The sequence below is a fragment of the Panthera tigris genome, chromosome A3, assembly GCF_018350195.1.
Source record: "Panthera tigris isolate Pti1 chromosome A3, P.tigris_Pti1_mat1.1, whole genome shotgun sequence".
NCBI classification, from domain to species: Eukaryota; Metazoa; Chordata; class Mammalia; order Carnivora; family Felidae; genus Panthera; species Panthera tigris.
The window spans coordinates 31,926,243-31,988,457 of record NC_056662.1 but is presented as its reverse complement, the minus strand read 5'-3'; the positions used below and the strand labels follow the sequence as shown (position 1 = coordinate 31,988,457).

The window sequence follows — 62,215 nt, the reverse complement described above, 5'->3', positions numbered from 1 at the left end:
CAAAACATTTGGATTTGATTTAGCTGTAGATGGTCCATAACAGGTAGTAATGTGCAGCTTATAGATGTCCCTTCATACAGTTCTCATGTCAACCCATTGTGGGGCAGGAATGGCTTGCCTTCTCATTTCACAAAGGAGGAAACAAGTTCAGAAGGTGAAATAACTTGCCCAAAGCCACACCACCAGTAAGCAAAACCAGAATTCAAAGCCAGGTGTGTCTTACTAACACTGTCCAAAGACCTACACTGTTGGCATTTTGGGTTCTGTCTTTTCAGCCTTTATACCAACTTGTATACTGGTTTCTGGTTTTGTATTTTAATATTATATCTATTAAGTCATTACACATTCATGGAAATTGAATAAGTCATGAGATATTCACTGAGGAAAAAAGAAGAGTAGCTATTTAACTGCTGGCTGAATGCAAAGTAAGGGGCTATGATCCTGCCTGAAAGCAGCTTAAAACGTCCCCACCTTCACACATTTCCTCCACCTTCCATCCCCCACATCTGACAACCATCAATCTATTCTATGAGTTTGTTTCTTTTAGATTCCACATATAAGTAAGATTATACAGTATTTGTCTTTTTCTGCCTGACTCATTTCACCTAGTATGATGCCCTCAAGGTCCATCCATGCTGTTGCAAATGGCAGAATTTCCCTCTTCTTAGTGGCTGAATAATATTCCATCGTGTATATATACATGTATATATATGTATATATACACCTCACATACACACACACACACACATTTTATCTACATCCATTTACCCAGCAATAGACACTTAGGCTGTTTCTATATCTTGGCTATTGTGAATAATGCTGCAATGAACATGGGAATACAGATATCTCTTCAAGACAGTTATTGTATTAGCCTGATCAAAAAGGAAACTGAAACAACAAAAATAGAAAATCCAAGCCCCCACCTGAGAGCATATGTCTCCTCATCTGTAAAACAAGGGTTTGGATTGTGCGGTTTCTTACAGCCCTTCGTCTCCAGCATTCCTTGGTTGTGGTTCATTTTCCCCACAATCCAGTTGGGGTACATCCTCCACTCCTATGCACCACGCACACACTTCCTTCTGAAACTCTAGCATCACTCTGCCAACATGGGCCCATTATTCGAGTCAAACCACATAGTTCTATAACTCGAATTTCAGGGCAGGTTGACAGGCGGCCCTGACAGTCAAACCACAGGGGCAAAACAGATACCAAGAGGTTAAATGGTTGTGCCAACCAATGTTAGAGCAAGTGAGATCTTGTGTCTGCCTCCCCAGATAATATCCTCAACAATAGAGTTGTTATTACATGGCTAAAAGAATTAGAATGCTAACATGTATTAAGGGGTATCACTGAAGGAGGAGGGAAGATGGCGGCGTAGGAGGACGCTGGGCTCACGGCGCATCCTGCTGATCACTTAGATTCCACCTACACCTGCCTAAAGAACCCAGAAAACCGCCAGAGGATTAGCAGAACGGAGTCTCCGGAGCCAAGCGCAGACGAGAGGCCCACGGAAGAGGGTAGGAAGGGCGGTGAGGCAGTGCGCGCTCCACGGACTGGCGGGAGGGAGCCGGGGCGGAGGGGCGGCTCGCCGGCCAAGCAGAGCCCCCGAGTCTGGCTGGCAAAAGCGGAGGGGCCGGACAGACTGTGTTCCGACAGCAAGTGCAACTTAGCGTCTGGGAGGTCATAAGTTAACAGCTCTGCTCAGAAAGCGGGAAGGCTGGAGGACAAAGGGAGGGAGAGCTGCTGAGCCCCCGAACGACAGAGCTCAGCTTGGCGGGGAACAAAGGCGCTCGCCAGCGCCATCTCCCCCGCCCATCCCCCAGCCAAAATCCCAAAGGGAACCAATTCCTGCCAGGGAACTTGCTCGCTCCCGGCAAACACCCAACTCTGTGCTTCTGCGGAGCCAAACCTCCGGCAGCGGATCTGACTCCCTCCCGCTGCCACAGGGCCCCTCCTGAAGTGGATCACCTAAGGAGAAGCGAGCTAAGCCTGCCCCTCCTGCCCCCGTGCACCTTGCCTACCCACCCCAGCTAATACGCCAGATCCCCAGCACCACAAGCCTGGCAGTGTGCAAGTAGCCCAGATGGGCCACACCACCCCACAGTGAATCCCGCCCCTAGGAGAGGGGAAGAGAAGGCACACACCAGTCTGACTGTGGCCCCAGCGGTGGGCTGGGGCAGACATCAGGTCGGACTGCGGCCCCACCCACCAACTCCAGTTATACACCACAGCACAGGGGAAGTGCCCTGCAGGTCCTCACCACTCCAGGGACTATCCAAAATGACCAAACGGAAGAATTCCCCTCAGAAGAATCTCCAGGAAATAACAACAGCTAATGAACTGATCAAAAAGGATTTAAATAATATAACAGAAAGTGATTTTAGAATAATAGTCATAAAATTAATCGCTGGGCTTGAAAACAGTATACAGGACAGCAGAGAATCTCTTGCCACAGAGATCAAGGGACTAAGGAACAGTCACGAGGAGCTGAAAAGCGCTTTAAACGAAATGCAAAACAAAATGGAAACGACGACAGCTCGGATTGAAGAGGCAGAGGAGAGAATAGGTGAACTAGAAGATAAAGTTATGGAAAAAGAGGAAGCTGAGAGAAAGAGAGATAAAAAAAATCCAGGAGTATGAGGGGAAAATTAGAGAACTAAGTGATACACTAAAAAGAAATAATATACGCATAATTGGTATCCCAGAGGAGGAAGAGAGAGGGAAAGGTGCTGAAGGGGTACTTGAAGAAATTATAGCTGAGAACTTCCCTGAACTGGGGAAGGAAAAAGGCATTGAAATCCAAGAGGCACAGAGAACTCCTTTCAGACGTAACTTGAATCGATCTTCTGCGCGACATATCATAGTGAAACTGGCAAAATACAAGGATAAAGAGAAAATTCTGAAAGCAGCAAGGGATAAACGTGCCCTCACATATAAAGGGAGACCTATAAGACTCGTGACTGATCTCTCCTTTGAAACTTGGCAGGCCAGAAAGGCTTGGCACGATATCTTCAGTGTGCTAAACAGAAAAAATATGCAGCCGAGAATCCTTTATCCAGCAAGTCTGTCATTTAGAATAGAAGGAGAGATAAAGGTCTTCCCAAACAAACAAAAACTGAAAGAATTTGTCACCACTAAACCAGCCCTACAAGAGATCCTAAGGGGGATCCTGTGAGACAAAGTACCAGAGACATCACTACAAGCATAAAACATACAGACATCACAATGACTCTAAACCCGTATCTTTCCATAATAACACTGAATGTAAATGCATTAAATGCACCAACCAAAAGACACAGGGTATCAGAATGGATAAAAAAACAAGACCCATCTATTTGCTGTCTACAAGAGACTCATTTTAGACCTGAGGACACCTTTAGATTGAGAGTGAGGGGATGGAGAACTATTTATCATGCTACTGGAAGCCAAAAGAAAGCTGGAGTAGCCATACTTATATCAGACAAACTAGACTTTAAATTAAAGGCTGTAACAAGAGATGAAGAAGGGCATTATATAATAATCACAGGGTCTATCCATCAGGAAGAGCTAACAATTATAAATGTCTATGCGCCGAATACCGGAGCCCCCAGATATATAAAACAATTACTCATAAACATAAGCAACCTTATTGATAAGAATGTGGTAATTGCAGGGGACTTTAACACCCCACTTACAGAAATGGATAGATCATCTAGACACATGGTCAATAAAGAAACAAGGGCCCTGAATGATACATTGGATCAGATGGACTTGACAGATATATTTAGAACTCTGCATCCCAAAGCAACAGAATATACTTTCTTCTCGAGTGCACATGGAACATTCTCCAAGATAGATCATATACCGGGTCACAAAACAGCCCTTCATAAGTTTACAAGAATTGAAATTATACCATGCATACTTTCAGACCACAATGCTATGAAGCTTGAAATCAACCACAGGAAAAAGTCTGGAAAACCTCCAAAAGCATGGAGGTTAAAGAACACCTACTAACGAATGAGTGGGTCAACCAGGCAATTAGAGAAGAAATTAAAAAATATATGGAAACAAACGAAAATGAAAATACAACAATCCAAATGCTTTGGGACGCAGCCAAGGCAGTCCTGAGAGGAAAATACATTGCAATCCAGGCCTATCTCCAGAAACAAGAAAAATCCCAAATACAAAATCTAACAGCACACCTAAAGGAAATAGAAGCAGAACAGCAAAGGCAGCCTAAACCCAGCAGAAGAAGAGAAATAATAAAGATCAGAGCAGAAATAAACAATATAGAATCTAAAAAAACTGTAGAGCAGATCAACGAAACCAAGAGTTGGTTTTTTGAAAACAATTTTGAAACAAAATTGACAAACCTCTAGCCAGGCTTCTCAAAAAGAAAAGGGAGATGACCCAAATAGATAAAAACATGAATGAAAATGGAATTATTACAACCAATCCCTCAGAGATACAAACAATTATCAGGGAATACTATGAAAAATTATATGCCAACAAATTGGACAACCTGGAAGAAATGGACAAATTCCTAAACACCCACACTCTTCCAAAACTCAATCAGGAGGAAATAGAAAGCTTGAACAGACCCATAACCAGCGAAGAAATTGAATCGGTTATCAAAAATCTCCCAACAAATAAGAGTCCAGGACCAGATGGCTTCCCAGGGGAGTTCTACCAGACGTTTAAAGCAGAGATAATACCTATCCTTCTCAAGCTATTCCAAGAAATAGAAAGGGAAGGAAAACTTCCAGACTCATTCTATGAAGCCAGTATTACTTTGATTCCTAAACCAGACAGAGACCCAGTAAAAAAAGAGAACTACAGGCCAATATCTCTGATGAATATGGATGCAAAAATTCTCAATAAGATACTAGCAAATCGAATTCAACGGCATATAAAAAGAATTATTCACCATGATCAAGTGGGATTCATTCCTGGGATGCAGGGCTGGTTCAACATTTGCAAATCAATCAACGTGATACATCACATTAACGAAAAAAAAAGAGAAGAACCATATGATCCTGTCAATCGATGCAGAAAAGGCCTTTGACAAAATCCAGCACCCTTTCTTAATAAAAACGCTTGAGAAAGTCGGGATAGAAGGAACATACTTAAAGATCATAAAAGCCATTTATGAAAAGCCCACAGCTAACATCATCCTCAACGGGGAAAAACTGAGAGCTTTTTCCCTGAGATCAGGAACATGACAGGGATGCCCACTCTCACCGCTGTTGTTTAACATAGTGCTGGAAGTTCTAGCATCAGCAATCAGACAACAAAAGGAAATCAAAGGCATCAAAATTGGCAAAGATGAAGTCAAGCTTTCGCTTTTTGCAGATGACATGATATTATACATGGAAAATCCGACAGACTCCACCAAAAGTCTGCTAGAACTGATACATGAATTCAGCAAAGTTGCAGGATACAAAATCAATGTACAGAAATCAGTTGCATTCTTATACACTAACAATGAAGCAACAGAAAGACAAATAAAGAAACTGATCCCGTTCACAATTGCACCAAGAAGCATAAAATACCTAGGAATAAATCTAACCAAAGATGTAAAAGATCTGTATGCTGAAAACTATAGAAAGCTTATGCAGATAGTTGAAGAAGATATAAAGAAATGGAAAGACATTCCCTGCTCATGGATTGGAAGAATAAATATTGTCAAAATGTCAATACTACCCAAAGCTATCTACACATTCAATGCAATCCCAATCAAAATTGCACGAGCATTCTTCTCGAAACTAGAACAAGCAATCCTAAAATTCATATGGAACCACAAAAGGCCCCGAATAGCCAAAGTAATTTTGAGGAAGAAGACCAAAGCAGGAGGCATCACAATCCCAGACTTTAGCCTCTACTACAAAGCTGTAATCATCAAGACAGCATGGTATTGGCATAAAAACAGACACATAGACCAATGGAATAGAATAGAAACCCCAGAACTAGACCCACAAACGTATGGCCAACTCATCTTTGACAAAGCAGGAAAGAACATCCAATGGAAAAAAGACAGTCTCTTTAACAAATGGTGCTGGGAGAACTGGACAGCAACATGCAGAAGGTTGAAACTAGACCACTTTCTCACACCATTCACAAAAATAAACTCAAAATGGATAAAGGACCTGAATGTGAGACAGGAAACCATCAAAACCTTAGAGGAGAAAGCAGGAAAAGACCTCTCTGACCTCAGCCGTAGCAATCGCTTACTCGGCACATCCCCAAAGGCAAGGGAATTAAAAGCAAAAGTGAATTACTGGGACCTTATGAAGATAAAAAGCTTCTGCACAGCAAAGGAAACAACCAACAAAACTAAAAGGCAACCAACGGAATGGGAAAAGATATTTGCAAATGACATATCGAACAAAGGGCTAGTATCCAAAATCTATAAAGAGCTCATCAAACTCCACACCCGAAAAACAAATAACCCAGTGAAGAAATGGGCAGAAAACATGAATAGACACTTCTCTAAAGAAGACATCCGGATGGCCAACAGGCACATGAAAAGATGTTCAACGTCGCTCCTTATCAGGGAAATACAAATCAAAACCACACTCAGATACCACCTCACGCCAGTCAGAGTGGCCAAAATGAACAAATCAGGAGACTATAGATGCTGGAGAGGATGTGGAGAAACGGGAACCCTCTTGCACTGTTGGTGGGAATGCAAATTGGTGCAGCCGCTCTGGAAAGCAGTGTGGAGGTTCCTCAGAAAATTAAAAATAGACCTACCCTATGACCCAGCAATAGCACTGCTAGGAATTTATCCAAGGGATACAGGAGTACTGATGCATAGGGGCACTTGTACCCCAATGTTTATAGCAGCACTCTCAACAATAGCCAAATTATGGAAAGAGCCGAAATGTCCGTCAACTGATGAATGGATAAAGAAATTGTGGTTTATATACACAATGGAATACTACGTGGCAATGAGAAAAAATGAAATATGGCCTTTTGTAGCAACGTGGATGGAACTGGAGAGTGTGATGCTAAGTGAAATAAGCCATACAGAGAAAGACAGATACCATATGGTTTCACTCTTATGTGGATCCTGAGAAACTTAACAGAAACCCATGGGGGAGGGGAAGGAAAAAAAAAAAAAAAAACAGGTTAGAGTGGGAGAGAGCCAAAGCATAAGAGACTGTTTAAAACTGAGAACAAACTGAGGGTTGATGGGGGGTGGGAGGGAGGGCAGGGTGGGTGATGGGTATTGAGGAGGGCACCTTTTGGGATGAGCACTGGGTGTTGTATGGAAACCAATTTGACAGTAAATTTCATATATTAAAAAAAAAAAAAGGGGGGGTATCACTTGTGCTTCCCATGAGTCCTCTCAATTCAGCCTCTGCGTAAGGTAAGTATTGTCAGCCTCATTGTACAGATTAGGAAACATGCAGTGGTTGCTGGTAAATACAGGGGGAGACCTGATTCACCCATTTCCTTGGTGTAAAGACTCCCACCATAGACAGCATGGCATCTGTGAAAACAATTGGGAAGATACCCAGCTCTCTGACAGGGACAAGCCAGCTCTAGCATACACTGGAACTACTGTGTACAGAGTCAAGAAACTTGTATTTTAATAAGCAACTTGTCAAGGTCACCCAACTGGAGTGTTGAAAGCAAGGATTTGAACCTAGACCTCCTGACTTGAGTGGTATTCTCTAGCACCACTCTTGATAATCCTGTGTGAATGGCGAGGCCTCTTGAGTCAAGAGCCCTAGATTGTCTATATTTGTGATAATCCCTCTTAAGGTGATTTGTCCCCATCCCACCCCAACGTACGTCAGTAAGGCCTACAAAACTCCATAGACATTTTTTTTCCTTCAATTACATTATACCAGATTTCAAATGTCAAAAGAGTGAAATTTTCTATTAAAAAAATTTTTCAGATCCCAACGGCTGGCCCACTTGTCCAATATGATATCTGATTGCAAATTTGGGTCAGAGGTGGAATTCAGGAGGGTGGGAAAGAGGTCTGCCTTCTTCCCAGCAAAGAAAACACCAACCCATGACCAGAGAAAACACCATCCACCCCCATCCCCACAAATGGTTGGCCCTGATCCTGCCATTGCATATAAGTGATTAATGCCAATTCCACCACAGAGAGGCAACTTTCCCTCAGGGTCTGAGCTCTGTTTTTAGAGGCTGAGTGAAATGTTGTTACTCTGACCTTTTCCTCCCTTTACAAATGGTTCTTTGAATCAGGTAGACATCAGAAGAGCAAATGGGCAGCCAAACACTTGGCAAGAAGCTGTTGAATAATCCACTCCTTATAACCTAAGCAAAGTTCATTCTAGGACAAGGGGCTGCAAATGCTACTGTGTTTGGGGGAGGTGATGTACACAGACACAGTCAGATATGAGACACAGGGATTTGTGAAGCATGCCCTGACTAGTAGTCACAGATCTTAAAATATGTGAATAATCTCTCATATATCCGAGAACCTAATGTAGCCTATGGGCCTACAGTTGTCAATCCATGCTAGGGTTCAGCCAACTGTATTTCAGCCAGTTCAGTTAAACAAACACATACACACAAACACACACATGTATATAATCTATATGTTTCATATAAGCTATATAACATATAAATATACAGTTGATATAACTTACTATATTTATTGTGTGTTTGTATATTTATATATAATATAAATTATATATACATATATATTTCTATCAGTTAAAATTGCTTAGCTACAAGTACATATACAGATATATATATTTATATATAGACACACATATGTGTGTGTGTATATAAATATATATATATATACATATATATATATGTAATATATATAAAATAATAGTGGCTCAAACAAGAGATGTTTTTCTCTCTTCCACCTGATACTCCTAAGGCAAGTCTGGGCCAATAAAGCATATATACCATGTCAAGGACCCATGTCATTGCATCTTTTCCATCCACTATGTATAGCTTCTATTCACAAAGTCCTCTCATGATCCAACATGGCTGCTCTGGTTCCAGGCATTATGCCATATGGCTTCAATTAACTATAAGGGAGGTTGAAATATTTGGTCTTTGTTCAAAGTAGCCATGGCCTCAACTACAAATCAGAGTTCCTTTACTGATAAACAGGGTGAGAGTAGATATCAGGAAACAAGTAGCTCCATCTGCCATAAGCACCTACTATGTGCTAGGCACTACACTAGCTGCCAAGGATAATACAATCTAGCAAGAGACAGGCAGCTGAGTAAATAACTCTGTAATGTTGTATAACAGGCATTATTCTTGATACATTAAAGACATATGAGCACAATAGAGAGGGAGTAGTTTTGTTAGAGTCAAGAGCAAAGGAGGAAGGATCTTCCCAGAAAGAAAGGACATTTAGACTGGGTCTTAAAGGATGAATAAGAGTTTTCCAAGTGGGAGAAGGACAGAAATAAGGTCAAGCTTGGAAGAGGGGCCATTAGTGATTGGTGTGTGTGTGTGTGTGTGTGTGTGTGTGTGTGTGTGTGTGTGTGTGAAACTCATTCTGAAAGCAATTCCAGAACAAGAATTACAAACATGTTTTCAACACTTGAAAGCATCATCTGTAAAACGACATTATCTACCAAGTACCTCTGCTCAAGACCAACCCTTGCCAGATAATTTTTTTAAATCACTCTCAGGAGGTGATGATCCAAACATCCTCTTCAAGTAAAATAAACATGTTCTCAATTCTCCTAAGAAAATGATCTCAGAGTTCTAATCTCGGGTTCTTTCTCAGGCTTACTTCATGAAACTAATGCTAGTTCCTCCAGCAACAAAATGGAAATATAATATCATGTGATCCCATCTAAAAGGATTGGTCAGCAACTTCCTAGAATTTAGAGTATCTCAGATAGGTTCCATAAACAGTTGGTGTAATTAATAATCACTAAAAAAGTAACTTTCTTAATATATTATTAAGGATTCATCATCATGTACTTACAATCTATACTATTTTCAGTAATGACAAAAAGCCATCACTGTTAAAATCTTTTCAAAAAAATACTTAACATTCCAACTCTCTGATACTACTATTTCATACCTTCTTTTCTTTTCAACCTGCCTCAACACCTACCCTCAGCTGATGATCTGTAACAGAATGACCTGCATGTTACTGAGCACAGTGATGTCATCAGATGGGAAGAGCCTCACCTCTTCACTCTTCATCTGTCCTCACAATATCTTTCTTCCCTCTTGCCTCAGTTGGAAAAGTGCCTAATCCACAGCCTTCTGAGTACTGTCCCCTCATGACCTCCAAAGCACTCAATTCCTGCAGTTTCCTCCTCTCTCTCTTGCATCATTCTCTTCTCCCCATCTCTTGACACATTCCCATCAGACTGCAAACATGTTCTCTCTCTTTGGGGGTTTTAAAATACAGCTACAAACTCTCTCAGTGTCCTCCCATCAAGAGATGGGATCTAAGTCCCCTCACCTTAAATCTGAGTTGGCTTGTGGCTGGATTGACCAATAGACTACAGCAAAAGTAATGCTATGTGACTTCTAACTGTAAGTCATAAAAGGCCATGTAGCTTCTGTTTTGTCCACAGGATACTCCCTCTTCGAGCCCTGAGGCCACCATGCTAGGGAAGCCACAAGTAGGCACTCCAACTGACAATCTCAGCAGAGCCTGGCCCTCAGGTCATCCCTACCAAGGTGCCAGACCCATGAGTAAATCCATCTTGAAGCCTCAAAACCAGTCCACTGAACAGCTGAATACTACCAATGACTAATCAATGCTAAATGGAACAAAAGAATCATCTAGCCAAACTCCGACCAAATTCCTGACCCTCAAAAATCATGTAATAGAATATAATAAATGTTGCTTTAAGCCACTAAGTTTTGGGGGTACTTACTGGGCAGCCATAGATAACTACAACGATATTCCCCACCTTATAAAAGGTTTGAACTCTGCCCCATTTTTCTGCTCCTGCTCACAGCAAAAGTTCTCCGAATACGTAGGAAAGCTAACACATATTTTCTCATGCCCTGAACTCACTCCTCTCTGGCTTCTGTCCCTCCCCCCCACCCCCAATCAACCCTTCTCTTGTCCAGCTCATAAAAGTACTCCATTATTTAGTCTGTCAAAACCTGGCTGGCTGTGCCCCTCTTAATGAAATATTGTTCTCTCTTAACTTTCATGATTCCAAATTTTCCTGATTTTTCTCCTACCTCCCTGGCTTTCTCTCAGCCTGCTAGGCTGATTTCTCTTCCTCTGTTCCACTAGCAAATGTTGGCTTGTTCCCCTTCTCTTCTCTTTCTACACACTTGCCCTAGGTGGCCTCAACCAGTCTACTGGCTTCAAGCACCATCTATATGGTGATGCCTCCCAAATGTAACTTTCCAGCTCTGACCTCTCCCCAGAATTCCAGTTGGATGTCCAGTTATCTCCCTCAGTATCTCCTTGTAGGTCTAACACATCTCAAACTTAATATGGTCAAAACAGAGCCTATGATTTTCCTCCCCCAAATCTGTTGCTGTCTTAGACTTCTCTTTCCCAGTAAATGGCCTCTCAGTCCATCAATCCTTTCAATGTCCTCAGGTCCAAGAACTTAGGGATCATCATTTTTTTAATGTTTATTTATTTATTTTGAGAGAGAGAGAGAGAGAGTGAGAGTGACAGAGTGAGAGTGAGAGCGAGCGAGCGCACCAGCAGGGGTGGGGCAGAGAGTTGGGGGAGAGAATCCCAGGCAGACTCTGTGCTGTCAGCACAGAGCCCAACGCAGGGCTTGATCTCACAACCCGGGAGATCATGCCCTGAGCCTAAATCAAGAGTCAGACACTTACCCAACTGAGCCACCCAAGCGGCTTAGGGATCATGCTTGATACTTTTTCTCTCATCCCTCATGTATTAGTTTTCCCTAGCTGCTATAACAAATCACCACAATTAAAACAATATACAATATCCCATTCAGCCACAAAAAGGAACGAAATTTTGATATATGCTACAACATGATTGACCTTAGCATTAAACATTATGTGAAGGGTACCTGAGTGGCTCAGTTGGTGAAACGTCCAACTTTGGCTCAGGTCATGATCTCATGGTTTGTGAGTTTGAGCCCCGCGTTGTGTGCTGATACCTCAGAGCCTGGAGCCTACTTCATATTCTGTATCTCCCTCTCTCTCTGCCTCTCCCCTGCTTGTGCGCGCGTGCTCTCTCTCTCTCTCTCTCTCAAATAAATAAATAAATAAACAAACAAACAAACATTAAACATTATGCCTGGTGACATAAGCCAGACAAAGGACAAATATTGTACAATTCCACCGAGAGGAGGTATCTAGAATAGACCAATATAGAGACAGAGAGTAGAACAGAGGTTACCAGCAGTTGGGGAGGCAGAGAAAGGAGAGTTGTCATTTAATGAGTAAAGTTTTTGTTGTGATGACAGTAATGTTTCAGGCATAGATAACAGTTACACAACATTATGAATGTATTTAATGCCACTGAATTGTATACCTAAGGAGTGGTTAAAATGATACATATTGTTCTATATATTTTACCACAATAAAAACAATGATGTATGCATTTATTCTCTCAGAGTTCTAGAAATGAGCATTCTGAAATCAGTTTCCCTGAGCCCAAATCAAAGTGCCAGCAGAGCCATACTCCCTCAGGAGGGATTGGGGACAATCCACGTCCTTGCCTTTCTAGCTTCTGCATTCCTAGACCCTCCTCCTATCTTCATTATTTAAGTATATTTATTTGTTTTGAGGAAGGGGGAGAGAGAGCGTGAACAGGGGAGGGGTGGAGACAGAGGGAGAAAGAGGGAGAGGGGGAGAGAGAGAAACTGAGAGAGAAAGAGAGATAGAAAGAGAAAGAGAGAGAGAGGAGAGAGACAGACTCCCAAGCAGGCTTCCTGCTGTCAGCACAGAGCCCGACACAGGGTTCAATCTCATGAACTGTGAGATCATGACCTGAGCTGCAATCAAGAGCCAGATGCTTAACTGATGAGCCACCCAGGTGGCTCTATCTTCCTCTATCTTCAAAGCCCATAGCATAGTGTATTCCTTCAGTCTCCACATGGCCTTCCTCTTCTCTGTAGTAAACTCTCCCTCTGCCTCTATCTTATAAAGACACCTGTGCTTCCATCAGGAGCCCATCCAGATGATCCAGGATAATCTCTCCATCTCAAGACTCTTACCTTAATCTCATATGCAAACTCCTGTTGCCATTTAAGTGACATCTACAGGTTCCAGCAATTAAAATGTGTGTGTCTTTGGGGCCATTATCCAGCCTACCACACCTCACTTCCAACCCACTTACAAGTCTTGTGGATCCCACAACATATTTCACAACATATTTCAAATGTGAACACTCTTCTCCACGTTCACTATCCTCACTGTCAAACTAGCATCATCTCCTCCCCCTTGGACACTTTCAACACCCCCTTAATGTAGCTCTCTTGCCTACAATAGATACAGCAACTAGAGTGACCTTTAACACAACCCCCTTAATCACATCCCTTCCCACCTGTCCCCTCTCCCACCATCCTCTAGCCACAAAGATCTGCTTTCTGTGACTCACACACAGCAGGCTCTTTCCTGCTTCCAAATCTTTGCTCATTTGCTCTGGAATATTATTCCCCATGGCCCTTTGCTTGACAGCTCCATCCCACCCCAGGCCTCAGTGCAAATGAAGCAAGCCTTCCGATGACCACCTCCACTCTCCTCCCCAATTCCTTTACATCACATCAGTCTGTTTATATCCTTTATAATTCTTACTGTAATCTGTAATTATCATATTCACTTACTATTTCCCAATATAGGCACAGCAGCCTCAGGGGAACTCTGGTCTTCCTAAGGACCCAGGCTGACACAACAGCCACCTTCCCAAATACTGCCAATTTTCAGAGGGGAAGAGAGAGCCCTGGAGGGTCTCACACCAGCAGCTAAATGCATTGTATGGAAGTGATACTCATTGGCCAGAACAAAATATGGAAACATTCAACCACAGGGGGCCAGGAAGTATAATCTTACTGAGTGACCAGAAGGGAGAAAAGCTGAAATACGTGGCAAATAGCGCTAATGATCACAACAAAGCCTTTTACAAAATGACCCCCAAATAATGTTTCCGATGTCTTCTCCCTACATTCCTCCACCATGGCTCCTGCTAGTCTCCTACCATATTGAACTGTCCATTCCCTCAACACACCAGGTCTTGTCATACCTCCAATTCCTTAACACATACTGAGCCATGCACCTCAGATGCTCTTCAAAAATAACCACTATTCTGAAGATTGATGAGTTTTGCCTCTTCTTGAACTTCACATAAATGGAACCATATAGTACATACTCTTGTGCCTGGCTTCTGCTGTTCAACAAAGTGTCTGTGAGAATCATCTCTGTTGTTGAGTTCATTGTTCGCTGCGACTGTGCGGTCGTATGACTATGCCATAATTTATGTATTCATTTTCCTACTTACAGCCCTTTGGGTTGTGTTCAGTTTGGGGCCTTCATGAATAAAGTTGTTATAAACATTCTTTTGGTGGATATATATGCTCATTTCTCTTGAGTATCAAGAGTGCATCTGCTGAGTCATTATGTAGATATATGCTTGTCATTCATCAAAACTGCCAGTTTTGGGGAATGCAAGCTGATGCAGCCACTCTGGAAAACAGTATGGAGGCTCCTCAAAAAACTAAAAATAGAACTACCCTACGACCCAGCAATTGCACTGCTAGGCATTTATCCAAGGGATACAGGTGTGCTGTTTCAAAGGGACACATGCACCCCCATGTTTATAGCAGCACTATCGACAATAGCCAAAGTATGGAAAGAGCCCAAATGTCCATCGATGGATGAATGGATAAAGAAGATGTGGTATATATATACAATGAAGTATTACTTGGCAATCAAAAAGAATGAAATCTTGTCATTTGCAACTACATGGATGGACTGGAGAGTATTATGCTAAGTGAAATTAGTCAGTCATAGAAGACAAATATCATATGACTTCACTCATATGAGGACTTTAAGATACAAAACAGATGAACATAAGGGAAGGGAAGCAAAAATAATATACAAACAGAAAGGGGGACAAAACATAAGAGACTCTTAAATATAGAGAACAAACAGAGGGCTGCTGGAGGGGTTGTGGGAGGAGGGATGGGCTACATGGGTAAGGGGCATTAAGGAATCTACTGAAATCATTGTTGCACCATATGCTAACTTAGATGTAAATTAAACAATAAATTTAAAAGAATTAATTTAAAAACTGCCAATTTTCCAAAGTAGCTGCACCGTCTGACATTCGCACCAGCAGTGTCTAATAATTCTACTTACTCCACACCCTTTCACAAACTTGGTACTCTCAGTCCCTTTAATTTTGAGTGGGTGCACAGTAGTATCTCATTGTGGTTCGAATTTGCATTTCCACGTTAAGTAATAACATTAAGCACATGCTCATATGCTTGATGGATAGCGTGCGTTTTTTCTTTCATCAAAATGTTATCGTGTCTGCAAGTTGCCATAGCAATGGGGAATAAACAACATCCAAGCTCTGTAAGATTCTAAATTATGACCTTGTGTATGCAACTTGAATACTTTTGCTTCGGGAAGAATCTTCTTTAACATACTAAAAAGTCTATACAAGCAAACCATCACTGTTCTGTGGAAAACCCCAAAGAAAGGAAATATAACTGATCAGAAACAAAAGAAGCGAAGGACATAGTTAATAAATGCTCATTTGTTCAGCAAATGTTTCTTTTTAAATTTTTTTTTAACGTTTCTTTATTTTTGAGAGACAGAGTGTGAGCAGGGGAAGGGCAGTGTTAGAGGGAGACACAGAATCCGAAGCAGGCTCCAGGCTCTGAGCTGTCAGCACAGAGCCCGACATGGGGCTCAAACCCACCGACTGTGAGATCATGACCTGAGCTGAAGCCAAGTGCTCAACCGCCTGAGCCACCCAGAGGGCCCCTCATTCAGCAAATGTTTCTTAAATACCCATTGTATGCAGGTACTGCCAGACGCTGGGATGCAGAAGTGAACAAGCTAGACACACATTCCCTGGGCTAACAGAGCTTGCATTTCAGCCTTCTGTGACAAGAAGATAGTGTACTCACACTGATGGTGACTGTTCTCTGTCTTCCACCCCTTCTAGACTGGGAACTGCTTGAAGGGCATGGTTCAGGTCTTATTCATCTGAGTCCCCATTTTATATACCGAGCACCTAGGGCATGCACTGGCATGTTCTCAGGGATGTGTGTGCTGAATTGTTAACCCTGGACTGATTTATTTACTTATAGATGAGAAATATGAAGCAGAAGCTCAAGAATACAGATACTGTATTCTTATAAATAATTCTTATAAAAATTCTTATAAAAGAATTCTTATAAATTCTTATAAAAGAATAATATAAATAATTCTTATAAAAAAAGGAGCAGCATTATTTTTTTTTATTTTTTTTTTAACGTTTTATTTATTTTTGAGACAGAGAGAGACACAGCATGAACGGGGGAGGGGCAGAGAGAGAGGGAGACACAGAATCGGAAGCAAGCTCCAGGCTCTGAGCCATCAGCCCAGAGCCCAACGCGGGGCTCGAACTCGCGGACTGCGAGATCGTGACCTGAGCTGAAGTCGGATGCTTAACCGACTGAGCCACCCAGGCGCCCCAAAAGGAGCAGCATTAAAATGCAAACCCAGTGGGGCACCTGGATGGCTCAGTCTTTTAAGCATCCAACTTTGGTTCAGGTCATGATCTCGCGATTCGTGAGTTCGAGCCCCGGGTCGGGCTCTGTGCTGACAGCTCAGAGCCTGGAGCCTGCTGGGGATTCTGTGTGTCCCTCTCTCTCTGTCCCTCCCCTGCTCACACACACACACACACACACACACACACACACACGCACTCTCTCTCTCTCTCTCTCTCTCTCTCTCTCAAAAGCAAAAAAACTAAAAAAAAACATTTTTTTTAAATGCAAACCCAATATCTTGCCCCAGTTTTAGGACCTTTCCACTCATGTGCTGTCTCGGGCTGTAATGAATTCCAGAATGTGCTTTATAAAAACAGCCCATGTACTGTCTTATCCCACTCCCTACGTGCAAAATAAAGGGGCAGATTAAAGTCTGACCTCTCATTTCAGTTTGAATCCTTCCCACTACAATTTTAACAGAATCTCAAATGGCATTTTTTTTAAAATTCTAAGCATTCTACAAATCCTTATGCTTCAAACTTACTGCTATTGAGGGACGCCTCAACAGAAAAATAAACAGGACTCTCAACCCATGACTATTTTATTCCCTGAAGATCATTTCCTCACAGGCAGGTCAGCCACGTCAGTGGAGCCCACTCAGGCATCTTGGTCCCCACCACCTGAAGGCCCCTTTCCTGCATTCCATTCCGTGAGAGCTGGCTGCTGGAGACCTGACAACCTGGTACCATCTCCTCCCTCAGACACTCCCCCATTCCTCCAGCTTATCTCTATCAGAGAAGAATGCAGCCTTCAAGCTAGTACATTCCGGCTCCAGCGCTTACAGGAAGAACCCTCAGCAAAACTGTCTGGCATCTGGAAAGGAGGGCAGAGGCAGCTGGCTGAACAGTCACCTGCCACCTAGGCCGGCATCCCAGGCTGCTACAGCTGTGAACAGAGCTGGACAGGACTCCTGGGGAAGCACCAGTTCTGGATCTCTGGGGCAACCTATGTTAGGGGTATTCATTTCTGGAGTTCTGGGGATAGGTTGGGGAGAACAGGGGTAAGAACCCCTAGAAATTCTGCCCAGCGACCTGATGCTCATCAGATGTGTTCAATTGGTCAGACCAATGGGGAAAGACCCTGCTAATGCCAGGGCAGGTAAAACCCTATCAACTATGCAGATGGCCATGCAGATGAGCCCAGAATAGAATAGGGAGAATGAGGTCACCCTTCCTTCTCACTAGATTGCTAGGATTCACCTCTGTGACCTCAGATAAGCCAATTTCCCTCTCTAGGGCCATTTTCTCCCTCTAAAGTGGACAGGGGAGGGTAGAACCAGACACGTAATGTCACTCTTAAGGCCAAGAATCCACAAGTCTGATTTTGATCTAAATCCAGAAAAGGAGTGTGACCAAATGTATAATTAATTGCTGGCTCATTTTTTTTCTTCTGCAGGCTTTGGTTTTATTAACACTCTGACCTTGCAATCTTCTTCCATGTGATCTTTCCCCAAAAAATCCATGAGACTGTCGGGAGTCTGAGTTGGAAATTTCTTTGTGACCCAATTCTCTCCTTCCACTTCCACCCCACCCACCATACCCCTTGTCAACCCTCACCTGAGCTCTTTCAATGCTGGGATGCTGGCGGACCTGGGAATTCTATGTTTACTGTTTTGAGTCCTGCCCCATCCACTCCTGGCACTGTGGAGGACACCGTGACTCGCCACATACTCTTCCCATTCATTTAGTGAACATTTCTCCGGAGTGCCAGGTTCCACGCCGGGTACCAGGACTACTGAGAACAACAACGTGGTGCAGTTCTCAGGAAGTTTTAATCCATATATTAGAGAGATGCCATGTCAGGGCGCTTAGATGGCTCAGTCGGTTTAGTGTCTGATTCTTGATTTCAGCTCGGGTCACGATCTCATGGTTTGTGAGTTCGAGCCCCATGTTGGGCTCTGCGCTGACAGCACGGAGACTGCTTGGTATTCTCTCTCTCTCCCTCTCTCTGCCCCTCCCCTGCTTGCACACTCTCTCTCTCAAAATAAATAAAATATTTTAGAATGATGCCATGTCAATCTACCTGATGGCAGTTGGCCTAGGTCAGAGAGAACACCAAGAAGGGCCTGCCTGGGCAAAATCTTGAAGGATGCTATAGCTGAGGCTTTTGGTGCCCACTCCTAGCCCACTCAATCCATGCTCAGGACAAGCCAGGCATGTCAGGGAGTTGAAGCCCCAAGAAGAACCCTTAAGCCAACAAGAAACAGAAGCTGGCAGGTAAATGCCCCAATTCCTCTCCCACTTGATCCTGATCAAGTATGCTCAAGCCCAATGGGATTGAGTGATCAGCTCATTAAGGCACCTGTAGTGGCTTCCCTTCCCTAACTCATTTCCTATTCCCTATCCATGCTCCTTGGGGCCACCACCCCCAATAAACTACCAGCTCTGAAGTCCTTATCTCAAGGTCAGCTCTTGAGAGACCCCAGAGTAGATATGGAAGAGTAAGCTTAAATGGAAAGCCAGGTGGTCAAGGGGGAGAGCACCTAGGCAGAGGGAGCCACTTGGGTAAAGTGATAGAGGTCAGGATGTGGCATGGGATTTGGAGGACACAAACTTATTGTTTCCAGGACTCTGTTGTGGGACCTTATAGCATCCTTGTCCAGATGGGACAAACACTTCAGTCATCTTTTCCTGACCTCCCAAAGGGGCTGGAAGAGAAGGGGCTGAAAAAGATGGCCAGGGCCTTCCTGAGAGGTGCCCAGTGGCCCTGCCCAGGTATCTGCCTCAGTCCTGCGCCCTCAGGGGTACAAGAGGTTTCTTCTGAAAATGAGCTGCTCAACTAGGAAAAGGAATTTCCCAACTGTCCTGGCTGCTTGCATAATTTTGGTCTATCTAAATATTTGGAAAAGGTTCTCTTGTGCTTATAGGGAGTATTACAGTGTCAAATGTTGAGGCCTATGGAAGGCAGTATGAAGGAGTGGTTAAGCCAGAGAGACTAGCTAGTCTAGGCAGCCCCTGTGAACCTGTTTCCTTATCTGTACCATGGGAATAATAGTACCTGGCGAGGATTCAATGAGATCATGCATATGGCATTAGGCTCTGACTATAACAGATGCTCAATTTTTAAAAAGATGGTGTGGTGACAAGCAGAGTGCACCCACTGGGGCAAGGCCAACCAGCCACCAGGAAGCAAGCTCTGCCATGAAGCGTCTGCCACCAGACTCTCCAGCTCAAAGCCCAACTGGGCAGCCCACCAAGGGCGTGGGCCAGAGCAAACCAGATGGCCAAGCTCAGACATTGGGGCAGCCTGTCCAGGCCGGGACTTTGCCACCATGGATGAGGTAGCCAGCAAGCAGCAGGGACAAGAAGTTGGCTCAGAAGGCCTGGGGCTCTGGGCAAGTGCAGGGCAATGCCTCAGTGGGCTTGCTCAGCCCTGGTCTCTCCAGACCCCTTACCCCACTGGAGTACAGAGGAGCACCCAACATTGGTCACTGGGATCTTCTTTTATAGGCGTCCATTGCTTGGGGGGGGGGGGGGGGAACCACTGCTTTCCTCATCAGGGTCCCTGTTTCAATAGATTTGGCCCCTCACATCTGGGGAGTCCTGCCTGCACTCCCTAAACCCCTGCCAGCCTGTAGTGTAGACCTGGCTGGTTTAACTCTGAGAGAAGGTTGGAAGGGAGGGGCACTGGAGCCTAGTCTCTGGCTCCCTGGACAGTGACTGCACTGCCCCAGACAGGATTGTACAGAACAGGCCTCTCCCTGCCCCCCACCTGGGCCAGACGAAAGAATGCTTCCGAGCAGCAAGCCCCAGACTGGCACTTCGGCTGATATTTTGAGGCTGTGGGTAGAGAAGGCCTCAAAGGAGATCCCAGGGGACTTGCAATTATCCAATTAACACAACATGCCAGTCTCGAGGTGTCCTGGAGTTCCTCAGGGCTACTCAGATAAGGACTGACAGGGGGACAGATCCATGAAGTTCTGGTCCTTGTCTGTGTGCACAATGCTGGGGATGATTAACCCCGGGCCTGGGAGCGGTGGCAGGAAGGGGATGAGGGTGGGGGGTGAAGATCAAAGGCTCTCAGATAAAATGGCCAGTCTTGGAACTCTGGGGAAGAAAGGCTCTGCTCTAAAGGAAGCATTTTTAGCATCGTCACAGGTTCAGCATCAACCACTTCAGTCCTAAGGCAGAAATGTTCTTTCTTTATTTATCTTCACAAGATGGAGAGACAAACATCCATGATGTCACCAAACTGGGTCCTAGAGAAACCAACCCCAGCATTCTTGGGGACTCCTGGATCTGGCTTGAGCCTGCCCCTGCTCCCCAGGATCCTCTGAGGACCTCTTCTCCTGCCACTTTGTCCTCTGAAGCTCTGCAAGCTTTCCTACGGACTGGGGTGCCTTCCTCCTTGGGAAGAGGGCTTCCTCCTCATTCCAGCTGATCATTCAGCCTCCAACCATCCCAGGAGTGGGAACTACCTGGCAGGAGGATCAGATTCCTGGGAGGTGACTGTGCTGCCTCTGCATCACTGCACCCTTGAGCCCTCAGCACTCCCTTCAGCCAAGGAGAGCTGACTCCCTCCCTTTGTCAGGCCCCCAAAAGGCAGTGTCAGGAGAGGTGAAGATGGGGGAGGGCAGGGAGGAGGTGCCAGGCCTAAAAAAGAGCAGGTTCAGGCCCAGTGGGGGAGGAGGGAGACAGGCAGTGAAAGCATGGGCTAAGGACCATAATGTCTTGGTGGGGAGGGAGGGGCTGCAGGGACTGGAGTATCTCAGGCCCTTGTAGTGGGTGGGGCCAGGAGCAGGGGCACCTGGGAAACAGGCCTCCCTCTGGAATTCACAGTTTAGCGGCTGTCTAAGTCACTGACCCCTGGAATCTGCAAGACAAGACAGAGGACTGCAAAGGGGCATCGGGGGTGCTACACTCCTAAAGGACAGCTTAGGGTGAGTATGACGCACTGCTGGATGGGTGGACTCCTGGCCTCAGTTTTCAGGATCCTTCTCATTGCCTTGACCCCCAACTAGCAGGAGGGAAGCCCTTCCCCTGTAGCCTGGCTGCTCTGAAACCTGGTGGCCAGCAGAGACAGCAGGGTAGAGGAAGTGAGGCTATATGAAGCAGTGACCTCAAGGCCAACCCTGGTTAGAAGTAACTTTGCCGCTCCCAAACCAGCCCACGGCCACATGATCTACCCCTACCTGATCTCCCAGCTGCTCTGAGAAATTCTGGGTACTCTAGAAACTCCACACCTAGGAGCCTTCAGCCATCCCTCCAGAGCAAGGCTGACCTCAGGGGCCCTAGCTTTCTCTGGGACCAGCATGAGACCGGGAAATGTTGACTCCATGTTCTTAACCCTCACAGCTTTCTGGGGGCTCTTTTTTTTCCCAAAGCCAACCTCTCAGGAAAGAGCCCTGTCAAGAGAAAGTTCTGCCTTCAGAACTTATTTTAAAATAAGGGGTGCCTGGGTGGCTCAGTCGGTTAGGCATCCAACTTTGGCTCAGGTCATGATCTTGTGGCCTGTGAGTCTGAGCCCCGAGTTGGGCTCTGTGCTGACAGCTCAGAGCCCAGAGCCTACTTCGGATTCTGTCTCCATGTCTCTCTGCTCCTCCCCTGTTCATGCTCTGTCTCTCCCTCTCTCTCAAAAATAAATAAACATTAAAAAATTTACAATAAAACATGACCTGCAAACCAGATCACATGCAAAACAGACTCACCTGTGGCTGGGCAGTTCTCAGGGGGAAAATTGAGGCAACTGAGTTTCCCTGGAATTGATAAAATCTTCCAGAAGCTCCATGTTTCTATTCCAATAGGGCTTCTCTTGACGGGGAAGGCTCATTATTAATAGATGTTTCTGGAGCAGCATCTGTGGACCTGGGGAAAGTTTACAGTAATAAAGAGCACAGTCTCTTCCCTCCAGAAGCTCATGCAATGGGGACAAGGAAGGAGGTTACTTGAAAGTTCAAGGCCAGAGGGGACAGATGAAGGAGGCCTTCTGCAAGCGGTCACCTGTGGATGCTGAGCCACACGGGAATTAGGGGGAAAGGCATCGCTGGGAGCAGGAAGGTCAGGTGTCACAGGAGCGTCCCCCACCCTTCGGGGTACATCCAGGGCCTGCGCTTCTCCTCAGAGCCCGAGCGTAGCGGGGGACATTTGCTGGCTTTAAGGGGCTGTCCCGCTCTTCTCTCCCCAGCCACGCACCATGTGGTGGTTCCTGATGCCGCTGCTGCTGCGCCCCAGCTGGGCAGGACCTCCCCAGGAGAGGGCCCCTCTTTTCCGGCTGACTCAGCAGGGCCCCTGGGAGAGCGGGGCCAGCAACGCCACGGTCTCCCCCTGCGAGGGGCTGCCCGTCGCGGGAGCCACGACCTTGACCCTCGCCAACAGCAGCCTGGAGCGCCTGCCCGACTGTCTGCCGCCCACGCTGCGCAGCCTCGACGGCAGCCACAACCTGCTGCGCTCCCTGAGCGCGGCCGAGCTCGGCCACCTGCCGCAGCTGCAGGTGCTGACGCTGCGCCACAACCGCATGGCGGCGCTGCGCTGGGGCCCCGGGGGGCCGGCGGGGCTGCACACGCTGGACCTCAGCTACAACCGGCTGGCCGCGCTGCCGCCCTGCGCCGGGCCCGCGCTGCCCGGCCTCCGCTCGCTGGCGCTCGCCGGGAACCCGCTGCGGGAGCTGCAGCCCGGGGCCTTCGCCTGCCTCCCGGCGCTGCGCCTCCTCAACCTCTCCTGCACCGAGCTCGGCCGCGACCCCGGGGCGGGCATCGCCGACGCGGCCTTCGCGGGGGCGGGCGGCGCGCTAGAGGTCCTGGACCTCAGCGGCACGTCCCTGGAGCAGGGTGAGTCCGGGCCGCGCCGGGAGTTGGGAGCCGGGCTGGGCATGCGCTCCGGGGCAAGGCCGTGAACTTCCTCTAGGGGTGGCTACCGGGCGCCCTGTGCCGGGGTGGGCCAGGGCGGCTGGAAACTAACCCCACCTCGACTTCCAGAGCCCAGCGGGCCCTGTTCGAAGGGCCACAGTGGGGTCAACTTCCGGAGGCCCAGGAGGTGGGAATTATTATTATCTAACATAGGGAGTTAACTCCTGGAAGCCCAAGAGGTGGGGACTGTTATTGTCTATCTGCTTCACAAAGGAGGGAAGGGCATGGACGGGAAGGCGACAACTGGCCTGTGGTCTCACAGCTCGTTGAGTGGTACGTCCAAATCTGAACCCAGGCATTCTCGATGCAGGGCCCAATCTTAGCCACTCTGTTCTGCTACCCAGCAGAGCTGAAAAATGCTTGTAGAATGGGGAAGTTGGAGGCACCTTGGGGCTGATTAATGAACGTACTTAACACCAAACATGCTAACCCGAAGCAACAGATGTCCTGAGGGTGAATTCATTGATCTTTCTACTTGGTTGGCTGGAATTGTTTCTGTGAACGTTGGGTCTTTCAAACAAGACACAGGAGGGAGGTGAGAATACCAGCTCCCCTGTACTTGGCCGTGTTCTGACTCTAATTCACAAGGTTGGTTTTATTTAAAAACAAAAAAAAACAAAAAAAACAACACTTCATGTGTCTGTAATCACCTGTTCCACCACAGACAGAAAAAAGAGCGAGAATGGGAAACAGGGGAAGTGGTATGGTCTCCATTTGTTAAGAGAGCCATGAAGCTAGGTTCTGGGCCCTCATCCAGCCTTGCTCCTCCTCTCCTACTTCCTCACCTCTCTCAAAAATGTCTCCGGTCCTTGTAGCCATCAGAGTGAAGTCTGGGGTATTTCTGTCTGGAGTTTAACAAGAGGGTGGGGCAGCAGAGGCCTTGGAGACAGTGTCCTGGGTTCAAGTCCTGGTTCTGCTCCCACCCAGCTGTGTGGCCCTGGGCCTGTCATTCTCCTCTCTGACGTTGGCTGCCCCGGGGCAGGCGGGCAGGCACGAAGGACGGACTGGCGGTCTCTGAGGGCTCTTCCAGCTGAAATGGCTATGCTTCTAGATTCCCAAAGCTGCTAACTGTGCCCATGCTCAGCAATGACCTTCATGACTCACTTTGTCACTCTTTGTTTCCTTGATGCTGGGCTAGCCTCTTGATGTCTTCCTGGGTAGTGGGCAGTGCCCCCTCTGTGTTTCAGTTCAGTCCGGGTGGATCAGAGACCTGAGAAAGCTCAGGTCTCTCCACCTGAGGAAGATGCCCAGGCTGAGAACCCTGGAGGGGGACATTTTCAAGATGACCCCTGACTTGCAGCAGCTGGATTGTCAAGACTCTTCAGCACTTACCTTTGTCCACACACACATCTTCGAAGACACTCCTCGCCTACAGGTCCTTCTATTCCAGAAGTAAGTGTTTCTTTTTTTCTTTTTTTTAATGTTTATTTTTGAGAGAGAGAGAGACAGACAGAGAGCAAGCAAGGGAGGGCGGGGGGGACAGAAGATCCAAAGCAGGCTCTGTGCTGACGGCAGAGGGCCTTATGCGGGGCTTGAACTTGCAAACCATGAGATCATGCCTGGAGCCGAAGTCGGACGCTTAATGAACTGAGCCACCCAGGCGCCCCCGAAGTAAGTGTTCCTAAGACCCATCTGAATCACATAACTGATTTCTGCCACTGCGCTAAGTTGAACACGTGTAACCATTTTATAGAACTAACCAGACCTTGATTCTTCTCCCTCTGCTCCTTCCCATCCTCTCAGGGCTTCTGTTCTTCCTCATCCTTTGGGTGATATCGTGGTCAGGTACCAGATAGTGCATCGGCCTAATAACCATGGAATTCAGTCTTCTCCAGAGTAACATTAAAACTCCAAAGTCTCATGTATATAAACTTCCCTTTAAGCCCAGGCTGAGAAACTTGCAGCGGAAACAGGGGATGAGGCATCAGGTTCTTCTCTATCTCTGGATCCACCTGCTTCCCCAGGTGTTTATGCAATTCAGCCTTCCACGGTTTGAACGGGCCAAGGAGGAAAGGTGAAAGGCTAGAAGGGTCCTTCTTGCAGTTGGGACCCCAGGTCAGTGCTTTCAGGCCTACTCATCTGAAGTATCACTACATTCACCCTCCTTCTCAACAGGAAGGTGACTTCAACAGGAAGGGCAGTGTCACTTTGAAGATGACCCCAGGCTGCCTGCTTTCCTGAGGGCCCACATCTGGGCCCTGGGAAGCTGGCACCTTTGCCCTATCATCACTTTCAATGTAGCCACATCTCTCCTTTCTCTGCTAGCCCCAGCCACAGCTAGACTATTCACTCTGGGGCTTGTCATGACAGCAAAACAAATAGAACAGGCACACAGAGCTCTTAGCTCAGCGCCTGGCACATGGCCCATGCTGTAACATTCGTGAAGATGATGGTGGCTGTGAAGAAGGTGATGGGAAGGATGGCAGTAACAGTGATGGTGGTGATGGTGATGATGTGGGTAATGATCGTGGATCAGTGATAGTGGATGGTAATCGTGATGATGATGGTGGTGGTGATGGTGGTGAGTGTAATGTCCTCTCTGGCTCAGACTCCTCTTCTGAGCTTCAGACTTGTGTCTAAGGTATCAGATGTGGAGCCAAACTGCCCCGGCTCAAATCCTGACTCCATCCACTTTCACATACCCTGTCTCTTCCTACCCCCAGTTAAGAACACTGGCAGTTCAGCCAAGAGATTCTTCTTGGCTGAAGAAGCCAGGGGATCTAAATCATAATCTGATGGAGTCTCCTACCAAATGAAAACACTGCAGTGCTTTATGAAGGACAGGATTTAATTCCTTCTGGCTCATCCTAGGCCCCCCACTGCACCACCTGTGCTCCAACTGGGGGTGGGGAGGAGCCACTTGCTTTCTGGGTGCTCTCAAGCTTCAGAAGCTCATTAAATGCTATCTGACCTACTGGACCCTCTCTCCCCCTTTTCAGCCTGGCCTGCTCTTGGCTCTCCTTAGCTCACCCACAACCTCCCCCAGGAGGCTGTGATAAATCCTGAGTGATGTTTGGCTGCCCTGACATAGGGAGCACCCACTAGAGAGGGGATGGGCACCTTCCTGGCTGCTCTGCCAACCCAGCATGCCCAAAGCCCTCCACAGTCCCCTCTGACATGCAGGAGGGAGGGGCGGTATTTCAGCAAAGAAGTGAAAAGAGAGAGCAAATGGAAACTTCTTTCACACTAGGGCTCTGTCAGTTCAGATGCAGAGACATACAGGCATGCACCAGGGTGTGAGCCATCCCTCAGCATGTGGGTGGTAATTCAACTTGATTTTATCAAGTGCAAGTCGCATTGGTGGCAGATATGACCACCAGAGAAGGAAAGGACACATTTTCCTTATCTGTAAAATGAGCAAAATATTATTACCTCGCTGAACTGTCCTAATGATGTCAACATGAGATAATGGATGTAAAGCACTGGGCAATGTTACCTGCTCAAAAATACGATAATCCTTTCATCTCTCCCTTCAGGCAAAAAGAGCAATATTTCCTTCGTGTGCTGAAGTGCTAAGTAAACTCTCGTTCTAAGATTTCTACTCTAGCTCTGTGAGATCTCCTAAAACAAGCACATATATGTATATGCTCACATGTGTGCATATATATGTATATGCCCATATGTGTGCGTTGAATTTCAATATAAATAGCACACACATATGTCTGGTGTCCCACAGGAACAGCTGCCAGGTCCCCACCACCCCGGAGTGTTAGAGCAGATCTGAGGAGTGGTCCTTCCTCCTCTAGTACATGAGTAGCCCCCTCAGAGCAGTTGGGGAAGGCACATGGTTCCCAGGCATATGGAGGAAAGCCTGCCTTTGGTCAGAAGAAACCTGAAGGGAAAGTGCAGCTCCTGTCGCTCTAGATAAATTGTGACTGTGTATATGTAAAGGAGGCAAGGGGGCTTGGGGAGTTGAAAACATTGAGGCCAAACGCTCTGTAAGACCCTAGGGAAGAAAGAACTGAGTGTTGGGAGGGGCCCTGCCATTGCTGGGTGTTCTAAACCCTTTGCAAAACGGCCCCAATAAGTCCTCCCATCCTTGTAGACACACCCCTTCTCAATGTGACTTTGCAGCTCCCCCTGTCAAGAAGTGGAGTCTATTCTCCACCTCTAGAAGCTTGGCTTGGCCATGTGACCGGCTTAGGCAAGTGTGGCATTAGCAAAAGTGATGTGAGGTGAGACTTAAAAGCAGTTGAGGAGGATTGGAGCTCTCCCCTCTTCGATGGTGGGGACCCCTCCACCACCATATGCACTAGCCTGGGGCTAGCCTCCTGAATGATGAAGGGCTCATGGAGAGGGGCCCCAGCCTAGTGGAGGCTCCATGTATGTGAGGCCATCTTAGATCTTCCAGCCCTAGCTGAACTTGCCCAGACCACAAGAACCACAGAAGCATAAGAATAAATATTTGTTGTTTTAAGCTACTAAGTTTTGGGGAAATTCTCTACTCACAAGAGCTTCACTGATACACTTCAGTGAGGCGTGTTCCAAAGGACTGGTGTTGAGTGTCATCAGCTACAGTTCAACTGCAAGAGTATATATTCAAGAGTGTTCTCATTAATAAACAGTTTCTGTCACTTCTTGTGACTGGGTCTGGAATAACAATACCTTACTTTTGTGTGGAGATTTACACTTACAAACGTTTTCGTTATCCCAGACTCTTTTTTGATACAACAGTGGGCAAGAGAGTATTGTCTTCATTTGATATGAGGGGTGACAGTGACTGAATTGGGTTGGTATCTCCACTTTACAGATGACAAAAAATGAAGTCTAAGGTCATTAAGAGTTTTATCCAAAGTAGTATCACCTAAGCCCTAACAGGATGGTTTTGCCATGACACCTCCATGGCTCTCTGGGGATAGTCTTGACTTGATTTTTAAAGCCTGACTTGGGGTGCCTCTTTAGGTTGAGCATCCGACTCTTGGTTTCGGCTCATATCATGATCTCACGGTTCATGAGTTTGAGCCCCACGTTAGGGGGGCTGTGCTGATAACATGGAATTTTCTGTCTCCCAATCTCTCTCTCTGCCCCTCACCTACTTGCGCTTTCTCTCTCTCTCTCTCTCAAAAATAAATAAATTTAAAATAAAATAAAATAAAGCCTGACTTAATGGATTTTCTGTGTATTTCAGCTGCAACTTGAGTTCCTTCCCTCCTTGGAGTCTGCATTCCTCCCAGGTCCTAACCATTAACCTCTTTGGCAACCCCCTCATTTGCAGCTGTGAATTGTCCTGGCTCCTGAAGGATGCAAAGAGGACTGTCCTAAGCAGGTAATACATTTACAAAGCAGATGACTGAGGGGTGAGCTGAAGTTCTCACAGCATTTGCCTTGCTCACGTTGGGCAGTATAGCAGTGTTGGGCAGGGTGGCCACCCCCAGAAAGTCACATGCAGGGCCCCCAAGGAGAACGGCCTTTTATTGCAGCCAGCCAGAGTAGCAGAGAGCATGGAGGAACAGACGTGGTGGTTTTAATGGGCCAAGCCAGGAGGAGGGGGGCACTCATCACTTCCACTCACATCTCAGTGGCCAGATGTCAGTCAGAGGCCACACCTGTCACAAGGGAGGCTAGGAAATGTAGTCTAGTTGTATGCCCAGTAGGGGAAAAAGAAAAAAAAAAAAAAGAATGGGCTAAGTGAACAGCTAGCTTGTCTCTGCCAAGGCAGTCTTATCATTGCCCCATTTTACAGATGAGTGGGTTGGGGCCCAAAGAGAGCAAGTGCTCACTTAGGTTCATGCAGCTTCTGGGCAGAGGAGGCAGGATCTGTCTTCCTTGAAAACTGTGCTCTTAACCACCGGGCCCCTCTACTGAGTCCCCAGTATGTAGCCTGGTCTCCTGCATCGTTCAGTCCAAGACCAAATGGGCTCTTATGGGACAGGGGAAAAAAAGAAGTCCTTCAGACTTCCCATTGGCTGTTGGCTACAAGAGCTGTTTTTACAGTGGGGAGCCATGCCCAGGTTGGCCACCTGGAGAGAACGGAGCGGGGGGGAGGGGGGGGGCGTGGGCAGGGCTGGCAGGGGACACTTCTGATCCTGAATACTCTCAAACCAGCTCCACTAGCTAAACTCTCCTCCTTGCAGCTCACTTTAGGAGACACCCCCCCCCCCATCCTGTGTGTCTTTTTTCTCACGTCCCACCCAAACCCAGCCGTGAAACAGGGCTCGGTCTACCCCTATCCCCTTCGTGTTACCTCCAAAGATAAGTAGCTAGGCCCTTTGCAGTGAAGGGTCTCACTACAGTATTAATAAGGAGGTTGAAAAAAATGAAGACTGAGAAAGAGAGAAGAAAAAAAAAAAAGAGGTTGAGAGTGCAGCCTCTTCACAGCACTTACTACTATTGATTTTGGCTGCATGGCTTTAACCTCTCTGTGCCTCTATTTCTTCATCTGTAAAATGGGGATAATAACCTACCTCCTAAGGTTATACAGCTTAAATTAGTTGATACAGTTAAGTGCTGACAGTAGTCACTAGCACATGGCAAGCACTCAGAAAATGTTGGCCAGTGTGAGTATTGTTACTGGTACTCAGCCAGGAAGCAGATAGGTGGGAACAAGATGGCAGACCACACTGGGAGAATCTGGACCACCATTCACAGTGCTGGCCCTGGGTTTTGGTTCTGCCACTTGCTGTCTTGGGCAGTTAGTTCCTCTTGCTGAGCTTGGGTTTCTTTCTCTGCCCAATGGGAGTGTCTCCTCCACAGGTTGCCCTGAGGGTCAGTGAGTGAAGCCGGTAGAGTGTGTAGCATGTTGAGACAGTTTGAGGGGAGCAACTGTCTGCATCGAGGACTCAAAGCCCAGCACACAAGCGGCCCTGATGCCGAATACCCTCTAACTGGTTGTCCTCCCCTCTAGGGCAGCAGACACTGTGTGCACACCAGCTGCAGGATCCCAAGACACCTTCTCAGCCCCTCTTTCGCTGTCCTATCTGTCCAGTATGTGCCATTTGGACCAAAGCACTACCCTCCTGGATTCCAACTCGACCTACTCTGTTCCCGTCACCCACGCACTATCTACACAGAGTCCTGCCACCCCACAGAGCACAGCCCCCTTTACTCCACCTTTGGAAGTCACACAGAGTGTCACCAAGACCCCCTCCTTCCCTGCGGATTCCTCCACAAGGACTGCATGGTCGCGCAGCGGCATCAGGACGGGGACCACCCCCTCCGCTGCCATCTCCCCAGCAGATGCCAGCAACTCTAGCGCCCTGCGCAGGGCTGCAAGCACAGCCGAGACAGAGCACCAAGAGCACGCCGCCAGGCTTGCCCATGAGTCTGGCATCCCAGCTGCCGCCACCCCATCCACCAGCAAACACCTTGGGCTCTTCCCCACCTCCTGGAACCCGGTGAGGATGCCCCAGCCCGACCACAGGCCACAGGCCACCCCGCAGGTGCCCCACCCGAGTCCTTCCGAGGACACGATTCCAATCTTGCTGTTGGACGACTCCAGTGAGGAGGAGGAGGAGGAAGGGGCGGGGAAGAAGGAGGAGGTGGGAGCGCCTCCCCAAGACGTCCCCTGTGATTACCAGCCCTGCAAGCACCTCCAGACCCCGTGCGCCGAGCTGCAGAGGCTCTCGCGGTGCCGGTGCCCCGGGCTCAGCGGGGAAGACACCGTCCCGGACCCCCCCACGCTGCAGGCGGTGACCGAGACCACGGACACGTCGGCGCTCGTGCGCTGGTGCGCCCCCAACTCGGTGGTGCGCGGCTACCAGATCCGCTACTCTCCCGAGGGCCGGCCGGACAACCAGTCGGCGTCGGTGGTGGCGGACATCTATGCCACCGCCCGGCAGCACCCCCTGTACGGACTCTCGCCGGGCACCACGTACCGCGTGTGCGTCCTGGCGGCCAACCGGGCGGGCCTGAGCCGGGCGCGGGCCTCGGGCTGGACGCGGGCGTGCGCCGCCTTCACCACCAAGCCCAGCTTCGTGCTCATCTTCGCGGGGCTGTGCGCCGCCTGCGCCCTGCTGCTCGTCGCCACCCTGCTGCTCTCCGCCTGTCTGTACCGGCGGGCCCGGACGCCACACCCGCGGCGCTACGACACGCACCTGGTGGCCTACAAAAACCCAGCCTTTGAGCACAGGCTGAAGCTCCAGACCGTCAGTTAGCCCAGCGCCCCCTCCTCCGGTGGAACTCAGGCCCCCTGGGTGCAGAAGATACAGAGGGTCAAAGATGGCACCCCTTCAGCTCCAAAAGCCGCTCCTTCCTGTGAAGCCAGCGCTCCTCGGGCACACAGGGAGCTTGCCCCGCTGTTTCTCAGTCCAAGGAACCACCGCCTTCCTTCCTCCTCCTCCCCTCTGTGCCCAGAAACGTGCACACCAGTCCACTCCCGATGCCCGTTGCCACCGGGCATCCTTGTGCGTTACTTGGGTCTTTCAGCAGTTGATGCCGCTTGTGTCCAGTCGAATAGATTGCGTATGGAAGTAGATGGAGATAAAAACTAGTTCACACGATTCAGGCTCTTTTGCCATATTGGAAGTGACATCCTCAAGTCCTTTCAGGAAAGGAAGTTCCCTTCATGGTCAAGCTCTGGCTAAGGCAGGTGTCATTCAAGGAATCAACTCCAGTGGAGTCTTCATCTGAGAACTGGGGATAAGGGAGAACTACTGGTTATGTTTCCCCGAGGCCTCCTGGGTTTATTAGTTGTGTCTCAGGATATGGCACAAAATGTGCTTTTGGCTTTGTCGTTAGAACTGCAGTCTGCTGGGAACACTTGTGAGACACGAGGAGAATCTGTGCTTTTTACTCATTGTTTACTGCATTTCACCTGAGACTAAGTAGTCAGAGGAACTATGGACTCCTTAAGAAAGCATAATAAGGTCACTTTCAGGATTTTGTTTTTTAAGAGAGAAGAAATGAGCTTAGGAGAGAAACCTCTGGAGGCCTAGGTGGCTCAGTGGGTTAAAGGTCCGACTCTTGATCTCTGCTCAGGTCATGATCTCCCAAGTGGTGAGTTCTAGTTTGGGGGGGGGGGGGGGCTCTGTGCAGACAGCCTGCTTGGAATTCTCTCTCCCTCTCCCTCTGCCCCTACCTGACTCATGCTCTCTCAAAATAAATAAATGAAAAAGAGAGAGAAACCTCAAGGCTCCAACTGGAAGCTAAAGCATTTTGCTCTCAGTTGCATCAAACATTGCCTTTATGATTTGTATCTGAGTGTGCATGCAGTATCTCACTATACCCCTTTTCACTGGTATACAAACTTGGTAAAAAGTGATTTTACAAAATTATAGTGTGGGTCATATTTCTAGATATTAATTTTCTGCATTAGAATTTATTTTTACTTTTCTGTGATGACTGCAACAATTACCACAAACTGGATGGCTTTAAAACAACAGAAATCTATTCTTAACAGTTCAGGCCAGAAAACCATAACCAAGCTGTCAGCAGGATTGGTTTCTTCTGGAGGCTCTGAGAATTACTCCATGCCCCTCCTGGTTACTGGCAATCCTTGGTGATCCTTGGCTTGCAGATAAATCCAGTCTGTGCCTCCATTGTCTCATGGCATTCTCGGTGTCCAAATTTCCCACCTTAAATAAAAATTTCTCCCATCTTTATGGGGATATAATTGACATATAACTGTGTGTAAGTTTACAGTGTACAAGGTGAAATGATATACATATATACTGGGAAATGACTACAAAAAGGTTAGTGAACACATCCTTTACCTCACACGGTTACCTCTGTGTGTGGTAAGACCTCCTTTCTAAGCAATTTCAAGTATACATTATTAACTATAATCATCATGCTGCCTTCTGGGGATCATTAGATCTCCAGAATTTCCTCATCTTACAACTGGAAGTGTGTACCCTTTGACCACATTCACCCATTGTCCCCCACCCCTATGAAGCACCAGTATACTGCTGTTTCTAGGAGTTGTTTTTTTGTGTGTTTTTTTTTTTTTAGATTTTCATTTAAGTGAAATCATACAGAATTTGTCCTTCTCTGCCTTATTTCACTTGGTATAATGCCTTCAAGTTCCATCCGTGTTGGTGCAAATGGCGGATTTCCATGTTTATGGTTGAATAATTTTCCTGTGTCTGTGTGTTTGTATATATATACATATATACACATGCATTTTATCCACTCATCCATTGACACTTGAATATACTTTGAGAGAGACTGAGCAGGGGGTAATAGGCAAAGGAGGGTAGGGAAGAGGGGGAGAGAGAGACAGAGACGGAGAGTCCCAAGAAGGCCCCATGCTGTCAGCCCAGAGCCCAATGCAGGGCTCAATCCCACAACCCTGGGATCATGACCTGAGCCAAAATCAAGAGTTGGATGCTCAACTGACTGAGGCACCCAGGCACCCCCATGTCCTATGTCCTATGGTAAATAATGCTGCAGTGAACATAGGGGTGCAGAGCTCTTCAAGAGGATATCATTTCCTTTGGATATATACCCAGAAGTCAAATTTCCTTCTTCTTACAAGGACACTAGGCATTGGATTAAGGCCCACCCATATCCTGTATGACTTTACCCTAACACGATTACAGCTACAAAGACCCCATTTCTAAATTAAGATCATACACACAGATACCAGGGGTTAGAACTTGAACATATCTTTAGAGGAGACACAATTCAACCCAAAACAGCATTTATTTCTACTATTAAAAAAAAAAAAAAAAAGTTTGATTTCCATGTGTCTTGTTTCCAAAATGTGCTGCAGCACAAAAACCATGCTGCTGCAACTCCATGTATCCAAGTTCAAGTTCGACCTGAATAGGTGTTTGAAGTTTTGAAAAGGCTTCCCAAAATTCTAAGGTGGAGCCTGAGTTTCATCACATATGTAACCAACAGAATTGGACGAAGCAATCTTTTAAGGTAGCTACCAGCTCCTGATTGAAAAATTGGAAAGCAAAAGCCAAAAATGTGACTAGCATAGTCTTCAGACATGTAATAATCTCAATGCCTTTTTTAGTTCCTATCAGGATTGAATCCATTATGTGGAGGCACCAAAATGAGTATCATGACTAACTCTGTACGCATGAGTATACACTCTAACATGTCTGATACAATTCCAGTGTTTTGTCAACTAGCAGAATTTACATTTTGTTACAGCTCAATATCCAAAACCCTGAAGAAACATGTACCATGTTTCTAACGGTTGAGGTGTACTAACCAGAGCCAGATTAAGACCTTCATACAAAAGGGACTATGGGCCCAACCCGTAAGTAGCTCCAAATAGCATCAACACTAAACCATAAAATAAACACAATGAAGTACAAAATTGTAATTTTTCCCACAATTACTTTATCTCAAGTTATCCCATTTTAAAACGTTTGTGTGCTTGCACTTTGCTAGTGCCACGGCGTGTTCAACGTGCTCCTGGGTGTGGATTCCACCTCCAGCTTCACCACCTCCCAAGCTATGAGACTATACACAGGAGGTTCCAGAAGGAGAAAATGGCCAGCCACAGGCCATCCTTCTCTTCCTCACACCACCGTCCATCTGATTCAGTGACCGTGTCCCTGGCTGCAGGCTTCAGTATACTTCAGGCCACGGGCAACTCAGCTGCTAGTCTGGAAACAAGGAAGCCAGGACTGAATGTGACTGAGGGACACACTGATCCAAGGATGCCAGCACCAAGACGCGTGAATTTTGCTTATAACTTCGCATCTTAATTTAACACAGCTCAACAAGCTGTGTTTGGATAATCTCACTGCACACTTCCATATTTCACTTGGGACAGGGGGCAGCAACAGGCCTCCACTGTTAAGAGGAAGAAACCAGCAACAGCCATGGTCTTCCTCCCCTCTCTCCCTGCATCTCCCACTCTTCCAAACATGATGGTGTAGCCAGAGTAAGGACTTGTAAGTCAGATGGTCCCCAAAAAGTTATTTTTACAATGACGGTGCGAGTGATATATCTGAATGGATTTTACGAATCAGAAAACTTACACAAGAGCAAGGCTCATAGCATGTTATACAGACCACCACCACCGAAGGGACTTTTCCAGCTCTTTTATTCCTTTAACATCTTAACAAAAGATTCCCCAAAATTTAAAAAAACTTTTGAAAAATATACAGTTTCATATTATTTACATAACGTGGGTACAGGTTCCAGTAACATACAAACATTGCTATGTTAGAAACAGTGGAAGGCATGATGTAACTCACTGCCTCCTGGATGGTGCAGGCTAATGGACATGCTTTCATATTTCAACCACCTCTGTCACTTGTTATCCTGATACATAAACTATTAGGCACCTGAGAGGCTGGAAGACTACTGAACATGAACTTCAATACCTTCTATTTTGATCCTATAATTTTCAAAACTTACTGCATTTTAAGTCTCTTTACAAGTTTACTTCATCCATAACTAAGCTACCTTTATTGTCATTATCCTAAATGATCAAATATTAACCACGTGAACTATTAATGTATACACAGCTCTAAAAATCAAACATAAAACTGTGTAGCCAAGTTGTGTAGGATAGATACGTAAATCCAGGAAATTCCCTAGTGCTTTGTAAGCAATCTAAATTCTGTTAAACAGAAGTGGCAACTCTTCAGTTTCCATGCTCTGGACTATGTTTTAAAAAAATGTATTAAAAAGTGACTGACAATAATTGGAATAATTGGTACCTTATAAATTAATCAAGAAACCTAAGATAAAAAATTCTAAATTATAGTTTTATTTGTATTTAAAAATACATTGGAAATTCTGCATATGCCCATGATCAAGCTGATTTTCAATGCACATTACTTAAATTCTGACGACATGGTTTGTTCTGACAAGTCCTTTTTCAAGCTGAACACCCAAATATGGAAAGTCCTGTGGGTCTCCACCGGCTCTGCCACCAATGACGCATATTGCTTCCTTGCTAATGATGCTGGATGACTTTCATCTGCCCTTTATCACCTGAACAGTTTTTCGACCATAATGATAGTAACTGTAAGCAGATGCAGCTGTGGTGAATGCTGTAAAACACCTTTTATGGAAGAAAGAAAGTTTAATTGTCAAGTCTAAACAACAGTAACCATGAGAATCACAGAGAATACATTTAATAGTTCTTTAAAAAGCAAACGGGCTATGGGTGGAATTCTTTTAGCTACAACAATCTAAAGCTACTGCTTACAAGATTTCATTTGAACTAGTAATGTCAGAGTTAATCTAGTTAATGAGCCTGAAAAGAAATAATACTAGCAACTGTCACTTTTACCCAGCCGTTACTCTAGCTGTCTTATGCTATAGTTTTATTTTCACAACCTTATCTTACAGAGGAGCAAATGGAGTGCCAGAGAACTTTGCTCAGGGCCACAGAACACTGTGGGAGCCTGGCATGGTTTTATCTCTAGAGCCCGTGTGCTCTGTCCACTGCTTCATGCTTGCTTAGGATATTAGGCTTTTATTCCCTGCAGAATTCTTTTTTCTTTTAATGTTTATTTATTTATTTTGAGAGAGAGAGTGTGAGTGGGGGAGATCTCAGCAGACAGAGGGAGAGAGAATCCCAAGCAGGCTCTGCTGACAGCATGGATGTGGGTCTCAAACCCATGAACTCTGTGTGAGATCATAATGTGAGATCATGATCTAAGTCGAAATTAAGAGTCGGACACTCAACCTACTACACCACCCAGGAGCCCCTTCCTGCAGAATTCTAGTATCTGGGTCATTTTAAATAAAATCCAGCTTTTTTTTTTTTAAACAATTTTTCCTTAAGTGAACAGCCAAATTAACCAGATTCTCTTTGAAGTTACTGAGTGATGCTCATGGCTTGCTGAGTGCTTACGCCCTAACGGGTGCACCTGTGCATGTCTGCTTCCAGTAGCCAAGAGCGAGATCACTGAGACTCTATTTTTGTTTCATCCCAAAGCTGTCTGTGCTAGCTTGGTAATCTAAATTCACACCTAACCAATGAAACATACATGTAAGAAGAGGTGCTATTTCTGAGAACTAAGTTGGATGCCTTGGAAACACTTTATAACAAAGTGAGTTGCTAAAAACTACTGTCAAAGGAGGCAATGTGATTGTTGAAAGGTCAGAAAAAATGGTAAAAATCTAGAAAGTTTCTGTACTTAGACTGCTTTGTAAAAGTCTTAGGAAGCACACAGAGCCTGCTTGGGATTCTCTCTCTCTGCTCCTCCCCGACTCATGTGTGCTCTCTCCCTCTCTCAAAATAAATAAACTAAAAAAAAAAAAAAAGTTCAAAGAAGCAGCAAGTAAAAATCAGGTTATATTAGGAATGTAGTTTATTCACAGAGGAAAACTCCCACAGATGAAACAATACTCAAAGAAAAGGCATTGGTCCTATATCAGAAGATGTAGGATGAATCAGAATAAATGTACACTTATATTTTAGAAAATAAAATGTTTAGCATGTGTATCATTTTTATGCTTCTTTAGCTTAACTGACTGGTTAACCATTCTCTGGCTCAGACTGCATCAGGAAAGGTTTTAAAGTGTACTAAAATACAGTGCTTCAGTATCATCGTGGCACATCTGGACTCAACATTTGAATTTGACATATTTTCAAGGTGATATGTTAAGGCTCTAAGTAAGGACAATAAAATAAAAATCAAACTCCTTTCTCCAAGTTTCCCTCCCACTACGTCCCTATGCCACTAGGCTGGATGCACTTTCCCCTACCTGCTCTCCTACTCCTGACTCTGCTCAGGTCAGTCCTTCACCTCAATGGCCTACCCCCCACCCCACCCACGCCCGTCTCTCCCTGTATAAACCCACTAGACCTCTTGCTCAAACGCCACTTCCTCCCCGAAGCTTTCCCTCTTCTCCCTACCTGGAACCAAGTATCTTTCCCTCCTCCAAAATCCCAATACTTATCTATACGTCTCAACCCTTTTAACTTTCATGAAAACTGTAATTTCTACATCCCATGCTTGATAGTAAATTTAAGAACAGTATCAATTATACAATAAAATACCGCCCACAGCTTCACCCAGCTGGTGCTCAATAAACACAATAAGAACCGAGTAATTCTAAGACCACCATAATAAGCCAATTTGCTGACATTCGAAGACAGTAATTCTAAATTTAGCTTACCACAGTATCTGAAGATAAATGCTGTCAGCGTAATTGAAAACTGGAGCTGCCAAAGAAGCTGCCACCAAGATTAACTGGACTGCTGTGTTTACCTAAAAAAAAGGAGTCATAAATGAACAATGCCAACCAGATCCTGTTTCAAGCTCAAAAGACAAAGGCACAGCCCATCACGCTGTAACATGACATACCCTCAGCATGCTTGATGTTGTAATATCCTTGCCAAAGAAGCTGGCATGCATACAAAAGGGTGAACTTCACTAACCAGCTCCTCTGTCTGAACAGCTGCCCTTGACAGTGAGGATAAGGGCATCTGTCAGAAAATACTACTACCTTGAATTTCCATGGCAATTCAATAATGTTGCAAAGTTTTTTGCCTTTTTCAGTTGTCTGTTAAAATAGCCCTGTGAATGTGGAAATAATAAAGCTACCTCTTCACAGAAAATGTAATGAGCTGAGTGACTAGCCTGCAGTCACGGCAGGTTACAGAACAAACCTAGAACCCAGATTCCCCAGCACTTCATTTGGTGCTCCTTCACTTGCCCAGACAGCAAACCCTATGAGGTCAGAAAACTGAAATGCACTCATCTCCATAAGAGAGGCCCTGGAAGAAATGAGTAGGTTTCCCTACATTACAAGACAGCAGGGAAGAGATAAGGAAGAAAACAGAACCAAAAATGCACTGGAGACTGCCTCCTCATCCTGAGAAGCATGCTGGGAAGTGTGTCAAGTATGAAGCACTGGGAAACATGCACAGAAGCATCTCTGTTCTAGAGTACAATCTGCAACCAAAAGACAAGGACTCCACTTCATCTTAAAAAATAAATAGTGAGGGGAGCCTGGGTAAGCTTCCAAACTTGGCTCAAGTCATGATCTCACAGTTCATGAACTGGAGCCCCACACTGGGCGCTCTGCATCAGCGAGGAGACCGCTTCGGATCCTGTCTCCCTCTCCCTCTGTCCCTCCCATGCTCATGTGCACATGCTTTCTCTCCCTCTCTCTCTCTCTCTCTCGCTCTCTCAAAAATAAACATTAAAAAAAAATAAAAATAAATAATAAAATTGTCTGGAGAACTTCTTGCACCTCTTTAAGTCACTCTCTAAACAGTGCTACACTCAAACAGCTGTACTTAATACAAATATAAGTCATTTAAATCCAAAAACAAAAAACAAAAAAACCCCACACCATCAGTGTAGATAAAAGTCAACCCCAGGGAGTTTTAGGTATAAAAGTATTTAACCCCTCTGTCCCAAAGATGATCTGTGTGCCTAACCTAGGGACAAGGCAAAAGAATAAAGTTATCAAGGCTACTAGAAAAACAAACATGCCGTGAGAGGCATTAATAGTGCGCTCTCTGTATGCAAAGATTGGCACAGTTACTGTCCTAAAAAGGGCTCAGGAAAAACAGATGGACAACTTAAGAGGAGCAGTGGTTTATCAGTACTGAAAACTTGTTCCTATCTTTTCCATGGAATAATCAATCTTGAAAATGAAGGGCCCAATTTTACGGTGTTTCCACCACAGAAAGGTGGGTAATGAAACCAGAAAGGAACCTCCATTATATTTTTGTATCTCAATCAAGCTGTGATTACATTTCCACCTCCTCCACCTTCCCTAAACGGTGGCCCTAATACCTCATTCAGAAACTTAGATGCTCAGACCACCAATAGAAAATACAACGCATATACTAAAGACCCAAAAAGCTAGAAAGAAAAAAAGAACTGGGTTAATGACCCCACTCTCTATCCCATGCAGTCAGGGCGTTTAAATTTGTCTCATTGTCAGCTGCTCCAGACTGAGGTTTACACTCATTTTAATAACCATTCACAGGGGAGTCACTTAAAAGGACATGTATATCTCTTACCTTGCTGATGAAAGTTGGTTTTAACCTAGCAGTGGCATAGCAAGGATTGAAATACTTAGAAAGTGTTCGCTGGCAGAGGACAAAAAGATAAAGTTTATTTAATTTATCATTCAAGTTTAAAACATTTTGGTATTATATGTAGGTAACAGTTACTGAGTATTTACCACATGCCTGGTTCTATGCTAGGCAAGCCCTTTATCTGCATCTTCTTTTATTACCCTAAATGAGCAGTGTCTATATTCCTTTTAAGTCATACACAGGTTGCTGAAAACAGATTTTTTTAAATTTATAGATTACTCAATCCCTATAAAACTCTAACATAGTACCTATCATAAAGTCTACTTGACTACATCTTTTTTCTACATAAACTCAATAAATCTCCCTTATGGTATTTTCTTTCATAGACTAAAAAATAAAATTAATAAAATACTGCCATTTTCACTGCACTGAGAATCAAAAGATGAGGTTATTATGCAATCCCTACGTGCTCAAACATCGTAGATCAATGAATATGCAAACAAACCATTACACTGTGATTTTAAAAACTAGATCTAGACAATCCATAGTAGAGGCTAAATCAGACAGCAAAAGGGGCTTGGTTATACAAAAACTCCTAACAGTTTGCTGCTAGGGACAGGGCTAGCTGGTCTGGGTTTTATGTGCTATCAACTAAAAACGTTTTGACTTATAAACTTATAACTTTAAATCCAAGACAGTTAACATATAGTGCAGTACTCGTTTCAGTATAGTAGTAGAATTTAGTGATTCATCACTTACATATAACACCAAATGCCCATCCCAACAAGTGCCCTCCTTAATGCCCATCACCCATTTAGCCCATCCCCCCACCCATCACCCCTCCAGCAACCCTCAGCTTGTTCTCTGTATTTAAGAGTCTCTTATGGTTTGCCTCCCTGTTTTTATTTTTTCTTTCCTTCCCCTATGTTCATTTGTTTCTTAAATCCCACATATGAGTGAAATAATATATTTGTCTTTCTCTGACTTATTTTGCTTGGCATAATACACTCTAGTTCCATCCACATTGTCTCAAACAGCAAGATTTCATTCTTTGTGGTTAGCGAGTAATATTCCATTGTATATATATACCACATTTTTATCCATTCATCAGTCGATGAACATTTGGGCTCTTTCCATAATTTGGTTATGAAACATGCACTTTTAAAATTGGTCATTCACATGTTCACTGAACAACTACCATAGTAGGTGATTCAAATAGCAAGATAACAGTTGTGTGTGTTTTTAAAATATTCTTGGTAAATGGATCAAAAACTAATGGCCATAAATTACTCCAATAAAGTGAAACTCTGGATTCAATATAGTGGGGTTTTTTCTTTTCTTTTTTTTTTTTTTTTTGCCTTAAGTTATAAGTAATAGTAAAAGAAATTTTTTTTAAACAAACTCACCGGTGTTGGAAGAGTTCGATATCTGACATAAAAAACAGCAGCAATCAACATTACATCTCTTGAAATTATCATATAAGTAAGTGGAACTGAAAATGAAGTACAAAAAATAATTCTGATTGGGATTTTGAAAATTACTGATATTACACTTACTCTAAAACCTCATTCAACCTTAACATAAACTGGTGTTTCACATACATAAAAATGTTATAATACTTATTGATGGTTTAGGGACCTTGTAGTGAACCAGTAATTTTTACGTTCTTCTTTAACCCATCTCAAGCCAAGTGAAGAACAGACTATGGCTTTTAAAGTCTACGTCTGCTTTTCAGAATGTTGATCCTCTTGCCTCTTTTCCTTCTTGCATATGTTTTTAAGCTGTAGCTATTAAGTGTCAGCTCTACTCAGTCCCCACAATCTCCTTTGTTACTTCTCAGCTTTGTGAATTTGGAAAAATGATCACCATGATCGCTATACTTACGTGGAACGAATGGGACAGTGAAGACTGGAAAGGTTACTGGAAGACTTTATTATGGTGACTCAGATGCTCTGATGGCTTCTGCATTCTGGACTATTTTATAAGCAGTAAAATTTGCTATATGTACCACTTATGGAGAAGCCAAATATTTTAATTCGTGTCTGGCCAGTTCCTACCCCTGCAACTGCTATTTTTTTCTCCTGCCCATTCATTCAATAAATTCTTATTTAACCTGTTAATAGTATTCTCATTATTCCTAAGGTTCAATAGCATGGCCCCAGAGCAAGAGCCAGCAAAATATTTTAGACTGATACCCAAAGAACTCTCTTGCTGAATAATGGGAGGGCAGAGGTCCTATTTCACTTCACATCCTCTGTGCTGCAGGAAGTCTTAGCCAAGAACATATACTGCTTTTATTAGAAAAAAAAATTTTTTTTTAAGAGAAAAGGGGCAGGGCACCTGGGTGTCTCAGTCGGTTCAGGCTCAGGTCATGATCTCATGAATTGTGAGTTCAAGCCCCGCATCAGATTCAGTGCTGACAGTTGGGAGCCTCCTTGGGATATTTTCTTTTTTTTCTTTCTTTTCTTTTTCTTTCTTTCTTTCTTTCTTTTCTTTTTCTTTCTTTCTTTCTTTCTTTCTTTCTTTCTTTCTTTCTCTCTCTCTCTCTCTCTCTCTCTCTCTCTCTCCACCCCTCCTAAGCACACTGTCACTCAATATAAATAAACTTTATTAAAAAAACGATAAAAAAAAAAAAAGAGAGAGAGAGAGAAAAGTGGCGCCTGGGTAGCTCAGATGGTTAAGCCTTAAACTCTTGATTTTGGCTCAGGTCATGATCTCACAGTCCTGAGATGGAGCCCTGCGTCAGGCTCTACACTGGGTGTGGAGCCTGCTGGAGATTCTCTCTCCCTCGCCCTCTGTCCCTGCCCTGCTTGCACATGCATATACATGCAAGCACTCTCACTCTAAAAATAAATAAATAAAATTGTTTTAAGAAGAGAAAAAAATCCTGACACTCAGTTAAATTGTTTCAAACTAAAATAACAGGGTCACGAATATCCCTTCCATAATACTTTCAAACAGTTTTTCTACGAATTACTTTTGAGATCGTGTTTATTTATGGTCCTCTCCAGTTCTGCCATTCTATTGGTTTTGCAACTTGAACAAAATCTAACTACAGATTTAACATTTAAATCTCTGTTGGTTATAGTTATGATGTATGGGTAGATCCTTGGCCTAGTCCTTGATGACAAGACTATTTCAAAGAAAAAATGCTCATGGTACTTGGAGCACACAGAAGACACAGCTGTAGGAGTCAAATAACAGAAGAAGCCAGTCACGATTTTAGGAGAATTTTCGTGTTTGTAAAACAAACTTTTCAACAGCAGTCACTAGCTGACAGAACCCATCAGATTTTAAGATGCAACAAGCTCATGCAAATTACATATAGTAAACGTCCTAAACACAACTTTAGAAGAGAGTAAACACCTGTTACTGTGTCATCATAGAGGAAAAAGGAATATTATCAATCCTAAATAAGAAGCTTCTACAAAAAAAGATGAGGCAACTTAATATATTGCAAAGACGTGCGTTCTTGTTCTATTAACCACCAAAACTACCATTTATTGAGCATCTGGCACTGTTTGAAGCATTTCATACATATTGTCATCTAATCTACATATCAACTCCACAAAATAGGGACCATCATTGTCCCCTTTTTACCAAGAAGGAAAACAAGCCTCAGGCAGATTATATAATCTGGCCAAGGTCGCCAGTTAGTAAGTAGTACAGTCAGGAACGGAACCTAGGTCTACAGGATTCACAGCCTATGCTGAGGTCAGTGTATTCAGCTCCAACCCAGCAGTGTGAGTTGCAATTAGCATCTCTGGTCTCAGCTTACCATCTGTAACAGCCTGAAGAAAAGGACTGTTAACAAAAATCAAGTGCTCTCTAAACTGACTGCCCACCACAGTATCACCCTGGGAGGGTTTCATAAAAGCACAGATGAAAGCTCCCTGGGGGATTTTCACGTATGGCCAGGCTGGAACCCTACCGCAGCACCGGGTGATCTCTAAGGCCTCTTATACACTGACAGCATATATACAAGCTCTTACTTTGGTTCGTTGGGCAATTCTATCCAGGTCCCTGGCTTTTGCATCTTCTAACTGCTCCTCTTTTCTCTCCAGCCTTCCCTTCCCTCTTATTCCAGGGCTAAAGCAGCTTCCACTTTGCCTTCAGAGTATGATAGTGTGTTAGTGGGGGTAGAAATGTGTAAAAATGTGTCAGGTATTGTTCCAAGGTTTCCTCCTTACTTGCTAACCCTGTCTGAAACATAGGTGAATGTCTGCAACAAAGAGGTACATCATTGGCAAGTTTTATTAGCATTCAAGGGAAATTAATAAAGTCACTTTTACATATTACAAGTGGTACTATCAATATCATATACTGCATTGAAAACAATAAAATTTAATTTAGCAGAATAATTATTCTAGAAATGGACTTAAACCAGCAATAACAATTTGTTATACAGTAAACCAGTAATAATATAATAAAAAGGAATGGAAATCACTATTGAATAAATGTGGCAGAATACATACACAGTAGAAATTAACTTAGACTCACATCCCAGACTGTTATAAATGTAATAAATCAGGTAAGTTTTTTTTTTCATCCTTATCTCCCCTCCCATAGAAAGAGCAAGAAAAGTGGAATTACCCTAACTGAGGAAGGAAGCACATTTTTTACTCTCGGCAAAACAAAGCTATTCAAACCAAGGTGGATGGAACTTTTACAAAGATGCAGGCAGTATAAAAATAACAAAATGCTAAGACAACATATATACATTTCTCCCCCTAAAACCCTTCTAAAATGACAGTGAAGGAATGAAAAGACATAAAGTCACAAAGAGAATGGGAAGAGGAAACAAATTTCCCCATTCTGTTTGTTAGTAAGAACTACTTTAATTCCAAGTGATTAAGGACATCATAAAAAGCCCAACAAATCCCAAGCAAGATAAATAAAAAAGACACCCATAACCAGATATATTACTGTGGAAAACCCCAAAGGCAAAGAGAAAATCTTAAAAACAGCCAGAGTAAAAAAGTTAACTTCAAAAAATAAATGGATTAGCAGTTGATTTCTTATATACCAATAATGGAAATGAAAAGATAACTGAACAATATGTTAAATACGATGAAATGACTACCAACCTAGACTTCTATACTCAATAAAAATATCCTTCAAGAACAAAGGCAAAATCAGAGAAAGACAAACACTGCCCAGTATCACTTATATGTGGAATCTAAAAAAATGAAATAAAATAAAAGTTGAACTCCTAGGAATAGCAAGTAAAAAAGTAGTTGCCAGAGGCTGGAGGATGGGAGAGAAATAGGAAGAAACTGATAAAAGGCTGCAAACTTCCAGTTTTAAGATAAATATGGTCTAGGGATATGATGTAGAATATGGTAACTAGAGTTGATTACACTGTATTAGTATTGTATTAACTGAAATCTGCCAGGCGAGTAGAACTTAAATGTTCTTATACATACAAAAGAATAAAGGCAAAATAAAAATATTTTCAGAGAAACTAAAGACAAGAATGTACCACCAGTTGAGTTGTATTAAAAGAATTTCCAAAGAGGGGCGCCTGGGTGGCTCAGTCGGTTAAGTGTCCGACTTCAGCTCAGGTCACGATCTCGCGGTCCGTGAGTTCGAGCCCCGCGTCAGGCTCTGGGCTGATGGCTCAGGGCCTGGAGCCTGCTTCCGATTCTGTGTCTCCCTCTCTCTCTGCCCCTCCCCAGTTCATGCTCTGTCTCTCTCTGTCCCAAAAATAAATAAACATTAAAAAAAAAATTTTTTTTTAATAAAAAAATAATAATAAAAAAAAAGAATTTCCAAAGATATACTTTAGACAAAAGGAAAATGATCCCAGATGGAAGGTGTGACATACACCAAAAATATAAGCCAGGAAAAAGTAAATATGAAGATACATCTAAATGAATACTGTATAAACAATATCATGTGGGTTTAAGAAGTATATAAAATCAAAGTATGGCAACAATAATCTAAGTTGAAAAAGGAATAAATGGAGGTAAAGCATTCTCAAGCCCTGCCAGTGCCCAGAGTGCATATTTGTTAACACTGAACTTTGATAAGGATGAATAATATAATTTTGAGAATAACTCAATGGAAACAGAGTGTAACACTTCCCAACTGGCACACAGGGAAAACAAGTATAATGTAAAAGATATATACGAATATAGAAAAGCACATATGAGCCAAATAGAACACATAAAATAAAGACTGCTACACAAATATTAGTAATCACAATAAATGTTAATGGATTAAATGTTCCAGTTGAAACACAAAATAGTGTTAAACTGGATAAAATAGAGAAAACCCATCTATCTATATGCTATTTATAAGAAATACCTAAAATATAAAGATATGGAGAAGTTGAAAGTGAAAGATTTATCTATCAGGCAAACACTGACCAAAAGTAAGCTAGTGGAGGTATAATATTCAACAAAACACACTTTAAGGCAATAATCATTATTGAAGATATGGAGGGTCACTTCATAATAAAACATTCAATTTACCAAGAAGACATAAAAATCGAATTCACATACACTTAACAGGACTTCAAAAGGCACAAAGCAAAAATCGGAACTACAAAGAAAAATCATGGAAAACTTGACATAAAGTAGAAAAACTAACCTACTCTCTCAGTAACTGAGAAACAAGCAGATCAAACAGAAAAAAAGAAGTCAGTAAAGATTTAAACATCAGGATTTAAAATCTGACCAACTGGATGTATATATAACATCACAGAACATCACCAACTAACTACAGAATACACATTCGTTTGTTTTTGTTTGTTTTTTCAATGTTTATTCGTTTTGAGAGGGGAAGGGGGAGGGGGAGAATCCCAAGCAGGCTCTGCACCATCAGCACAGAGCCTGACATGGGGCTGGATCTCAGAAAGCGAGAGATCATGACCCAAGCTGAAATCGAGAGTCAGATGCTTAACCAGCTGAGGCACCCGGGTGCCCCAGAATACACATTCATTTGAAGCACACATAAAATTTTTATAAAATTTGAATACTGGGCTAAAGCACTACTAAAATCCGAGCATGTTCTCTGGATACAAGGTAATTATGCTTGAAATTAATAATAAAAAGATACCTAGAAAACCCCACAAATTATGAAATACATTTCTAATAGCCCTATAAGCCAAAGAAAAAAATTAAAATGAAAATAGATTATTTTGAACTCAATAATGGCAAAAATACTCATATCAACAGATGCAATGCAGTGAAAGTGATACTTAAGACAAAATGTATAGCCCGCCCTAAATGTGAACTTTAGAAAAGCTAAAAAGCAATGAGTTAAATATTCATTTACAGCTGTGCTATTCAATACAATAGCCACAAGCACCTGAAATGTGGCCAGTCTGAATGAGAGGTGCTATAAATGAAAACTACATGCTGGCTTTTAAGAGCATAGTATGAAAAAAACTCACTGATTACACATTGAAATGACAATATTTTTCATCTAGTAGGTTAAACATTATTAAAATTATTTTCACTTATTCCCTTTTATTTTTAATATAGTTACTAGAAAGTTTTAAATTTCATATATGGCTCCCATTATACTTCTACTAAACAGAACTGATCTAAAGAATTTAGAGAAAGAACAGCAAAGGAAACCTGGAGAAATAAATGAAAGAGCAAGATTTAGGGGTGTCTGAGTGGCTCAGTCAATTAAGTGACCAACCCTTGATTTCAACTCAGGTCATGAGTTCACATTTCGTGGGATCAAGCCCCATGTTGGGCTCTGCGCTGACAGCACAGAGTCTGCTTGGGATTCTCTCTCTCCCTCTCCCTCTGCCCCTCTCTCACTTGTGCTCTCTCTCAAAATAAATAAATGTTTTTTAAAAAGCAAGATTTAATGGAGTAAGCCTATCAGACAAAACCTGTAATTGGTTCTTCAAAAAGATTCATAAAACTGACACACCTCTGTTAAGACGATTCAAGGGAAAAAAGAAGAGACAAAGAACTAATAATCAGAATGAAAAGGGGGGCATCACTACATACCCTACAGACATCAAAGTTAATGTGGATACTGAATAGTTAATGGTAAATCTTTATAAATAGAGCTGTAATGGACAAGTTCTTAGAAAAACACCATAACTTACCAAACAGACAAAAGATGAACCAGAAAATCTGAATCATCCTATAACAAAAAAAAATGAATCACCTATTTGAAAACTCTTTCCTAAAGAAAACTCCAGTCCTCAATTCAATAAGTTCTACCAAACATTTTAAGAGGGAATGTTGCAAACTCACACAAACATCTCCCAAGATGGGGAAAAAAAGTAGACTTCCTAACTCTTATTATGAGACTAACATAAATTTGATACTAAAACCTAACAAGGATATTCAGAGAAAAAAATCGCAAGTCAACTTCATGAGCATGGATATGAAATCCTCAACAAAATATTAGAAACCAAATTTAGCAATATTTTCATAATATATCATGACCGTGTTAGATGTATAGAAGGAATTTCAGGGTGGTTTGACATTAGAAATCAAAAATATAATTCATCACATATTAACAGCTTAAAAGGAAAATAAACACAAGTCTCATAATACATGAAGAAAAATAATTTTATAAAATTCAAAACCCAACTGTAATAAAAACTCTCAGCAAACTCCTAAGAGAAGTGAACTTCCATAACCTGAAAAAAGGAGATCTATCTACATAACCCTACAGGAAGTATCTTATTTAATAACAAAATGTTGAGGAGTGCCTGGGTGGCTCAGTAGGTTGAGCGTCAGACTCCGGCTCACGTCATGATCTCACATTTTGTGGGTTCAAGCCCCACACCAGGCTCTGTGCTGAGAGCTCAGAACCTGGAGCCTACTTCGGATTCTGTGTCTCCCTCTCTTTCTACCCTTCCTCCACTCACTCTCTCTCTTAAAAATAAAAATTAAAAAAAAAGAGAGAAAATGAAATAATAAAAGCTACCATTTAGAAAACATCAAAATTACCCAGCAACTTGGAATAAATTTAATAAAAAATTGTTTATTACCTCTCTGAAGAAAACTAACATACTGACATTATAAAAAGACCTAAGTAGAGCAGATATATCATGCTTGTGAACTGGAAGATCATTATTGTAAAGATATCAATTCTTTCAAATAGATCTAGAAACTCAATGAAATCCCAATTAAAATTCCAACAGGTTTTTCTTGGGAGTTGGAAAAGCCGATTCTAAAATTTACACATGAGGAACACCAGGCTGGCTCAGTCGGTGGAGCATCAGGCTGTTGATCTCAGGGTCATGAGTTCAAGCCCCATGTTGGGTTTAGAGATTGCTTAAATAAATTAACTTTAAAAATATATATTTAGGGGCGCCTGGGTGGCTCAGTCGGTTAATCGACTTCAGCTCAGGTCATGATCTCACAGTTTGTGAGTTCGAGCCCTGCCTGCATTAGGCTCTGTGCTCACAGCTTAGAGCCTGGAGCCTGCTGCAGATTCTTTATCTTCCTTTCTCTCTCTCCCTCCCCTGCTCGCTCTCTTGCGCGCTCTCTCTCTCTCTCTCTCTCTCTCTCAAAAATAAACAAACATTGGGGCGCCTGGGTGGCTCAGTCCATTAAACGTCCAACTTCAGCTCAGGTCATGATCTCACTGCTAGTGAGTTCAAGCCCTGCATCGGGCTCTGAGCTGACAGCTCAGAGCTGGAGCCTGCTTCAGATTCTGTGACTCCCTCTCTCTCTCTGCCCCTCCCCTGCTCATGCTCTATCTCTGTCTCTCAAGAAATGAATAAACATTAAAAAAAAAATTATAAAAAAAAATACATAAAAACAAATTAAAAAATAAGAATATTAAAAAAATAAAAATTACACACAAAATGGAAAGGGGTTAAGAATATCAAAGGTGGAAGGACTTGCTCTATTATTTAGTAAAGCAATAATAATTAAGAATGGTACTGGTGCAAAAATAGACAAATGAGTGGGGAATAACCAGACAACCCAGAAATGGACCCATGTATATATGACAGTATGATGAGTCTGGAAAGTAGACTTTTCAATAAAAAGTGCTGGGATAATTGGGTAACCACAGAAATAGCTAGAAAATTAATTTTTAGGAGAGAATTTTTTTCTAAAACATCAACTAGAAAAAATGTGAATAAAAAAAAATTCCTAAAAACTTTCCAGTACAAAACATAATCACATATCAAGAAAAAGGTATCAGAATGGCATGAGATATCTCAATAGCATGATGGAATTTGGAAATCCACAGAACAGGATTCTTCAAAATTGAGTGAAAATAATCTGCAATTGAAAATTATGCTCAATTCAAATCTCAATCAAGCATGGAGGGCAGAATAAAGGTATCTTAGAAATCTGTATAATAAAGACACTGTGAACCTCTAAAATGCTGGCTGCCACACTGCATCCTTGCACAAGAAATAACTAGAGGCTGCACTCCACCCAAAGGAAGATCTCAACAAGGAAGCCGTAGGAGCTTGGAAAAACAGACCCACACAGAAGAGGGACAACAGAAATTCCCAGAATAATAGAAGAGAAGTCTCAGCTTGCAAAGCAACCTACACCAATTATTTAGGTAAAGGTCACAGCAACATTATCTATAATTACTAAAACCTGGATACAAATTCTATGTTCAAAAGTGAAATATCTGGTCAACCTCCATAAAATAATACAACAAAATACAAAATAACTCTAAAAAATCGGAGTCATGAAAGTATGCACACACATGCACACACAAGATCATTTGGATTTTAAACAGTGTCAACAGAATGCTCCTTCGGTTCCTTTCCTCCCCCCATACTGTATTAGAATGAGAGTACCCCTACCCCTTCAACACCCCCCAACCATATGTATACCAAAAATCTGACTTTCAAAGAAACACATAAATACAAACATTAATCTGATTTATTTTTAATTTGGTATGGGAATTTAAAAGCCTAAAAGTAAAAGCCTCTATATTGAGGAAACTATACTAGACTGAAACACCATTACACTTCTTCCTATCAAATGTCAATAACATGCTATTTATTGAAGGACCATGTGGCAGCGCTTTCTTTATTCTCAGATTCTATTTCTAACACTTGGAAATTAACAGTTTCATCTGACCCAAGGGAGAAAAACTAAGAAATAATAGCTTAAGTAGAAAATGAACAACCAGAAAAGCACATGCAAAATACAAAGCAAAAGATTATACAATTCTGTTAGAAAGAGTATTCAGATATGAACAAACTATATATGATTTGAGACTCCCTAACAGTGTCTAAGTAATACTAATGTGAAGTTTTATAGACATCCTCAGGATTTCAAAGCGCTCGTTTTTTATGATCAAATTACACTTAATATATAATAGACTTCTGAAAACTTTAAATTGCTTTCAAAAAACTACGCAATAAGGGTATAAAATATTATTTCAAAAAATTCTAGACTGATAGGAATTGGCACTGTGAAATAATATTTGCTTAAATTTAACTTTCAACAATTAAGAAAACAACAGATTCTACTAATATAACGAGGACATAAATTCTAAAGTAAAATAACAGCCTGACAAGCAAAGCAATTCAATAATTTAAAATTAGGGAAATAGTTTAAAGTTGAAAAATATACTTTTGGAACAAAAATTATCTATCTCTCAATCAAGAGAAATCCTAGACTGACTAATGTCAATCTTCCCTATGCTATTTAAAAGTACTCATGATGGCGTTCTTACCTGGTATAAGATCTGCATAGGTCAAGCTAACATATAAGATACTGATAAGTATTTTATCAGCAAGTGGATCAAGAGCACTTCCCAAAGCTGATTTTTGATTGGCCCAGTTTCGAGCAATAAATCCATCCAACTGAAAACAGAAGTTTTTTTTAATAAATGTCAGGATCCGTACAGAGCAGATACCTTGAAAGTTAATAGATACCAGAAAACAACTGTATTTTCATAAAAAGTTAATAAAACCTCTTCTGTTTCTTACCCCCAAACCTTCTCATTCTTTCACTAGTATATATTCAGCTTCCAAATTACCAACTGGTCTGAAAATAACTTCACTTTTCTACAGTACTTTTCTTTCTCAAGGCCTTCAGGTATTTCTTATATTTTCATAAGGCCCTTTTGCGGATTGAACTCAGACGCAAATTTAAAGATGTAAAGAACCCAAATAAAACTCACAGAAAGCATGGCTGACAGAACAAGGACTAGGAGCCCCTCCCCTTTGAAAGCCTTGGGCTATTTCAATTTCACTACAGCCAAAATAGCTGCTTTTGCTTGCAAGGCCAGACTTGTGACTCTCACTCCTACCTACTTTTCTATGATATGATCCAACACTCTTAAGTTTTCACTGTTATCATTTTTCTTTTTTTATTGTTTCGTGCAACTGTTAGTTCCAGGTCTGACTGTATGTGAATAAAAAACTCAATCCTCTGTACCTGGCCTACATAAAAATTTTGACATGCAAATTACTTATTAACTATTCCTGAAGGCAAATTGCATTTTAAAGCAGAGGGTGTACATGGTTATCAATGGGCCAAATCGGGCCTGGGAGGACTTTTGTTTAACCTGCCCAGCACTTTTAAAAATGTAAATTAGGGGCGCCTGGGTGGCGCAGTCGGTTAAGCGTCCGACTTCAGCCAGGTCACGATCTCGCGGTCTGTGAGTTCGAGCCCCGCGTCAGGCTCTGGGCTGATGGCTTGGAGCCTGGAGCCTGTTTCGGATTCTGTGTCTCCCTCTCTCTCTGCCCCTCCCCTGTTCATGCTCTGTCTCCCTCTGTCCCAAAAATAAATAAAAAACGTTGAAAAAAAAAATTAAAAAAAAAAAAGTAAATTAGTTGCCAACATTTAAATATTCAAAAATTAACCACAAAAATCCAGATCTCAAGTTTCACTTGACAAATGGGAAGATCTCATCACCCTGGGGTCACAATATGAATCGAAACCAAGTATCTATCATCTATTCCCATTAAGTAAGGGAGGCTATTTTCTGGCTTTCCAAGTCCCTACTTGGCTTTCACTCATTTAACTTCAAGCTTCAACAAATGTTTGGATTTTCTAGTCCTATTTCCAAGGAAAAAGATCAAATTAACTTAGACATAATTTAACATGGTACATTTTAAAGGATAAATAAGTTCTGTAAATCTCAAGTATTCCAGTGAGTTCGAGACAGAAGTACAGGACAATGGTTAAGAACTTGCTCTGTGGCAGAACATAACTGGTTCAAGTCCTGGTTCAGCCATTTATTACCTATGTGACCTTGGGGAAGTTATTTGGCATAAGTTTCCCCTTCCTTATCTGCAAAACCTACCTCAAAGGGTTGATGATCTTCAGCACATAACGGGGATTAATACTTGTTTAGTACTTGGCAAATCGTCAAAAAAAGCAGTTACTAGCTATTACTACACTAACCAAAATAACCTATTTTTTTTTCTTAAGTATACTACAAGTAACAATGTCTAACAGAAAGTACCTAGAACTGGGTACTGGGGTCTTGGAAGATTCAGGTTTCAGTTCAGTTTCTGATCTTGAGGAACTTAATCTCCCACTTTTCCACCACCATTCCATCTGGTCCTCCCCGTTCCTCCACCCACATTAGATTCCAAGGTCATCAACATCACCACTCCTTTGCAAACATCTGTTAACTCCCTTACTTCACTCTTCACCCTGCTTACACACAACTATCCATTTACTCCAGGCCTGCACCTAAGCAGCTGACCATTGCTCAAGGATACATAAATGGGCTAACTGGTCTCACTTCAAATTCAGGACCACAAATCTCCCATGGGCATGCAGTACTGCCTGGCAATCCCATACCTGCCTGTGTTTACCTTCTCTTTTCATACTGTTGTTCTCACCTCAAGCCTAGTCTTCCTTCACTCCAACTCATGTTCTTATCTATACTTTCCTTGAAAAATAGAAACAGGTTGTTAACACTCCCTTATATTCCCACCTGCAAATCCACCACTTACCTGCATCCATTCACATTCTCTCTGCCTTCCCTGATTCCTGATCCTAGGCCCTCTCCCCTTCTGTGATTTGCCTTTCTTCTCCTCCATCTCTCCTGCATCATCAATCTCCTTTTTACCTGGTCATTTAATTAACCAGTTAATTAACCACAAAAATTTCCCCAGTATATATAGCTTTAAAAACTACCTTCCCTTGACCCTACACTTCCCGGTACCCGTTCAAAGCAAAACTTCGTCAAAGCAAGGTCTCTGTCATTACACCTCACATGTGTTGCCAACCCACTCAGTCCCCATTCCTTTAGAGATGGTGGTCAGAAAGGTCACCAACGTATTCTACATTTTTAGCGTACTTGACCTCAACTCAATTGAAGTACTTTCTTCACTTAACTTCTGGGACATCTGATGGCCTAATTTTCTTCCTTGCTCACCAGCTGTTCTTTCTCAGTGTCCTTTCCTGGCTCCTTTTTTATTACTCTACTCACTGCTCATTTCTCTGATCCTATCTCTTCTTTAACCCAGTCATTTAATTTCACCCAGACTTGATCATCCATATGCTGACAACTCTCAAATTTACCTCCAACCATGACTTCTTCCAACTCCAAACTACTATATTCAACTACCCAATTGATACCTCTATGTCAACAAGCATAGATATTCAACAGACATTCTTGGTATTTTTCTACCCTGTCCTACCCTGAGTGCTTCCCATCACAAAAATTATTACCTTCATGCCTCAGTTGTTGAAAAGAAAACAAAACAAAAAAGTAACAGCCTATCACACATATTTCTCACTGCACATATGCAATCCATCGACATCAACTCTATCTTCAAAACATGTCCCAAACCCATTGACTTCTCTCCAAACTCCCACCCCAGGCCAAGCCACTGCCACTCCCCCAGGTAACTGTAAGTCTCCTAACCAGCCTCTCTTGCTTCCACTCTCGCCTTCTTACAACCTATTTCCCATATACAATATCAATCAGGCTTTGCCATCCCCATTTAAACCCTGCATGGCTCCAGCCATCTGCCCAGTGGCCAACCTAGATATCAAAACCTCCACAGAGTAAATGTGAAATAGGGTGACAGATAACTCAGGTTTTCACATACACTCTCATATATATTTAGAAATATGGCAAATGAGGCCTGAGTTCAGTGAATATTGCAATCACATGTGGCAGCTAAAAAAAAAGGTACAAGGAGGGGTGCTTGGATGGCTCAGTCAGTTAAGCTTCTGACTTCCACTCAGGTCATGATCTCATGGTTCTTGAGTTTGAGCCCCACATCGGGCTCTGTGCTGACAGCTCAGAGCCTGGAGCTTGCTCTGGATTCAGTTTCTCTCTCTGCCTCTCCCCGGCTTGCACTGCCTGTCTCTCTCTCCCAAAAATAAATAAACATTAATTATAAACATAAAAAAAAAATTTTTTTTTAAAGGTACAAGTTAAAGAAGAGCAAATTGAGTAACTAAAAAAGATCTCATCTGTTACATTTAAAAAAAAAAGAAAATACAACCCCATTACCAATATAATGGCCTTTGACAGACTTGGAGTGTGTCTGAGTAAAGGCCTTCAGACTTCAGAGGCAAAAGCAGGGATCAAAAAAAAAAAAAAAAAAAAAAAAAAAAGATTGTGAGAATGGGGAGAAATAGTGACAAACAGGAGGTAAACTCTGGAAAAAAAGTAATAGGAACCATTTTGAGAGAATTTTTGATGCATATTTGGAAATGCTATATAACAATGCAAATGTTCTCCTTTGTTTACCCTGCAAAATCTTCTATCTTAATTCTTCTATGTTGCTCACCAATGCCAACGGGCAGGTGGAATTTTGTTTCTGTGAACCTCAAAGGGAATAGTTGACACTACAGACACTATATAACTGTTATTTATAGAAAATTAGTTTCTCTTCATTCTCACTAAGTAAGTATCAAGGAATGCTTTTCAAACATAAATCCGTTTCAAGAGGCACCAAGTCATTATTGACTGTCTAGGTGCTCACACGGATCTCAGATCAGCCTTGTACAAGAATATACTGTATCTATTTCTACAGGCTAACTTTGCTCTGATTTTAAATTTTCCCTCCATCTTTTCACCACTTCCCTCAACTAGGTTTTTGTAGGACATAGTTTTAAAAGCCATTTCAAATCCATTATGCAACAAGGTGGGTGATAAATACAAGTAACGTCATACATGCAGCTGGCTGGTCAGTCCACAAAAGCCTATTTCGTACATATGTTGCCCTCTCTTATAAAATGTTTGCCAAGTTCTAATTTGAAATAACCTGAAAAAATGCTTCCCTCTCCCAAAGCTGAAACAGTGTGTCAAGTAGCTCTTTTCTCACTTGTCTACTAGGGGAGTGGAAGAAGGAAGGATGCCTAATGCCTGGATCAAGGCAGGATCTTCTGCTGGGTGGTCAGAGGGGTGCAGAGCAGGGAACAGGGAACAGAAACCAAATGTGTGTGGGTGCCTATGGCTTGCTCCCAGCATAAACCTGACTAGAGCTCTGACCTCTACAAGTGTCCTGGCCACAACAACTGACCCACGGTCTCTCCACCAGTAAAACCAACTATTGTTGCAGATCAGGTATCACAATAAATAGAAAAATAGTCTCACAACTTCTTTCCTTTATTTCTATCCCTAAAGCAAATACTTGGCTCCTTGGGAATTTCTAAGGGTTTTTCTTTTCCAAAGAAGTGAAAAACCAAGAACAAAAAGCACCCCCTCCTACACCTCCCAACAACTTTCACTTCCTTCCTTAGATCATTTAAAAAATAAGAGTCCCACACAAATGCTAAAGCCAAGTCCTTATACCAAGTACTAGGTCAAATTCATCTTGAGGATTTCCTTCCAGGGAGAAGCAGACTTAAGGCTGTGATATTTCAGTGTAGCAGAGACCCTGATACTTGAAAGGGAAGCAAAACAGAAAAAGTGCATTTACAACTTACCAAATCAGTTAGCCCAGCTAGAGCAAATACTCCTAGTGCAATATTAAAATCCTCTTCAATAATCAAATAGCCCAAAACTGGGGCCAAGCCAATTCTCGTCATTGACAACATATTTGGGATTGTCCATGGGTTTTCATACTGAAACGTAAAGACAACAAAATTTAAATTAAATGCTATGAACTCATACTTTAAGTTAAGTATATTAGAAAAATATATATACACCAACTTAGGAGTTAGAAGCTACATAAACTTTAAATTTAGTATTTTGAGCTTTAAAATCCAATCTATTATTTACAGACCATAGCTCTAAAACTGTCTGGAATACAGAAGATGGAGATATATCACGTAACCCACAGACTAAAGTGTCTGCTATACAGAGCATATATATATATATATATATACACATATATATATATGTATATGTATATATATATGTACGTATACACACACACACACACACACACACACACACACACACATATATATACACACACACTACCTAAAGAGAGAAAAAAAACAAACATATATCATCTACCATACAGGTCAAGACTTCATGATTTGAAGTCAAACCTTACAACACTCTGCTTTTAAAATTGTAACTTCAGGGGCGCCTGGGTGGCTCAGTCGGTTGAGCGGCCGACTTCGGCTCAGGTCATGATCTCATGGTCCGTGAGTTCGAGCCCCTCGTCGGACTCTGTGCTGACAGCTCAGAGCCTGGAGCCTGTTTCAGATTCTGTGTCTCCCTCTCTCTGACCCTCCCCCTCTCACATTCTGTTTCTCTCTCTCAAAAATAAACATTAAAAAAAATTTTTTTTTTAAATTGTAACTTCAAGAAGGTCTTGTACTTCAAGTAGACAATCTAAATAGAGTGTTAGGGGAAAAAAGCACCAAATGATCAACCCCAGGCATTTTTTGGTTTAAAACACTAATTGCAAATAACCTCCCTCACTCCTCTGCAAATACCCATCAAAAGAAGGCTAACTGCTATGGTGTATGGACATATGAATGAAGAAGAAAAAAATTTAATTCCATAATCTCATCCCTAAATGGATAACTGCTGGAAAAAAATGGAGCTAGGAATAGCAATTGAGATCCTTAGGAAATACAGAAAAAATCTGCAAATCTGTTCAAAATAGCCATGAAAATGAAATGTTAAGATTCCCACCTAGAATCTGAGTGTTTTATGATTCCTTGAAACTTCACTTAAAGGCAAGGTGTTTGCAGTTGGCACTAACAAAAGGGCTCTTTGGCAGCTACTCTGAAGAACATTCCTTCCTTGCCAAACAAAACGTTTCATGAGAATATTTCAACTTTAAAAAGCCTCAGCCTAGTGAAGCTAAGATAATCTGCCCAACAGGATACAGAAATAATACCAGGAAAATGTCTCCCTAAAGCCTGGATTTTTTTTCCCCACTGGTGAAGGCTGCCAATTCTACCCCATGGGACTGTCTCCAACAAGACTAACCCTACTCTTAATCAGTAACCAAATAACCTGAACCTTAATTTCGATTTTTTTAAAAAGTGATAGTTTCCATTTCTTTCTTTTTTTTAACTTTTTAAATGTTTATTTGAGAGGGAGACAGAAAGCATGAGCCGGAGAGGGGCAGAGAGGGAGACAGAATCCGAAGCAGGCTCCAGGCTCTGAGCTGTCAACACAAAGCCAGACATGGGGCTCTAAGTCACAAACTGCGAGATCATGACCTGAGCTGAAGTTGGACGCTCAACCGACTGAGCCGCGCAGGCGCCCCTACAGTTTCCATTTCTAAAGAAATCTTTTAAGATTCCAGGAACGGTCCTGTAAGAAAAGGCAGTTTTCTAAAGATACTAAATTTGTGTTTATAAACAGAAACTGGCAACACAGGTTCACCTTAGTTTGAAGAGACAGTGGTGTTGTTTTGGGGTCAGATGGCAGAATACTGCCATTGAAAACTACAGAAAAACGTCAAATTCTCTAAGAAACAATTGCCAACCAAGAAGCAGTATAAACCTCCACTACTCAAGGACCTTTTACTGAAGGTGGGCCATATTATGTAATGAAATGGGAACATTCTTGGAACATATTCCAAATTCAAGTTCAAAGGCCAGAGTGTTTCAGAGTCCAGAGAACAAAAGATAAGCCTGTTCACCATAATGTGGTACAGAATAAGTCAAATACTGATCCAATGTTACAGCAACTCAGAAAAAAAAAAAAAAACATAGTTCATGACTGAAAAAAAAGGAATCACGAGGCAAAAGGTCAGAATAGAGCCCCAAATATACATAAGGCAAATATCCATAATGTCAGAATAAATGACCAAAAATATCCATAGGGCAAAATTAAAAACGAAGCTGCAATAGCCAGATTATTTCATTTGGAGAATTAATCAACAGAACTGTAATGTTGTTGGAACAGTGAAGAGTTCTTTTTAGCTCCACATAAAATATTTTAAAGTACCTCATTAATTTCTAATCATTACATTTGTAAAACTTTATAAATTGAATTAAGAGAGCTAATCTCAGATTACCCAACCAGATAACCTGTGGCATACTCGACCAACTACTGCCGTTCTTGGGAAGGACTTCAGCCACGATACGGCGGCAACCTCAAAGCATCCAGCATTCAAACTCCGACATGCTTTATCTATTAGTGGAGTTGAGACCCCTGCCAGGATGTGGCCACCTCAACCCATGCTGCACAACTGACAAAAGCAGTACAAGGGCCGACTGAAGACATAACAATTGAAGATGTAATAATTGCATGAGTCTTGCTAACATGACATCAAAAGCTCTCCCACATCCATAATCTGGTGTCTTCTGCTTGGGCAATTATTTCAACAGGTAAGTGGAACGATATTTCGTTCCGTTACCTCAAGAAGAGATTTTAATCTTTTTCTATAATTAGAAATTAAAGGGTCTTTTAATTACAACTTAATTATCCTTCATCTTACAATACTTAAGGTTACCAAAGGTCAAATGATAGTGAACCAAACCTGCACAAGCAAAACAGGCTGACATACTTTTCTAAAGATTTCTACTGACTTGCCCTAAACATTAGGGAATGGCTTCGGAGAATTAAAAATAGACTTAATGAGACAAGTGAAGGCTATTTTTACCAACGCAATATCCAGAGGCCGGTCCCGCTAAAGGTGCGGACAGAAAGGCAAGTAGGGAAGGAGGGATTCTAACTTGACCGCCGAGACCGACGGTGGACTCGTCTGGCACCCAATTCCTCCCAACCGAATAATGACCTGCCCATAACTTCTCTTCGGGAAACGGTTCCCAGGTTCTGGATCGGAAATGTCCGACTTGGGCCGGCCAGGGCACGTTATTCGCGTCCAGGTCCGAGCCCCGAGAGGGCCGGCGACGACGACCCAGTGCTGCCGCCCTCCGCCTCCTCCTCGATACGTACCAGGCTGGCGGCGCTCGCCGGGCCCCAGCGGCCGGCCCGGGCCTCGGCGGCGGCACCCCCTCCAGCCGCGGGCCCGGGGGCCGCCTTCCCTGCGCCCGAGCAGTGGCCTCGCGGGCCGGTCCCAGGCAACCTCAGACCGAGCGCGGCCGGGCGCAGCCACCAACGCTCCACCAGGCAGCCTAGGCAGCCGGGCACGGAGCGTAGCAGGGACCCACGGGCGCGCCCCTTGCCCGGCCGCGCCCCCGGCGCCCATGCGGCGCTGCGAAGGGCCCCCCATGAGCCGCGAGCCACGCGAGAAGCCAGCATGACCCTGCGGCCGCGCCGTGGGGACACAGGCGGCGAGAGCTCAACAGCCTGGGGCACTGGCAAGCCGCCTCTCCATGGAGTCCCCGCAACGTCGGAGAAGCTCAGCAGCCTCCATAGCAGTTTTCAAAACCCAGCACGCTCCGCTTATACAGGTGGCCAGGAGCCGCCAAGGACGGACGCCTTCGCGACGCTTTTGCGACACCGTCGCCGCTGGGCTTCCCAGCGCCCCCGGCGGCAGCGGGAGGCGAGTGCGGTTAGGCAGCGTGGGCTTTCGGGTAGCGGCCGGTGGGCGGTGCTGGCGTCTCTCCGCCCGAGGTCGGGAGCTGAGGGCCGTGGGGTGGGGAGTACAGGAACGAGCTGGGCGGGGTGAAGGCGCGGCCGATGTGGCCCGAGAGCACCGGAGCCATCGCGCGCCCGGGCTTGAGGGCCCTTCCGAGGTGTGTGCGGCGCTCCGGGGGCCCCCCCGTGGGAGGTTTAAAGATCAGTGAAGCGTCTGGTGCAGAAGTCATTAAAACAAGTTTCCCGCTCTCTTCCTTTATCTGAGCGTCTCATAAGCCAAAAATATGGGTATTAGAAAATGCCAATAGTGGCAATTACTAATTGTTTACCAGGAAAGTGTTTACTACAGCTAGGCTCTGGTGCATTCTCCCGTTTAACCCTCCCAGCAACTCCAGAATAGGTTCCATCATTACCTTTACGTTTACAGATAAGGAAATTTAAGCTTAGAGAAGTTAAGAAACTTGCTTATTAGAGGAATATCCCAAAATAATTAAGAATCTGTTCATTGTTAACTGATTAGTATTCTACATTAATTTTTAATATTGCAATGTCGCAGAACTATTTTCTTATTGAGTTCTGTGTCAGATTGGATTTGAATGGTTCCTGCCGCCTTGTCACCATCTCTCCCCCCGCCCCCCATCTTGTCTGTGATGACAGACCCACGTTAAAGTTGTTCTTAAACTCTTACTTCAGACAGCTAGGCAGGGAAAAGACCAGATGAATTTGAAAGTCATTGTAGATCTGAGTATTTATCAAAAGAAATCCTTAATTACTTATGCACATGTTTAAATACGTTATGTTGAGAGAAAAATTAAACTGTACTAGCAATGTAAAAATAATTTTCTAAAAAAAATAATCCTATTGGAATCATATACCTACAATTCTCATTCATAGACATTGGGTAATCCTGTCCAGCAGGAGTGGGCGGTATTTCAGCCTCTCCTGTCTTTCCAGCCACTGAATTGTCTTTATTCACTCTTTCCACTTCTTCCTACTTTAAGACAGTTCCTCATTGTTTCTTGGGATTTTTCTTCTCTCTCCTCCACGGTGTTC

At 43.4% G+C, this 62,215-nt stretch overlaps 2 protein-coding genes across 9 annotated transcripts; one reads left to right on the top strand and one right to left on the bottom strand.

Moving 5' to 3' along the window:
- Positions 1 to 21,372: 21,372 nt before the first annotated feature.
- Positions 21,373 to 32,439, top strand: LRRN4 (leucine rich repeat neuronal 4). 2 transcript variants are annotated; one of them, XM_042980898.1, is made up of 5 exons: positions 21,373 to 21,546; positions 22,791 to 23,433; positions 24,699 to 24,903; positions 28,727 to 28,777; positions 30,356 to 32,439. In XM_042980898.1, the coding sequence occupies exons 2-5, from the start codon at positions 22,800 to 22,802 to the stop codon at positions 31,602 to 31,604; spliced, it is 2,139 nt and encodes a 712-aa protein (XP_042836832.1). In that variant the 5' UTR covers positions 21,373 to 21,546; positions 22,791 to 22,799; the 3' UTR covers positions 31,605 to 32,439. The 2 variants fall into 2 exon arrangements, with proteins under 2 accessions (XP_042836832.1, XP_042836831.1); XM_042980897.1 differs by having other exon boundaries at positions 28,640 to 28,777.
- Positions 32,440 to 34,726: 2,287 nt separating this feature from the next.
- On the bottom strand, positions 34,727 to 61,024 carry CRLS1 (cardiolipin synthase 1). Of its 7 annotated transcripts, XR_006215572.1 has the most exons (8): positions 60,578 to 61,024; positions 57,190 to 57,327; positions 52,016 to 52,145; positions 41,782 to 41,867; positions 40,358 to 40,426; positions 38,497 to 38,588; positions 36,202 to 36,427; positions 34,727 to 35,015 (listed from the first exon to the last, which is right to left on the bottom strand). XR_006215572.1 is itself a non-coding variant. In XM_042980891.1 (7 exons), the coding sequence occupies exons 1-7, from the start codon at positions 60,881 to 60,883 to the stop codon at positions 36,340 to 36,342; spliced, it is 909 nt and encodes a 302-aa protein (XP_042836825.1). In that variant the 5' UTR covers positions 60,884 to 61,024; the 3' UTR covers positions 36,108 to 36,339. The 7 variants fall into 7 exon arrangements, 6 of the variants coding, with proteins under 6 accessions (XP_042836825.1, XP_042836829.1, XP_042836826.1 ...); XM_042980891.1 differs by lacking the exon at positions 34,727 to 35,015 and having other exon boundaries at positions 36,108 to 36,427; XM_042980895.1 differs by lacking the exons at positions 34,727 to 35,015; positions 60,578 to 61,024 and adding an exon at positions 60,282 to 60,366 and having other exon boundaries at positions 36,108 to 36,427.
- Between the last annotated feature and the right edge of the window lie 1,191 nt (positions 61,025 to 62,215).

Bases quoted from the DNA above. Each gene is read 5' to 3' on its own strand.
- LRRN4 (XM_042980897.1), top strand. From the start codon at position 22,800: ATGTGGTGGTTCCTGATGCCGCTGCTGCTGCGCCCCAGCTGGGCAGGA. The intron at 23,434-24,698 runs GTGAGTCCGGGC...TCTGTGTTTCAG, and splicing joins CGGCACGTCCCTGGAGCAGG to TTCAGTCCGGGTGGATCAGA. The intron at 24,904-28,639 runs GTAAGTGTTTCT...TGTGTATTTCAG, and splicing joins CAGGTCCTTCTATTCCAGAA to CTGCAACTTGAGTTCCTTCC.
- CRLS1 (XM_042980891.1), bottom strand. From the start codon at position 60,883: ATGCTGGCTTCTCGCGTGGCTCGCGGCTCATGGGGGGCCCTTCGCAGC. The intron at 57,328-60,577 runs GTACGTATCGAG...TTTACGTTTCAG, and splicing joins CGGCGAGCGCCGCCAGCCTG to TATGAAAACCCATGGACAAT. The intron at 38,589-40,357 runs GTAAGAGATATA...CCTTTTTTTTAG, and splicing joins AACCAACTTTCATCAGCAAG to GTAAACACAGCAGTCCAGTT.